The sequence below is a fragment of the Grus americana genome, chromosome 23 (genome assembly GCF_028858705.1).
Source record: "Grus americana isolate bGruAme1 chromosome 23, bGruAme1.mat, whole genome shotgun sequence".
NCBI classification, from domain to species: domain Eukaryota; kingdom Metazoa; phylum Chordata; class Aves; order Gruiformes; family Gruidae; genus Grus; species Grus americana.
Window position 1 is genome coordinate 7,864,789 of NC_072874.1, and position 70,117 is coordinate 7,934,905.

Sequence of the window (70,117 nt, forward strand, 5' to 3'; positions counted from 1 at the left end):
ACAGATGCTCTTGGTTTGCCAGCTATGGGTATCCGGGGCTTGTCCCTGGTTTACCATTGCCAGGTACCATCTGTAGCCTTATTTTAAAACCATTTAGGACATTCAGCACCCTCCAGCCCACCAGCACACAGGCCGTTTCCTTGCCTGGGCACTGGAAAAATAAAATAGCAAATGAATGACCAGGGACCAAGGATTTTCTCCTGAGGAGTGGGAGCATGCCAAAAGGTTCTCGCCCTCTGAGATGCTCAGGTCCTTGTAGCCTTTGCCTTCCTGATCAACACTGCCGTAGCCTCTCCTGAATTAAATCAGAGCCAACAATCTTAATTTCTGCCCGCTGGTCATTGCTGTAAGCACAGTGGGACAGCAGAGGTCTCGCCAAGCCACACCATGAGTTTGGTGGATGGGAAGCAAGACCTGGCTGAGTGCACAGGACGCTGTCCGGTACACAGGCAGCAAGAGAGCTTTGCTGATGACTCCAATCCTGTTTTGTCCACACAGCCTACAGGTCAGTTCCTTCCCAGGCTTTATTTCTAGACACTTTCCAAGGATTCTGAGGCATTATAGAAAATGAAGGCAGTCTGTCAGGTCTCTGCCATGGCTTGACATAGACATGCCCATATGCCGCTATGCACCAGATGGTCAGATGTGCTATCACCAGTGTCCAGTCCTCTGCATCCCATCAGTGACAGTCATCAAAGTGTGGGGTCCTGGAGAGGGACTCTCCTGCAGAGCTCCAGCACCGATCTTTTCCTCCAGCACAGTCAGGAGGATCCTCCAACCAATAGGTACCAATATGGCATGTCATTTGAAAACACAGCAGAAACGCAGGTCACACTTAGGTAACATACCCGAGCAGGAATGAGTGCCTGATGCCTAAAGAGGTTTCCAGTGCTTCCCAAGTCCACTTTTCCTTACTGCTCAGATTCCAGGCTCTCCAAATGTCAGGACTCCATGACCTGCCCATTGCCAGCCAGAGAGCACTTCCACCTGGCAATGAGCTGCTTCCCACTGCTGACCAGGAGCAGTAAGTAGCAATTGCATGAAAAGTACCTCCAGAGCAGAACTGATCCTCACAGGCAACTCTGTCAAACATTGCTGTGCTCACCAAGAATGCCACTTTGCACCTATGCACATCTGCAATGTCAGAACCAAAAACAGCAGGCAGAACCGCAGCTTGCTGGGCTTCCAGGCATCACCTTGATTATGATGACCCACAGTGCTGCTCTCTCTCTAGTTTTCCTTCTCTGCATCCTCTCTGTGCTTCCAAACTTCCTTTCAACTGACAGGACTGTAGTGCATCCAACCAAGCGGACACAATGTTTTCCACATCCTGTTTCCCTCTCCAGGGATGACTCCAAATTGGATTTATATTTGTGAAGTTCTTTGAAAGATCTTTGAGGACTCTGTCATGAACAGGCATTACAGGCACTCTGGATGTGCTACTTCTTCTCCCATAACTGGATTTAGCCTATGAAGATGGAAGATCCTAAATTCATGCTAGCAGCATGCAAGCTGGTGACTTCTGTTATGGTAATGCAGTGTAGATAGCTGTGTGTGAAACCAGCCTCTCTTCCCTTGCATATGTATGCTCTCTGCCACTCACTACTGCTCCCCACAGCAGGTTCTTGGGGGAGGATCTGCATCCCAACAAAGAGGAAGTCAAGCAAAAACACCAAGAGGCCCCCGTGGATGAACAAGGAGCTCCTGGGCAAAGCCAAACAAAAAAAGGAAGCCTACAGAGGGTGGAAGCAAGGGCAGGTAGCCTGGGAGGAATACAGAGAAACTGTCCGAGCAGCCAGGGAGCAGGTTAGGAAAGCCAAAGCCCTGACAGAAATTAGTCTGGCCAGGGATGTCAAGGACAAGAAGAAAAGCTTCTATAGGTATGTCAGTGATAAGAGGAGGACAAGGGAAAATGTGGGTCTCCTCCAGAATGAAACGGGTGACCTGGTTACCCAGGATATGGAGAAGGCTGAGGTACTCAATGACTTCTTTGCCTCAGTCTTCACTGGCAAGTGCTTGAGCCACACTGCCCAGGTCGCAGAAGGCAGGGACTGGGAGAATGCAGAACCGCCCACTGTAGGAGAAGATCAGGTTCGAGAATATCTAAGGAACCTGAAGGTGCACAAGTCCATGGGACCTGATGAGTTGCATCCGCGGGTCTTGAGGGAACTGGCGGATGAAGTGGCTAAGCCACTCTCCATCATATTTGAGAAGTCCTGGCAGTCCGGCGAAGTTCCCACCGACTGGAAAAGGGGAAACATAACCCCCATTTTTAAGAAGGGGAAAAAAGGAAGACCCAGGGAACTACAAGCCGGTCAGTCTCACCTCCGTGCCTGGCAAGATTATGGAGCAGACCCTCCTGGAGACTATGCTCAGGCACATGGAAAATAAGGAGGTGATTGGTGACAGCCAACACGGCTTCACTAAGGGAAAATCGTGCCTGACAAATTTGGTGGCCTTCTATGATGGGGTTACAGCATCGGTGGATCAGGGAAGGGCAACTGATATCATCTACCTGGACTTGTGCAAGGCATTTGACACTGTCCCGCACGATATCCTTGTGTCTAAATTGGAGAGACATGGATTCGATGGATGGACCACTCGGTGGATAAGGAATTGGCTGGATGGTTGCATGCAAAGAGTTGTGGTCAATGGCTCAATGTCCAAGTGGAGAATGGTGATGAGTGGCATCCCTCAAGGGTCGGTACTGGGACGGGCACTGTTCAACATCTTTGTCGGCGATATGGACAGTGGGATCAAGTGCACCCTCAGCAAGTGTGCCGACGACACCAAGCTGTGTGGTGTGGTCAACATGCTGGAGGGAAGGGATGCCGTCCAGAGGGACCTTGACAGACTGGAGAGGTGGGCCCGTGCGAACCGCATGAAGTTCAACATGGCCAAGTGCAAGGTCCTGCACGTGGGTTGGCACAATCCTAAGCACAGCTACAGGCTGGGCGAGGAATGGGTTGAAAGCAGCCCCGAGAACAAGGACTTGGGGGTATTGACTGATGAGAAGCTCAACACGAGCCGGCAGTGTGCGCTTGCAGCCCAGAAAGCCAACCGTGTCCTTGGCTGCATCAAAAGAGGTGTGACCAGCAGGTCGAGGGAGGTGATCCTGCCCCTCTACTCCATCTGGTGAGACCCCACCTGCAGTACTGCATCCAGCTCTGGGGGCCTATCTTGGTTTCAGCTGAGAGGGTTAATTTTCTTCATAGTAGCTAGTATGGGGATATGTTTTGGATTTCTGTTGGAAACAGCGTTGATAATATAGAGATGTTTTTGTTCTATGGACCTATTGTTGAGCAGTGCTTACAGAGAGCCAAGGCCTTTTCCGCTTCTCGCGCTGCCCTGCCATCGGGATGGCTGGGGGTGCACAAGAAGTTGGGAGGAGACACAGACAGGTGACCCAAACTGACCAAAGGGATATTCCATACCATATGATGTCATGCTCAATTTATAAGGAGCTTGGGGGAGAGGGGGGTGGCATTCAGAGTGATGGCATTTGTCTTCCCAAGTCACCGTTACGCGTGACAGAGCCCTGCTTTCCTGGAGATGGCTGAAGACCTGCCTGCCCATGGGAAGTGGTGAATGAATTCCTTTGCTTTGCTTTGCTTGTGCGCGCAGCTTTTGCTTTACATATTAAACTGTCTTTATCTCAACCCACAAGTTTCCTCACTTTAACTCTTCCAATTCTCTCCCCCATCCCAGTGGGGGGGAAGTGAGCGAGCGGCTGCGTGGTGCTCAGCTGCTGGCTGGGGTAAAACCACAACAGGGCCCCAGTACAGGAGAGACATGGAGCTGTTGGAGCGAGTCCAGAGGAGGGACACGAAGCTGATTGGAGGACTGGAGCACCTCTGCTATGAGGACAAGCTGAGAGAGTTGGGATTGTTTGACCTGGAGAAAAGAAGGCTCCAGGGAGACCTAATTGCGGCCTTCCAGTATCTGAAGGGGGCCTACAGGAAAGATGGTGAGGGGCTGTTTATCAGGGAGTGTAGTGACAGGACAAGGGGTAATGGGTTCATGCTGAAGGAGGGTTGATTTAGATTAGAAAGGAATTCTTTACTGTGAGGGTGGTGAGGTACTGGCACAGGTTGCCCAGAGAGATTGTGGCTGCCCCTGGATCCCTGGAAGTGTTCAAGGCCAGGTTGGATGAGGCTTTGGGCAACCTGGGCTAGTGGAGGGTGTCCTGCCCATGGCAGGGGGTTGGAACTGGATGATCTTTAAGGTCCCTTCCAACCCAAACCAGTCTGTGATTCTATGATTCTATGATTATTCCTTCAGTCCCAGGAGAAATGTACCACTGAGAAAGGACCAATCCTCCTTGGAGGGCTGGAGATTTTTTTAAATACATCTAGAAACGAGGATGAATGCAACTGCTGGGTCTGTAGGCAGAAATGCAGCACAGGTGCAATCCCCGAAGGGCAGCACAAGCACTGGTGGAGGACACGCATCACCCTGCGCCGCGCGTGCCACAAGCTTTCTTAGACCTGAGAGATTACCTCTGTGCTCTGTGAGTGCTTCCTCTTCTTTCTACTGCTCATTTGGTCTATAGGCTTCCTTTCTATAGATGGTCCTATTTCACTGAGGAGTGTGCAAAAAAAGACATTGGCAATTCTTCTGCATTTGAAGAACTGGTTCTTCAAACACTGAGTAAGCTCCCCAACTTAAAACCACTGTAAACTTTTTTTCTTATAACCAAGCTTTACTTTTTCCACAGGACAGAATTGGAGCTGGGAGATCCAGGTACACAACAGATTGATTTTGCAATCAGACAGTTATGCCCAACGATGATGAATATATAGAGAGTGGGAAATAGGTGGCATCATGAAGCTTGAGCTGCACTCCCTTCCTCCCCCATGGGTCAGTCAATGTGTGCAGTGAAATCTCATGACCCAGAGATCCCCTTCTTTTGAAATTAGCATTTTTATTGGTTTTCCCAAAAAAAACCCCAGCTCCCAGGGCACAAAAGCATCTAGAGAAGATGCTGGTGCTTTTCAGCCAGACAATATTGTGTGTAAATTATCAGGCCAGAAATTTACACAATAAAGCACATCCATCTTCAAGAGACTGGCTGTTTGTCACCTCTTCAGAGCTGACACTGACAAAACAGAACAAAAGAGAAAGAAAAAGATCTCTTTTTCTCTCAGATGAGAGTGTCATTATTCTTCAAAGGAGGGGAGGGAGTATGGGATTTTATCACAGCAAATACACCACAATAAAATGGACACTCTTTCAGAAAAACAGCTCATCCAGGAGAACATACTGTACATCTCAGCCACAGCCAAGCAATTCCAGAGTCATTACAGATCTTCAGGAACCATGAATCCGAAGCAGCCAAGACAGGGATCTGAATTTTCACAGTAACCTTCTGTCAAGAGACAAAGAAAACCCTTTTAAAATGCTGCTTCTTTTCTTTATAAAGTGCATTTTCATCTCCTGACAATGGTTTGCTTATTTAGCGTATGTAAAAGAGACCACTTGCAGTACAAATTACTTGCTACCACAGTCCAACACACCATACGTTTGCTTTACTTCCATTTATTTAATGAAGCCTTTCTTAGGAATATAATTTGGGAGGGATGAGGGCTATTTCTTCTAGAATACTTCTGAAGCTGAAAAGCAAGTTGCAGTTTGTTAATACTCTTAAACAGAGTACAAAGTGGTGCTTCACTAAAATTTGTAGTACAGTTTATTGGAATTTATTACAGTCTATTTCAAATTAGTTTCTGTCACAAATGGGGTCAATGTGGGAGTTGTCTGCACTACCCTTGGTGCCCTCTCCAATGCCTGCTGCCTTCGTACTAAGTCCTATTTGTGCTCACTGAAGACTTGCTGAATGTGAACAAGTCCTTTAACAATTCAGGACCCACAAGTGTTTGCCTACATGCTGTTTGAAGCACAGGAGTGGTCAAACTGACTTCAACAACTGCTTATGTGCTTAAAGCTGAACAAATGTCTGTTGCACGTATAGTTGTCACCCATAGCCCTGCTCTATATTTAACATAATCTTCACCTGTGGTGAACACTTCTGTAATTAGAAATTTGTTACTGTATCAGGCATTTCTCAAATATTTACACTCTTAATTTTAATTATACATACACTGACTTCTTTACTTCTTACAGGGCATGGCCTCAGATTTTTTATTCAAAGATTGGATGTACTTTCCTTAAAATAGCTTCTGTGGTAGGTAGCAGAGATGGATGTTAACTTAAATTTCTTTACTCTTGATTTGAAAGCTAGCATTGCATTACTAGCTGAAGAGGTAAGTTGAGAAACTGTGTAAAAATATTATGATTTTTTAATCATTTAAAAATGTAAATTGTTTTCAACATTTAAAAAGGTTGTCTTTTTTATATTCCTAATTGTTTTCCTCCTAGTTTATATTCTGATATTGCCAAAGTGATTATTTTGTAATCTCTGTGAATACACATTGAAATATTTGTGCTCTTTATATCAAAATAACTCATTTTTATTGTGCTTATGATACAGAAGTGGACACAGGAACAGCTTCACTAACAAATAAACGCTGACACGCAAAATCAAATACTGAACTGAACCAAATCAAAACTGAATCGCTTCAGCGAGGTGACATGTCTACCTCCCCCATCAGCACCTGCTACCTGAGACCAGTGAGAATACTTACTCTTCAGTCACTGATGCAATTTTGCCTTTGACTGAAGCCTTAAACATGGACTTGCCTGCATAATAAATGTTCGCAGTCACCTCGTTAATTTATTGGAAGCAATTTTCTTCTTTAGAGGCTACATTTTCAGGTAACAGGGCTGCTTACACTAGCAGAGTGAATATCACTTTAGCGTCTTCAGGATTGGCACAAATTTTTTTGTTTGTTGACTACAATAATTTTTTAAGTTCTGATATGATTGCCTCCAATGCTGGCATTAAAAAAGTACCTACAATTTAGTTCATTATATATTTCAAGCTGAAATTAAAATAGGAAAAAAAGAAACTAATTTTACAGCCTTGGTTTGATTAAAATTAGTTATCTGACCAAATTATACAACCGATTATTTAAATTCAATTGCTCTGCTGCCTTGAAAAGGGGACTTCCCCAGGAGCCAGCAGGTATGTGTCATGTTTTGAGATGCAATTTAAACTACTATTATGTGGAAATAATCTCTTAATTGTCTTTGACAGCTCTATAATAATGGAAAGATAAGGGATAAAGTTTAATAACAAATTATGTATGCTCTACTTTTAAACAATTATTCACTCTTCTCCCACTGTTTATTGACAAATTATACATTGTAGACCCTTTAGAAAGCCTAGAGCGTTCATTGCCTTTCAGAGGCGCTACAGCAGGATTTACCTCATCTAATGAGGCCCAAACCATTAGTTACCTTGTTTTGCATTGCACTCTCACAAGCACCAGTTATCACCACAACAGTCTTGGCTTTCCCTGGGGCTGCAGGGACACGTTCCCCCGCTTCCCTTGGGTGGGCCCTGGCATTTGGCCACAGGATGAGGCGGATCAGGAAACGGTGTGTTCTAACGAAAACGATCAGTTCCCTGATTCAGCTCATCCGAAGAAGTAGTATGGGCCCTGGCAGGGACACAGGGAGGGCGCAACTTTCCCCCACAACTACCTGATGGTGCTACTGCTCGGTAGAGGAACTCAGAGCTCCGGCTCCTCCTCGCCGTCCCGCTGTGCAGCCATGGGGCCGGGACAGCCGTGCGGGCTCCTCGCCGTCCCGCTGTGCGGCCATGGGCCATGGGGCCGGGACAGCCGTGCCGGCCCCTCGCTGTCCCGCTGTGCAGCCATGGGCCATGGGGCCAGGACAGCCGTGCCGGCCCCTCACTGTCCCGCTGTGCGGCCATGGGGCCGGGACAGCCGTGCGGGCTCCTCATCGTCCCGCTGTGCGGCCATGGGCCATGGAGCCGGCACGGCTGTCCCGGCCCCTCACCGTCCCGCTGTGCGGCCATGGGCCATGGGGCCGGGACAGCCGTGCCGGCCCCTCGCTGTCCCGCTGTGCGGCCATGGGGCCGGGACAGCCGTGCCGGCCCCTCACTGTCCCGCTGTGCAGCCTCGCACCGGGTTCTCCCTCACCACCACGGCGCGGCGGGGCGGGGCGGGCGCCCCGTTACCATGGCACCCCGCGATCACCGCCCCCTGAGCGCGCAGGCGCCGGCGGCCGCGCCCCGCGCATATGCGAGCGCTCCGTCAGCAGCAGCAGCGCATGCGCAGAGGCTGGCGGGGCTCTGTCAGCTGGGCCCGGCGGCGCCGCGCTCCCTCCCGCCCCAGCTATGTCGTACGGCCCGCTGGACCCCTACCGCCCCGGGGCGCCGCCTCCGCCGCGAGACTTCGGCGGCATCATCCAGACATGCAGCGCCAACGTGCAGCGCATCGCGCAGTACAGTGAGTGCGCCCGTGGCCCGAGGGGGAAGGAGCGGCCCGGCCCGGCCCGGCGCCGCCCCGTGAGGAGCGCGGTGGCCGCCTCGCCGGTGGTGTGGGGGGGAGGGGGCTCTCCTCGGGGTCCCACGGGAACCACCGCTCCCTCGGGGCTGGCGGAGCCTCCGCCGGGGCAGTGCCGGGCGGGAGCGCCTGGCGCGGGCGGACCGAGGGCTGGCCCGGCCACCAGCACCGGGCCCTCCCGGGCGTGGGGGTCTCGCTTCCCCGTGGCCGTGCGCACACGCCGGCCGGTAGCTGAGCGTCCTCCTCCGTACAGTGTAATTAACAGCTTGCACGCTGGCCTGGCCGAAATACGTGCTGCCGTCACCTTTGATGCGGAGTTTATGTCACTTTTACCAAGCTGCCCTCCCCCCTAGCGGATCCGAAGCCCTCTGTCACCCCTGGCGAGATCCCGGCTTTTTGCTCGCCTTTAGGTGCCTTCAGTGAGGTGCTTAAGTGGAAGCAGGGATCCAAAGGTTGTGACTTCGCCTTGCCCAGGGCAGCTGGGAGAAGCTGCTCTTGCAGGGATTTCTGACGGCTGATGTGAACTTGCCCATTTCCTCTTAACTGTGCTGGCAGAGTTCCGCAGAGAAGCGTTCTGCTGCTGAACAGGTTGCCATTAAATAAGTGGTATTGCAGTTTCTTGGTCATATTTAGATTAGATGTTAGAAAGAAATTCTTCCCTGTGAGGCCCTGGCACAGGTTGCCCAGAGAAGCTGTGGCTGCCCCTGGCTCCCTGGCAGTGTTCAAGGCCAGGTTGGATGGCGCTTTGGGCAACCTGGGCTAGTGGAGGGTGTCCCTGCCCATGGCAGGGGGTTGGAACTGGATGATCTTTGAGGTCCCTTCCAACCCAAACCAGTCTATGACTCTATATGGTTGTCATTAAAGTTATTGGTCTCATAAACTAATAATTGAAATCCTAGCATTGATCGCTGAAATACTGCTTACTAAATGAGTCACTTCGCAAAGAGTCCTTGAGGTAACCCCTTCCTAAGGATACTGCCCTTGCTAAAAAGGCATTAATTGTCCAAGTACCCATGCAGTTTTTTAGGGGCAAAGTCAGTTGAACATGTTGGTTCCTCTGAAAGTTGGCGACTTCTCCAATTTGATTATACAAAGCTGTTAATGTTGCAGAAACTCTTTTGCTTTTGCTCAGCCATGTTAATTTCCTCTTGGTATAGGTATGACTGCTAGTTGAGTTGCTTCCAAGTTCACCAAATAACACAGGTTGTCTGGCTTTTTTCCTTTTTATTTTTTTTCGTTCTCCCCTCCCCCCCCCCCCCTTTCCATGGGACGTCTGTGAGCCTCCCCTTCAAAGTAGTTCAGCTTCTCTTTCTCATAGGACAAGCTTGTACTGTCTCATGACCAGCAGCCATCCTATCTCAGTGTGCTGCCTATCTCAAATGAAACAAATAGCCTTACAGTTTTTATCAATCTGACTTAATGTTATGGTAATTAACTTTGTTACACATCTTATAAAAGCTTTCCATTCAACACTAGGAGAAGAGATATTAAAGCTTTAAGCCTGTACTCGTTTCTCCTTTCATTCCCTGTAAGGAAAAAAGCAAGCAAACAGTGGACACAGCTGACTGTTATTCACTCCTTTTGGGAAACTCTGTAGAGTTAGCATTTCATATAAAATGCACAGAGAACTGGTGATGTGAGCTGGCAAAACTGTTGCTTCCAAGACTGTTGTGTTATTTAAGCATCTAGATCAGAGATTGAAATGTTTTAAGTAATCTTAAGTGTACAATAGTCAGTATGTGTAAGGCTTTACAGCCTAAAATTGAAAGGGTTTGGAGACTGAAAGCTATTGACTGAGGGGGCTCTCTGTGTTGATATGTGTACTCACTAACCAAAAAATAAAGGTAAAGATCTCCAACCCCTTCCTTTGGCCTCCCAAACACTTTGCTCTCATTTGGTGTAGGCTCTGTGTGTGGCTGTTGGCTGAGATAAACAAAGCATAGCAACCTGCTGAACCTGGCTCAGACCAGGACAAAAAGCACATTGCCTGGCGTAGAAATGGAACTTGCACAAGAATCTCCCCCAGTGGAGGAAAAAATACATCGCAGAGTACCTAGACATTATAGTGCAAATGCCATTTGCAAAGTCCTTGATATCTACACACAGAGTATAGTCCGTATGTCGTTTGTCACTTTAACTTGACTATGAACTTTTCTGACCTTCTTGCAGCTGACAGAGCTGTGACATACATGCAGTCTTGCTTGCTAGAAGCCATGTTCAACTGAGTGTATGAGATGTTGCTAAACAACTCCTCACTGCATGAGCTAATAGAAGTCTAGAATTCTCAGTGAGAATACTCTCCCTGGATGCAAAAGCTAGAATACTTGCCTAATTACTGATTAGATTATATTGCAGCTGTAGCTGAGCTGCCATTGCTATAAGCCATTGGATATCACTTTAAAAGAAGTGGCCATTGTAGGAATCTGATGTTTCTTCAGCAACATGTTTAATCAACTGGAGTGGCTTGCTCTAGGCTGAAAGCAGAAATTACACCAGTAGGATGTCACTGAATTGGAAGTAGCTCTTGTTAAACTCATGGGGTATTTCAACTCAGTTCAGTTGCCTGTGGAACTCTCTTAAATTAATCCTCCTTGCTCTTGCCTCTTTCATTGCTGGACGGGATAGCATATGATTTCAAGATTGACTTATGACAGCAGTACAAAGTTTGATTGGCTCAAGTGGTGTACCCAGCATATTTAGTAATGCTAAAAATTGTGCAGCTGTGGAATAAAGTGGATCAGATAGCTGATCTGTCAAAAATAATCTTCTAAGGTAGAGGGAGTGGAGACAGAAGATGGTATTTGCTTTTCAGGTAGGTTAGTGGTTTGATGTGATTCACTGTGTGATTGCATGATCACTAGTGCCTACACAAGGAAAATAGTGGAAAAACATAGGAGATAGGGAGAAAGAGGGCAAGAAAAACTCTTCTCACGACAACATGATATCAAATTGATGCAAGCTAACCGTGAAGTGCACCGTTGCTATCTGCCATTCTTGAAAAATTGTTTGTGCCAGTATTGTGAAAGGTTTGGGCTATCACCAGTAGAAAAATTCAGATTTTTTCTTAACTAATAGCAACCCTTGGCTTTTTCTTACTCATTTTATTTTTAACAGGGCACTAATAATTTAAGTAACTTGAGAGTTACTTAAAAAGTGGCAATACAGCATAGCAAAGTTGTTCTGCAGCAGTGATAGCCTAAAATATACAAATGGCAAGGCTGATAGAAACAAACAGCTATATTAGTTGGTCTAAAAAGGTTGAGGAAAAGGAGCGCACAAGCTTTTAGCTCCACAGACTTGTCTTCAGAGTATGTATGCCTTGCTATCACTCTCTTATCTGAAAGTTAATCTGTTAGGCTGGATCACATCTAAATGGGAATGTTTAAAATACACTTTGCATTTAAAGCAAAGAATGTAAGTTAAGAGAAATCCTTTCGGGGAAAGCTAGAAGAATACATTCAGGAAGGAATAAAATACACTAGAATTTGTCTTACTAACTTACCTTGTGATCTCTTTATCTGCAGCTGCTCAAATAAAGAATTTGATGAGCCAGCTGGGAACCAAGCAGGATTCCAGCAAGCTTCAGGAGAACTTGTAAGTATTAAATGAGCTGTCATTTGTATAGGTTTTCTTTCATTTCTTTGTGCGTTCTTAGAGGAACTGGGTGACTTGCTTTGGGGAGATGCTTTATTTGATAAACTTTATACAGTCCTACAAACCAACAATGACTAGCTGCGTTAAGTAGTTTACTGGATGAATTAAGGTGTTTCTGCAGGACTCTGGAGAAGCCATTCAAAACTGCTGGATAGGAATGGTTAGAAATGGTATAGTTTATTATTATTGAAGGGGAGCAGTACATCAGCCACGCATTAGCTGTACTCTGAGGACTAGCCATAGTCCACTTGTGGTTTAGAAGAAATGAATGCCATACTAGGTACTTGGTCCTCACATAAGAGCAATACGGAAAACCAGCAATGAATACCCATAATTGATGGAAAAGTAGCTTGTAGTACTGATGGATTTAGACACTAGAAAGATTAGCAGTCCTGTATGGCAGTCAAAATGCCACATGTAATTTCAGAAGAATAATATGCCAGTGGAGGACAATACAGAAGACATTTAAACAGGCATGGTCCAAACTGGCTCCTAGAGAGACTGAACAGGGAGTCTGTATGTCTTTTACAAACTTGTAAATAGCAAGTTATGGGAAGAATAATTTCAGGAGTCGTAAAAGAAAACTTAAAAGTAAGTTCTTCCATTATTTCTTCATGTGACTGTACCTTGAATGTCTGAACATGCAACTTCCCCATTTTTTTATAATAGCTGATTTTTTTTGATAAGTTCATAACTTGTGGCAATAGCTGCGTACACTACATTTGAAGGATGACATCAGTTGGGAGAGAAAGGAATTTGTCTGGGTTGCTCAGTTGAGTCAATCTGTATTTAATCGGTAGATTAAAGAGCTAATCACTGGTGACCAAACAGATGTCTTTTTATTTAATTTCATTGTAGAAATGGTCCTCCTCTTTAAGGTGAGAGTGGTTTCACTCCACAAATTGTCAGCTGCCATACAAGGTTAATACAAAAATGCATGGGTGGTCTATTCAGCTCGCGTTTTGCAGGTCAACTTATATAATAATGCAGCCTGAATAGTTTGATTTGTGTATCTATGGAGTTGAATAGGTGACTTTCACTTAAGCATCTTGTAGCCATTCAATGCCAAAAAAGTTGGTTCTTGTTTTAGTATTTTGTGTCTCCCTGGTTTACAGCAAAAAAACACTTGTGCTTCTGTTCTCTGTGAAGGACTAACATTCTTTCTAATAAACTGCTGTATTGGATCTAATAAAATCCTGTATTTGATGTATAGGATGATGTCTTTACATTAAGTTCGAAGTAACTAATGTCTTTCTGTATTGTGGTACTAATGAAGGTGCTGCTGCACTAGATCCTTTGCAACAATAGCATTGAATTGCGATGTTGTTGGAAAACATAAAGGCTCAAGGGAAAGCCTTGCATTTCCCAAAGTAGAAGCTGGATCATTCTTCTCTCTGACCACTAATTTTCAGGAAAATGTAAGGATTTAATATCTCTGAGTCTCTGTACTTTTATCAAATGTACGTTTAGCCAATGGAGTTGGTGGTTGTCAATGAACAGTTAGTTACTGATTGGTACCACAGTGAATTTGCCCTAAAAGTAAACTTGAATAAAGTTGTCTCTCCCTTGAATTTCTCTCTTATGCCATTGGAGAAAAGTATCTTTTTAAAACTACTGAATTTTACTAGTTAGCAGGGAGCACAGAACTTCTTTGAATCTTTTTTTTAAAACATAGTCCAGAGTCAAGTTGATTGTAAAAGCTGAAAGTACATCTCTGTTCCATTAGGGAGGAAAAAACCCACCAAAACCACACCATAAAGATGTGTGATCTCAGAACCCCTACTTGGTCATTATTTTGGAAACTGAACTGCTAGGAGACTGCTTTTTGGGTAGAAGCTTGTGTAACTGCTTTTGAACTTTTATTTCAGACAACAGCTACAGCATTCTGCAAACCGCCTTGCCAAAGAGACCAATGAATATCTAAAGGAGTTGGGTTCTCTGCCACTTCCTTTATCTGCTTCTGAACAGGTAGGCATGCAGAATTTGTCTGGACTTTTTTAAATCACTCATTTCATGAAACTAGCTTAGACCACAACCTCACAAAGCTTGAATTGGCACAGCTGAAGAGACAGCAGGCTTTTGCAATGAAGAATGTTGTTGAAGTAAGGAAACACATTAAAGTGGCTATATCATGGCTGCTTATATGATACTAGAAAAACGATGCTTCCCAGTGGCAAATAGGTATAAAACTTACTCACGTGAGAATGAGAAGCCCTAAATGTTTGGGGGGAACTGAGTATGCAACTCTATTTTTCTGAGTGAATTTCTGAAAAATAATCTTGTTTACAAAGCGCCTGGTGATGCGAGGCAGTGTTTTAGGATAAGAACTCACAGCAAACTGCGTGTCAGTATGAAACGTGATCATGCCAAAAAGCTTTCCCTTGTCATTTATTAGCTGGGGGGGGGGGGAAGCTGATTCACCTTGCTCATATTTGAATAAAGCAAAATACAGTGAGGCAATGATTATGACTTTATCTCTTGCCAAAGGTCCTTCGAGTTCCCCCTCCCTATGGGAAAGGGAAGGGACAGTCCTCTGCTGTTGGCATTTTCTTGCTCTACTTTAAATCACTACCACAATATTGATATATCTGCTTTTGTGATACTGTTGTGGAATAATCTGTGGATATGGGTCAGCAGATGTTGTCTTAGTTTAATTCTGTATTTAAAGGTTTATATGCCAGTTGTAAGCATGGCCACATTTTGCCTGTTTGTTCAGCAAATATTTTTCAGTTAATCTGCTTCTGGTGAGCAAAATCCTGTCATGTGCATCTCAACTGAATGCAGCAGTGACTTTTGAAGCCTGTTGGAGCAGTGCAGTCAAAATCTGCGGGAGCTGGCATCAACATGCTGAGGATCTCCTCTGGCAGAAGGGTTGTTGCTTCCAGACAGCTCTGATGGAAGTTGCAGTGTACTGTGAGGCTGCTGTAGTGGCTTACTATAGAAAAAAATAATTGAAAACATTTATTTTGTTGAAATGGGTGTTGAATTAATACAAATACATTGAAAGATTACAATACTGGAAAGCCTGTAGTTTGAGACAGCTGTTAGGACACTGTCTCTAATGGAAAACATAAGAAGTGACCAGAGTACTGAGTGTCCTTGGGACAAGCTTTTTCTCAACTTCTTGTTTCCTATAACTGGGATGTCACAACGCTCAAAGGAGACATTCTGTGGAGGCTAAATAAGTTGATACTGTGAAACAAGGATGGAAGGGAATATTACAACTGATGTATTTGGAGAAAAAATAAACTGAAATGGTTATCAGGACTAAGACTATTCGCTGATCAAATAACAGCAGGCTTGTAGTGTGGCCTGGCTGGGAGAGACAGCTTATGAAACTGAGGTAATGGGTCTTGTCATTGGTTCTGGAAGTGTGGGGCTTCCTATAGTTGTAAGAAAGGGGGTTGTCCTCTCAGGACAAGAGAAAGTTAAGTATTACCAGGTTGGCTAAGTTGAGGAAAGGATGCTAAAGGCATTGTAGATATCCAAAAGGTATGTAATTAAATGTGGTAGCTTACTGGAATGTTTTGAATAAAAGTAATGGTGTAGAAGATGTCTCTACTTCAGACTTAAAACTAGATTAAAATTAGAGAACCTTACTGCACAAAACTGTTCTGCAATAGGCAAGGCGTAGAGCATTTGGTATAATGAATTAAAATATGGTGGGCTTCGTTCTCTCCCCGAATGCTGGAACCAAAAGATAACTTGAATGCCAGGATTTGTTGTCATTGTTATAATGATGGTTTTCTTGAGTCTGACAGTTACATTTTCATGAATGGGAATATCTGAAAACTTGTTCCAATTCTTTAGCGCCAACAGAGACTTCAGAAAGAACGTTTAATGAATGACTTCTCCGCGGCCTTAAATAAATTCCAGGCAATACAGAGGCGAGTGTCAGAGAAGGAAAAAGAGACTGTAGCAAGGGCAAGAGCTGGCTCCCGTATCTCTGTAAGTATTTATAGGAATTTTGTATTGATAGAGTGAACTACAAGTCTTTTGAGAGATCTTGAGATAGCTGTCTACTGACACATTACTGAAGGCAGACGAGGTCTCGGAGTATTAGTTCTGTCATTTCAGATGTTGTAAGTGGGCACTCATGTCAGTGTTAGGAGGGAAGGAATCCTGGTAGTTTCAAATGTTGTGAAGGATGAGATGGGGAGTCAAAGTATAGTTAATAGCAAAGTTTTGTAGGCTGCTCTTTGCTTGACATCAGCCCTAGACTATAAAATTTAAGAGGTCAGTTGGAAGCTCACCGCACCTTAGATTTAAATCTTAAATCTCACACAATGTTTCTTTATTTTCTTATAGCTTCTTTCCTGCTCATAGCTCCAATGTACATTCAAACATTATTACGCTTTGGCAAACACCTCTGGCTACTAAGAATTCACAGTAAAAAGGCCAGTGAAAGCAGTTTTCTCCCCTTGCCTTGGGGCTTCCCGTTAAGTATGCATTCCTAACTTCTACAAGGGAACACATTTATCTGTTGGATTATGCTCTAAATTTTTTGCTACATTTTGAGAAAGGAAGTGACAAACAACAACAGCTGCTCTGAGTAAACAGACTGGCTGCTTTTGATCGCTCAGTTGCCTCTGATTTGCAGAGACAATATGAATCTAAATCTAATCTTAATTAACCGAAGTTAAATCTGAAAGTTAAAGTGACAGTGGCATTCTCAAAGAATTCTCTGGACAGTATCTTCAAGATACTCCTGCTGATTTTGTGAGTGGTCCTGGTAGTCTGCAAGACGAATAACTCATTTATCTCTTCCAGGCTGATGAGCGGTTCAGAGAAGAACAGCTTGTTTCATTTGATAGGTAACAGCTTCTTGTACTCTTGATGTTATACTTCTAACTATGTATAACTAAAGTTTTTGTGGTAAGATAGTTATTGTAACTTGGGCCATGCTCTGCTAGCTGAATGCAAAGCAAAAAGATTTGAAAAGCAATTATTACAGTACTTATAATCTACAATGTAAAAAGTTAACTGCATGTGACAGTATTTTATCCTCCTTAAATGTAGTTTGTATGACTACTGCCCTGAGGGGAATAGTAGAGTCCCTAGTGTATGGCAGTTGGAGCTTCTGGTTTTCTGGACTGAGAGCGCAAGATTACTAGACAGGATTTCCTCACTGTGACTCTTTCCACAAAGAGCTGTATATTTATTTCATGGGTTTAGGTATTCTCTAGCAGACCAGTTGGAGCTGTTACAGAGTAGTGGATGAGGCTGCCTTAAATTCAGAAGTCCTGGACACTATGCACCTGCAAACTAATCCTAGAACATGCACAGCAAGACAGCATTATTGTCACCGGTCAGGTAGTTGTATCGGTTCTGCAGTAACAGTGTGCCAGCATAGTAGATAGGTTTTTAAAATGTTATATTAACTCCACAGTGTGGTAAAGAGACCTCAGGACACTCCAGAGGTATCTGAGAGTACTGTGTCAGTTTCTACTGTATGTATGTTTGAGAAAACTGGGATGAAATGTGTTGGCCCTATCTGCATAAAAACTTTAACTTTCTAAATCAGGAGACCTAGCTTAAATGCTTCATCTATACATCCTCCCTCCGCAAACTGCACTTGATCTGATCAGCTGCTTGGTGTGCATCCCCTTCGTTAGCCCTGTACTTTCACGTATGGAGTCAGAAGTGCAATTACACAGATGTTGTGATGAGTTTGAAAGCCTTGGGTTGCTCATGCAGAGGCTTTTAGCTTGGTGAGAGATAGTGGCACACAGCAACACACACGTTCAAAGTTGGTTTTGTGTGCTACGTGTCAGAAACTTCTGCCTTAGGTATCTGAAAAGCCTACTGTCATCTCAGAGCTGGATTGCTGGAACACTTGGCTGTCTCTGGCCTCGTCATGTAGTTTATCTTCATTTCTTTTGGCACTTTGAGACTTTAAAACTTACTATTTAGTGTTGTATACCTAACACTGGAAGGTTACAGTGCTTTCCAGCACCCTTCTCTTTGTTGAGAAGAGGGAGATGTTGCCCTTGAAGAACTTTTTAAGCTGAACGTATAGATGGCATTGTATTATAGGTACTGCCTTCACTATAATTGGTGTAACTTGTGCAGCAGTTATGAAGTGCCAGCTCATCAGGAGGGGGTAGGCTGGGATGCAGAATTATCTGGGTTTTAACATCTCTCTTGGTGTGTGATTTAATTTGAAGTTCTTACTAGACTAATGAACTAAAATACCAACACACTTTATTCTTATCTCCAAATACCAGATAGCAAGAGAGAATCTTTGAATCCAGATGCTTGTCAGATGTTGTTTTGTTCTGATAATGTTGTGCTTGCAGGCTACTCTATCAAAACTTTCACCTTGATTTCTTCCTTTTTGGGGGATGGTGAAAGGGAAGAAAGGTCCAGATACTTTACAAAAAAAAAACCACCAAAAAAACCCCCACAACCAAAAATACCACCACCTGAAATAAGGAGGTTTCTTCTATAATGCTATAGATAACTGTCACATTCTAGAACAGCGTATTCTATGCATGTAACTGCTTTATAGTTTCTTCACTTTTCCGATCTGTCCCTCTTTCAATTGTTCCAATTTGTAACTGCTGTCACAAATCAGTCCTGTCTCTGTATACAGTTGCAGGGCCAGGAACCTGGGGGTTGTTCTGTAGGAAACTTCAACGTTAACTCACTGGCGCTTTGCTATAAATGGAGTGTGGAAGTACCTATACTCAGAGAAAGAGTCGTAATTTCTTTCCATCTCTTTCCAGTGGTGAAGATTGGAATCAAATGCAGTCTCAGGAAGAAGATGTGGCAATAACTGAACAGGACCTTGAACTCATTAAAGAAAGAGAAACAGCAATCAGGCAATTAGAGGTGACCAGTAGATCCTGCACAGTTAACAGTATTGGGAGATAAACCAAAGAAGTCGTGCAGTGCTAACTAATGGGATGGGCTGAGGAGATCTGAAGGTGGAGGAACAGAGTTCCTTGTAGAAAGGATTGATGCCAAGATCAATCTCCCTGCTCCTGTTGAAGGAGACTAGGTATATTTTCCTTCGGTGTTGACTAGTGGTCCTTCAGAGATGGTAGGAGCAACTCATGTTACAGTGTTCATCTCAATTCCATACTGTGCTAATTGCTAGTCTGATGAAACAGATACTCAGTAACGGGAATATTGTAGGTTCCTGTGTTAATACCAAGTTCCATAGACAGCAGCATCAAGTCACCACAGTCAGTGAATGATGGTATCTATTCTGACACTTTGAGCAAAGGTCAGAAGAGGCACTAAGAATGAGGATTAGAAAAATTGTAACCAATGTTTGTTATAACTTGTTAAACTGTTGTCTTCAGGCAGACATTTTGGATGTCAATCAGATATTTAAGGATTTAGCCATGATGATTCATGACCAAGGAGATATGATTGGTAAGTGTGTTTGGATAATAGGAAGCTGCTTCTTAGTTCAATTACATGTTTTGCCTGCATAGATTAAATTTTTCAGTATTTTGTATAAATGCATTTCTGATTGTTTGGGTTTTTTTAAACACTGAAGCTCTGAAATATTTTACAATGAGTTCTCTTATTTTTCCGTAGATAGCATAGAGGCAAATGTGGAAAGTGCAGAAGTCCATGTGGAAAGAGCCAGTGAGCAGTTACAGAGAGCTGCCTATTATCAGGTAAATTCTGTATGCTTGCGTTATTGTCAATGTACAGTTGAGTACCAACAGAACAGGCATAACAAGATGCATACTGAGGACCGCAGCACACCAAACAAGTTATTAAAAAGATCTTGTGCAAATTGGCACTCACTCAAAATTTTGTTGCAAGGAATAGATAAAGCACTTGAGTCAAAAACACGGTATTGAAATTAGCCTTTTACTGCAGAGGATATATAGTCAGTTTGTTCCTTCATGTAGGTGTGCTCAGCAAGTTTCAGTGTTTAGCTGTCTTTGCTGTTCTAAGGAGTTAGCAGAACAATTAAACAAGAACAAATTCTCATGTTGTATCCATCTTGTAAACATATCAGCCAAGACACTGATGTGCAAAAATCTGTGCCCAGACTAGAGAAACTTCTGGTGACTGGGATTTGCAGCACCCTTTCTAACTGCTGAGTTTCTATCCTGTAGTCTGTCCTCTCTGTCCCATCAAATCTCTTGCAGAGGTTCTCACTGCAGCTCATATCTCCTTTGTGTATGATATTCAATGTTTTCTGTAGGTTCCTTTCATCATTATTGTCCCTGTAGGTCCAGGTACTATGAAGGAATAAGGGTTCTGCTTCAGTCAGTCCCATTCAGAATTTCACTGCTGGGACTTCTGGCTTCCACACAGGATAAGAAATTGGACTCTTTCAAGCTGTCAAGTGGGGAGGTACTAGAAGGCAGTAAAACTCCAGTGGTGGTTAGCACAAGAGAGGGAAAGTAGCTTTTACGATCTGGCAGCATTTAGCAGTAGCCTTTCTCTCCATGGCGTCCTTTACAAGGTTTTGAGGTGTGTTATAAATCTAGGTTTGGGAGCTATTGGATGGAGAAGGAAGTGGTTATACATAATTATCCTCAAATCCGTAGATACCAAGTTAAACATACTTGGTGTATGTGGACAGACTGTCGTTTCCTATGGTGAATAAAGTGATCAGAGCTGTAAAATCCAAGTACAGTAACTGTGTGTTAAATCATTTAAACTGTAGAAATGCAATACTATTTCCACACCAACTCCAAGTGGCCAAGGGGGATTGTATTGGAGAACTGTTTAGCAGTTTTATTAGTCTTACCTGGAAAATCTAAATAGCTAGAGATGTTTGGCTTTCCTTTGAAGCCAAGGTGTTGGCCGTTAGGATGAAAAGCATGTGGTAGGTGTTGTCAGGTTCTCTTTTCTTTGTAGCCAACTTGAAGTAAAGCTTGCATTTTCCTTAAGCAGAACTTGTCACACTTTGACTTAACTGCATCTCTTAGACCACTGTGCTCCTAAAACTAAAAACATTGATCTGTAGGAGCATGCAGTTTAAGAACATGTAAAAGTGTTCAGACTACACTGCTGACTTCTCTTAAATAAGTATGAGTACTAAGTGCTCTAGTTCACCAAAGTTAGTAACATTAAGCGGTAGACTTGCTTTTTCCTCTTGTCATCTGTTCCTGGTGTCAGTGGCTTTTTTTTTTCTTTTATTAGAAGAAATCCCGTAAGAAGATCTGTATCCTGATTCTTGGTCTTGCTGTGGCTTCTATAATCATAGGATTCATTATCTGGCAGACAACAAAATGAAATCTTCACATGGAACCTAGTGTCACTGCTGAGATCTTTTTCCCTCAGAGCAAACAGGCTGACTAGTCTTGGAAATGAATTGACCACCCTGAGAGAGCACAAGCTGGAACTACTTCTAGTAATAGATATTAGCAACTAATGTGCAGATAACTAGTATTTGGAATTAGTGAACCATGGAGACAGTATTTATCAGTTTATATACAAATTATATTGTTTTATGTAACTAAAATCTTGTGGTTTTGCTTTCTGTAATGTATTATTCCCTGTCCCAACTGTATGCTGAAGTGTGATCAATAATTGGAGATGTCTTGTTCTTGACAAGTGGCACAACTTTAACATTTTATATGTATAGGTAACTTTGTTGGACTGGAATAAGAATGGCATTCAAAGAGGGCACAACACCGATTCACATTACCTTAATCCAGCAGTTTCTAAAGTCTCCAGTATCTGCCCCATGGTTTTATTAGTCTCCAAGCGGCTGTGGTTCTAGATTCTCTTGAAGAGAAAGATGTTACCGATTTGAAAGGCAAGGAGAAGTATGCACAGATGATAGCTGGAACCACTGCGTGCTGGTCAGTTTAGACTTAAGACTTGTAACTGTGTTAATTTTTTGAGTGTGGTTGGGGTTGGTTTTTTTCCTTCCAAAATGCATCATTTGAGGACAGGATGTTTTTGACTTACAATCTAACAATGCAACTTCCTTAGAGAAACTAGCTGATGGTTTATTATTGGACAAATCTCTTCCAATGCTGACTCTCAAGCACTAGAAATAGAGTGTAGCTGCTCACTCCTAATTGTTTTTAGAAGCTTCCAGGAAGAAAATCACTCAAAGATGAGGAAGTGGGCACCTAAGTTTACAAGCTAGCAAGATAGCTGAGTATTAGCTGAAATCTTGCTTCTGAAGAAGTACTCTTAAAGTGTACTCATAAATGTGTGGCTTGTGAACATCTGGTACTTTTGATTCTTTATGAAATAGAAAGTGCAGAAACTGGCTGAGTGAAGTGCTGGGCTCTTCAGACTGAGTATGTGTGTACAAATGAAAAAGATTGCTGGTTCCAACTGTCTTGCTAGTAGAGCTGGACAGAACATAGCAGCCACTCTTGCTTCGATGTAGCTCTGAACTGACATGCACTGAGGGAACAGTAATCTGTCCAAAGCCCAGTGGAGTGCGGTAAATGCAGCATACTGACCCATTTTGTATTTAATCCTTATTCCATGTCTCCTGTATAATAAAGTAAATGTGAAAGCTGGGACTGTGTTCTCCCAATTGCACAGTGGTTTGCACTATTGCGCCATCATTCCATCAATAAACACTTTTAAAAGCCTCTGTCAGAGCTTCTTTCTCTTACGGTTCAGCCATTGGCATGGGTATGGTTGCGGTTCCCCCCGTAAGCATGGTAGAAGACTTTATATCAGCAACACCACTGTTTCTTGCAGCTTTAGTTCTGTGGTCCTTGATTCTTAAGAATAAAACTAGCTGAAAACACTGAATTACATGGGCATACACAAAACTCCTGTGCAGAGCCCTGTACAGTAGCTGATCACAGAAAAATGAATGTGATAGCCCAGAACTGTGTTGGGTCAACTTTGTTTGCCTGTTGCTAGAACTTGAAAGTCTTTGCTGAGCCTGTATGGTAAAATCTGATGTGAAAGCAAGGGAACTGTGTGTAATTTTGCTCCTTATTTAAAATATTTCTCCTAAATGGTGGAGCCTGCTGCTCTGTGCACTGCCTGCTGCAGGGGCAGAGTCCTTTGGATGTCACACCTCTGTAGGAGAGTGAAAGCACTTTACCTCCTTGCCGTGCTTAAAATGGAGCCTGGGTGCGTTATTTGTAGGATCCAGCCTTACTCCAGCCTGTTTTAGTCCTCTGGGAACGGGAATTGAGAACACCCGTCCAGCTTGCTGCCCTCGGGATTGTGGTAATTGCTTGACTCCTTCCTCCTCTTTCTTTCCACCGTTGAACTTCGCAGTGGAACTGCTGCAGAAACTGTTTTTAACAGCAGTCTTGACTAACATGAAAGATCCCCAGCAGAACTCCTACCGCTGCGGTGCAGCGTTCTGGCACTCGGTGCTCCCGGCTCTCCCGTGTTTTCTACCGCTCCCGTTGCTGGGAGCGCTCCGGGGTGCCGGGAGCTGCGCAGGGAGCCGGGCCCTCTGAGCGGCGGCTCTGGGGGTGACACGGGGGGGGGGCCCTGTCCCTGCTGCACGCGCCGGTGCGTGTAGCTCTGCGTGAGCCCCGTCACCTGCGTCCATCTGGTTTTCGGTCTGCTGGGCAGTAAAAAGTTGAGGTGCTAAAACGGGGTTCTGTAAACCTGCTCCTCAGAGGGGTTTGACCCGGGCTGTTCCCCTGCTCTTACGCTTTTTACCGACTCTCCCTGTCCGCACCCTCCTCCTCCTCCCGCGGCAGCGAGGGGGGCGGCCGCCAGAGGCGACTGGGAAGGCGCGTTGGTGGACGGGGTCGGCGGGCGCACGGAGGCAGAGAAAGGGGCCGGCGCCGTGCCCGCCTCGCAGCGGGCCCGGGTGGTGGAGCCCCGCCGGTGGCCCCGCCCCGCCGGCGTCGCGCGGGGCACGCTGGGATCGCCTCCCGCGCCGGTCCTCCAGCTTCCCATCCTGCCCTCGGCCCGCCTGAATGGGGCAGATGCAAGATGGCGGCGAACGCGAACTCGGCCGGCGGCGGCGGCCTGTCGCTCTTCGAGTGCCCCAGCTGGTGAGCGGGCGGGCGGGCTGGGGCCAGCGCCGCTCCCCCGGGCCGCTCGTCCCTGGGTGTGCCGCGGGCCTCCTGCGGGATGCGGCGGAGCGCGGGTGTCCGCCCGGCCGGGCTGGGCCGAGCCGGGGGAGTGGCGCCGGGCCGCGGGGCCGGGCCGGGCGGCGGGGCAGGGCCCGGCGGGGGCCGGGGCAGGCCGGGCGTGCGTGCGTGGGGAGCATGGGGCGGGAAGGGCCGTGGAGCTGAGGCCGTCCGCTCGGGCCTGCTCTTCCCCCCACCCCCCCGCAGAGGTGGTGGCCGGGCGCTGCAGCGGCGCTGGGACTGTCAGGGGGTGCGGGTCCGGGGGTGCAGCCCGGTGGGTGCGCCCGTCGGCAGCCACTGCCCGCGGGCTGCCTCGGCTTAAGGCCACCGGGCAGCGCTGGCTGGAGCCTACAACGCTTATAGAATCATGGAATCACAGAATGGGTTGGGTTGGAAGGGACCTTAAAGACCAGCTAGTTCCAGCCCCCTGCTCTGGCTTCCCAGAGATGCTGTGTCCCTTCCCAAGGGCTTAAACAGAATATGTGATGTAGGACAAATTAAATTTTCTGCTCAAGTTATGCATTCAGTATGAGGATTCTATCAGCTTGAAACTAAACCTGGATTTTTTTTTTTTTATTATATTGATTTAAGACGTGAGGGCAAAGTGATGTGTTGGAGAAGCATTATCAGGACCATGAATTTGGCTGGTTTTAGAGTCTTAGAAAAGTCTGTGTCAGACAGGATCTCTGAAAATCATTTTTACCAACCTTCTGTAAAAATCTGGGCCTTAGATTAGGTTACCTGGGGCCCTGTTTCATTTGCTTTGAATTTTTTGATACATTACTAAATAGATCTTTGCTGTACCTCTTCTTTGGGTCCCAGAGCACTGATTATTCAGGGGATGTGTGCAGTTATATTTTAAATCGTGTAGAAAGTGATACAACGTTACGTCTGAAAAGTCAAGCATTTTTATGAGCTAGCTATGTATGTGCATGCATGATTGCAGCCTTTAATTGCACAGTCATCTGGCTTTTACTACAGGTCCCCTACCTTTCAGCGCCTTGATGATAGTGCTCAGTGACTGGATGCTTAATGAATCTGCTTTTTATTTTTTACCTGTTTTATAAATGTCTGCTTTAGTTAGTAAAACCATTAACTGTCTCATGGAAAAGCATTGCTCATGTATTTTAGTATTTTATTTGTGCTGTACAGACAATAACAAACATCTGTATGAGACAAGATGGTGCTCCATAAAATGATGAAATGATAGAGTAGATAAACCCAAAAATTATTCAGTGTTAGTGCTTTCTGGATGTTCAACTTGAAATTTGAAATATCATATCTTTAATTTTCTTAGTGTTTTTATAAAAGAAGTGTTCACAACTTGCATTACATTCAGTGGTAAATTTAAATTACTTCTGCCTTTGAAAGCTATAGATTGAACAGCTGGAGAAGCATAACTTTGTGAAATGCTTAGTTTCAGTAACTTGTGTGCCACTGTGGAAGAATTCCTGAATAAATACCTGGGGGGGGGGGGGGGGGCAGGGGGATGGGGACAACTGTAACAACTGTAACTGTGAGGGCCTCGGTAGCTACATACTTTCTGTCTTCCGCTATAAACAGAGCAGGGTCTTCCAGACAGACAGCTTTCTTCACTCTGCTGGTGCTGACCTGATTTGGTTTTAAAGCACGATCCGTTGTGCTGAATGATAGAGAAATGAGGTGGAAGGGGTGTCAGGGAGGTGATCCAAGCCAGGCTTTCACACCCGAGAGTAAGGGCATCACGGTCGGGTGCCAGGGCCTGATTCATTCTGAAATTTCTAAGATTTTTGGTAATTTGCTTTTTGCAACCTGAATGTGCTTTTGCTATAATGTTCTAAAATCCTTCACGGGTAAGACAAAGGTCGTATATGGACTCTCTCCTTATGCATTCTAAGGAAGCTCTTTATTTCCCCTTGCTCCTCTGTTGTACACATGCACATTGTAATATTTTAGAGACTGAGTTTGGGCAAGCTGTATGTTTAGACCAGTATAGTGAAAGGCATACCTGATACAGTTTGATCTTAGTGAAATTGTCATGTGTAGATGTGGCAATTAATATTAGTGAAAGATTCATTTTTGTGTGGAAAAACTTAATATTTTTCCTTCTTTTGAAACAGGTAAGCTGTTGTTTCATAAGTTTAAAAGCAAACACAAAACCCCTGTAGCAGGAAGCCAATATGGATAGCTTCCAGTTACAGTGTTTATATTCTGCTGAATAGGCAACCGAAAATGGGAAGTATTAGGTGGTTATGGCTGGTGATATTCCACTGCCTCATCCCATAGGAGGGAGGAGCTCTCCTACCAGGTGCATTTATTTACTTCTGGTTTATTTTCTAGTCTGCAAAAAAAAAAAAGGATATATTTCATGTTAAAGTTTTATATGACTTCCACTGGCATCTACTGAATTACAGATTTTAGCTCACAGTATTAAAGTATTTCTTTCATTCAGAGCAAACCAAAGAGCACACAGTTATGATATTCAGTCAGTGATGGGTCTCTCACAGGTAGGATTCTCCGGAGAGAAAGTGGATGGCAGTAGCAGGCTTGGACCGATAGTATTGTTGTTTGAAGCTCTGACTACCAGAAAGTCTCAGTGTAAACATGTCCTGGGGGATCCTTGATGTCTTACGGAAGCATTGAAAGTCTTCTGTATAGGTAGCAGTTTAAGTCTTTGTAAGGAGGGAATTGGATGACCAAAAAACATGGAGTTGCAGAGTCTTCATGGTCAGCAGCAGCTTCTTCTGTAGTGAATTATCTTCAATCTCATCAACCTATATTAAAAACAAAATCACAGTCTTTACCTATATATTTATTTTTCTGCCTCTTAAGTAAAGCTGCCTTGGGGACTGCAAACACCAACCATATGAGAAATATATCTTAAACATAATCAACAGAAATAGCTTTTTTTTTTTCTTGTATTTAAATTGTTGCCCATGCTTTTGAGGTTTGACTCCATTATTGTATCTGTTATAGTGTTTTAGTATCCAGTTTCCAGAAAAGACTTGTCTACTGAAGTTCAAGGTTTTCATTAGATTTAGTTCTGGCATTGATTTAGTTTTTGTGCTGTTATAGGTTATTTCTTCATAGTCCATAAAATATTTATTCTTTCTTTTCTTATATTTCTGACAGTTAAACCAACTCAAGACAGATGAAAAATAATGAATGCTGCCTTAATAGTACTTGCTTATGCCAGTACTTGTTTCTGCATCTACTGTAATTCCTTCATATGTGTTAGCAAAGACATGGGCTATGCATTTAAAATTGGAATAAAGATGTTACCAATACTTTCTATGGATTAAAATTTAGCCACACCATGAGATCAGAAAATGTCTTTAGATAACAATTACATATCCTAGTTTTATTAAGACTTTTGCATACCTTCTGAGGTGGTTTTAGTGAGTAAAAGTAATTTCTGTGAGGTACAGGTGGAGTGGGGTGTAGTTCTGAGGTGTCCATCAGATGTTTCATTGATACTGCCTGTCTGTCCCTTTGTCCTGGTTTAACCTGCATTTGGGATTGTGAATCTTTCTTTACTCTCTGTCTTGACGCACCATTAGTTGGGATGTCAAGCTTGTTCTGGAATGTACATACATTTGAAATAGAAATGATTGTTGCCTTTAAAACATAATCTTCAGTTTGTTTGAGCCAAGAACAGGCCATTCCTGGCAATGATTTTACACAAATTTCTGGAGAGGGTGAGCACTGGAGTTCTGGAAAATCCACCTTGTCCTTGAAGTTAGGCGTGAAGGTGTGTACAGTAGTCACATAGGCCGGGATTTTTAGGAAGTGGCTAAATTTAGGCTTCTGAGTCCACATTTAGAAACCTAAATAATTGACCTAATTTTAAACTGACACAATAGAATTAAAGTTGTCCTGTCTATGTCCTTAATAGCTACAACTCAAAATTTCTCTTTAGGCTAGCTAGGGCTTACTTCAGTGAGGCTGCTGAGTTTCAACTGGATATAGGTGGTGTAATCCAGTTGGCATGTCAACATTGAATCTCAGCCTTGTCAAAGAGATACTGTCAGCTAATATGTAAAACTTCAGTTCTGTTATTCAGTACTCCTAGCTAGCATCACATCCCACAACATTAATAGCTTTGTCCTCTTTTTCTGAAATGTTTTATTTTTGTTACTCAGTATGCTCCTTCCAGGGTAAGCTCAGCTTGGGCTTTTCTTCATCCTCTTGATTGTCTGCCCCTGATTTTTTTCCATTATTCTCTAGTTCTGCAGTAGAGGGTTTGCCATCAATGGCAGAAATAATCTATACAGATTCCTCACAGAATTACCCTGACATAAATGCACAGAGCAGTGGACTGGCCTGTGGAGCACAAGGTGAGGAAACTGAAGAAACACATTTTTCTGTTTCTAATACAGAAGCAAGAGTTTTTGCTTGTAGGTGTTTTAATCTTTTAAAAACCTACACTGGAACTTGGTTTTGTTCAGTGGCATCCCTCTTAAATACTTCATTACTAATCATTCTAAGCAGTTGGTGCCTTCTGTAAAGCCAACAAATTCATACATGTAGCTGCTATGGGAGAACCTGAGCTTCACCATGTCCAGCTCCTAGACTCTATTGTGAAGGAGCTAATTATTCAAGGCAGGGAAGCAGCTGTACTGTGTCCACCAAAGGCTGACTTTGTCAGATGAACCAGCTTTCTTCAAGACTGTTTCTTTCAGAACACAGAGCAAACGATCCTTTTGGGAAGCAGTAGAGGGATTCATACAAGAACTGTGAGTGCATAAGGAATTGACTTTGAGGAGGCAATAGCAGTTGAATAGAGTCTGTGGGCTGACCCTTTTAGTGTTGGATTTTTTTTCTGAGTTACCTTGACAAAAGTGACCACAGTGCTCATTAGTGACACAAGCATGGTCAGCATAGAGGCCAGAGTATTACGCAATCCTTTTGGTATAATTTGAATACCAGAATAGTAGAAAGAAGATAAAATGCAGAAGTGTTAAGATGGGAGATAGGGACTAAGAACAAGAACTTCTTAAAGCCAGAAACTCACTATTCAGAAGTAAAAGGACACAAGTTTATATTCAGAAATAAAAGGACAAGAACACAAGTACATAAGCTAATCACAGGATGACCGTCAATCGCTAGTATCATACAACTGTTCAAAAATAAATAGAAAGACTAATACTTTACCTGTTATGTAACAATATGTATCTATTTGTAAGGCAGAGTGCTGTTGTAGAAGGCACTGATGAAAATGTGTGGTCTGTGTTACCTGTACTTCATAAAGTTCAATTCAAACTGAAACAGATGCAGTGGGAAAATTCATTGATGGGGAAACAGAGATCTTACTTTGAGACAGAACAGAGCTTTTGTTGTTTAGTGAAATAAAAACAACACTAGTTTTCAATGGCTAAAGTATTTTTAAAGAGGCATAGTATTGGGGATTTTTTTTATAGCTGAAGAGAAAGAACAAAAAATTTAGGATGGAAGTGAAACTATCAGAATAACAAGGCTTCAGAACAGCTTCCTAGTAGGCATAAAGGTTACAGCAATGGCTGGACTGGCTGATTCTGGAGGTCCTGTCTTTTCTGCTTCTCATTTCTACAGGTAAACTACACTTAGAATCCTAGAATGGTTTGGGTTGGAAGGGACCTTAAAGATCATCTAGTTCCAACCCCCCTGCTGCAGGCAGGGACACCCTCCACTAGACCACGTTGCCCAAAGCCTCACCCAACCTGGCCTTCCAGGGATGGGGCCTCCACAACCTCTCCAGGCAACCTGTGCCAGTACCTCACCACTCTAACAGTAAAGAATTTCTTTCTAACATCTAATCTAAATCAACCCTCCTTCAGCTTGAACCCATTACCCCTTGTCCTGTCACTACACTCCCTCATAAACAGTCCCTCACCATCTTTCCTGTAGGCCCCCTTCAGATACTGGAAGGCCGCAATTAGATCTCCCCGGAGCCGCCTTTTGTCCAGGCTGAACAATCCCAACTCTCTCAGCTTGTCCTCATAGCAGAGGTGCTCCATCCCTCCAATCAGCTTCGTGGCCTCCTCTGGACTCGCTCCAACAGCTCCATGTCTCTCCTGTACTGGGGCCTCCAGAGCTGGATGCAGTACTCTAGGTGGGGTCTCACAAGAGCGGAGTAGAGGGGCAGGATCACCTCCCTCGACCTGCTGGTCACACCTCTTTTGATGCAGCCCAGGACACGGTTGGCTTTCTGGGCTGCAAGCGCACACTGCCGGCTCGTGTTGAGCTTCTCATCAATCAATACCCCCAAGTCCTTGTTCTCGGGGCTGCTTTCAACCCATTCCTCGCCCAGCCTATAGTCGTGCTTGGGATTGCGCCAACCCACGTGCAGGACCTTGCACTTGGCCTTGTTGAACTTCATGTGGTTCACATGGGCCCACCTCTCCAGCCTGTCAAGGTCCCTCTGGACGGCATCCCTTCCCTCCAGCGTGTCGACCACACCGCACAGCTTGGTGTCATCGGCAAACTTGCTGAGGGTGCACTCGATCCCACTGTCCATGTTGCCGACAAAGATGTTGAACAGTGCCGGTCCCAGTACCGACCCTTGAGGGATGCCTCTCATCACCATTCTCCACTTGGACATTGAGCCATTGACCACAACCCTTTGAGTGCAACCATCCAGCCAATTCCTTATCCATCGAGTGGTCCACCCATTGAATCCATGTCTCTCCAATTTAGACACAAGGATGTTGTGCAAGGCATTTGACACTGTCCCGCACAAGTCCAGGTAGATGATGTCAGTTGCCCTTCCCTTATCCACCGATGCTGTAACCCCATCATAGAAGGCCACCAAATTTGTCAGGCACGATTTTCCCTTAGTGAAGCCGTGTTGGCTGTCACCAATCACCTCCTTATTTTCCACGTGCCTGAGCATAGTCTCCAGGAGGGTCTGCTCCATAATGTTGCCAGGCACGGAGGTGAGACTGACCAGCCTGTAGTTCCCTGGGTCTTCCTTTTTTCCCCTTCTTAAAAATGGGGGTTATGTTTCCCCTTTTCCAGTCGGTGGGAACTTCGCCGGACTGCCAGGACTTCTCAAATATGATGGAGAGTGGCTTAGCCACTTCATCCGCCAGTTCCCTCAAGACCCGCAGATGCAACTCATCAGGTCCCATGGACTTGTGCACCTTCAGGTTCCTTAGATATTCTCGAACCTGATCTTCTCCTACAGTGGGCGGTTCTGCATTCTCCCAGTCCCTGCCTTCTGCGACCTGGGCAGTGTGGCTCAAGCACTTGCCAGTGAAGACTGAGGCAAAGAAGTCGTTGAGTACCTCAGCCTTCCAGCATACCTGTATTCACTCTGAAAATGTAGAAATAATCTTATCAAATAATAATTGCATTGTTGCTCACATTCATGCTTAACATTCATTTTCATATTTAATTCAGTGACATTTGAATTAATTTTTTAGATATCATAAAACCTGTAGTTCACTCTAATAGAATATTTATGGCTCTGCTCTCAGGAATTAAATTTTGTATACAGTTTCCAAATTTCACTGTATTCCGTGGAGACTTCGTTCCTGAGTAAGTAACCAAGGGAACCAGAGTGAACCAGTAAAATCTAGTTCTGTGTGGAACTGCATTGTAACAAGAAAACATACATAGTGCCAAGGTGAAGTTGGGCAAATGCTTTAATACAAATGGAATGCTTTGTTCAGTTGAAGCAGCCACATTTCTCATCAGAAATCTTCCATAAAATACTCCTAGAACACAGCACAACTTTTTTTGTGTTCAGGAAGGGACTGTAATCAAGTTTGAACCACAAGCTCTTTTAACTGTATTTCTTACAACTGGAAGTTTGACAATTATTTTAATGTTTCTAAGAGTAGAATAAATCGTAAATGCCTCTCTTGAACCTGCATTTTTTTAAAGTTCCTGGTTGTGTTTGTGTGGTTGAGGTGGTCTTTCTCTAGTTTATACTAGCACTCAGGAGTGCTGATTTTTATTTTTATTTTCCGTAGGATGTTTTCTCAAGCAGTAGCTCAGTATCATGAGATTCATTTGCAGCATCGTAGTCTGATTTGTTTCCTGCATAACTGTTGTCATAAGTGATTTTTCTCATTTGTTCATTGGCTCCTTTTTTCCAGACTGCATAAAAACATCACAGAGCCCTTGCAGAATCCTGCTCTTTCCTGATTCTTAATCATGTACATTCCCTCATGGATTAGGGTTTCTTTTGCCTGTGACACCTTAAGTCTCATAAGACTATTTGATAATTTTGTCAAAAGCTTTTTAAAAAATGCCAGTCTGCTGTACTGATAGCCATGTTTACATATTCTTGGTTGTCTCCAGTAATTCTGGTAGATTGTGTGATGGTTCTTGCCTCCTCAAAAACCATGTGAATTCTTTCAAGTATTATTTTTAAGCATTATCTCAATCAAAGATATCAGAAGTTGTACTACAGATGGTTAGTCTGGAAAAGGAACAGCTGAGAGATCTGTTGGGTGAGATCTGGTGTCTTTGAATAGTGGACAAAAAGTCTATAGGAGACAAGTGTTTGCTGTCCTTCTGAGGAGAAGAACTAGAGTTTGCAAGCAGATCTGTGGCCAAATAGTGGAGAGGGTCCTTCAGCTATATGTAGGTGATCTATGAAATTGTTTGTGTAAGATTCTGTGAATGCATTGTTTATATGGGTTCTTAGAGCAATTTACGTAGCTAGCTACTTAAACGGATAGCAACTATGGCTCAGGAAGTCCTTGAGTTGGTAACTGTTGGAAATTGGGAGAGTATTCCAGCGTGAGGCACCTGATACTGGTTACTGAAGGTAGTTTTTATTTTGCAAAAGGTTACTTAGTCTGTATTTGTCAGTTTGATCTACCTGATATAATTCCACAGGAATGTGAAAGATAAGTAGAGTTCTTGAAGTCATACAGAAGCAGCATTGCTCTCTTGATTAAATAGGGCTCTCATTTTACAAGAGAAATGTTCTAAAGGAACATGAATACAGTATTTTGGACCACTCTGTAAATAGTACACATCTTGTATGCAAGTTTTGAAGAGTATCCCATTAGGAATATTTTGAGTATGAAAACAGTCCATTGTGGAACTCCCCCATCCATTGTACAGGTAGTGAACAACAATCTCTATTCCCTACTCATTTCTCATCTGTGGAATATGCTCGCTTTCTCTTGCAAGAAGTCAACTGATTTGGCTGATAAATACCAGTTTTATCCAGATACCACATTAACTCCTTTCCCAGGACATTCAACTCATCTTAAGCAAACCAGAAACTATTTCAGTGCTTGGTTGCGTTCCATCAAACAAGACGTTCTTTCAGCATGGTCATTGTTGTCTTGGGATTCTTACAAAGGCCGAAAGGAACAGATTATGTGTGATTCAACACAAGGTTTATCTTCTTTAATCCAAGAAAAATGTTTTGTTGTCATTGGAAGAACAGTCATACCCCACAGATCATCGCATTTTCAAAGGATAAGTACTGTTGAGTATTGAAGTGCGGATTAGATGACTATTCTGGTCCGGCTATTATTCAATTTCTATCTGTCTGCTAGTTCTGCTCAGTAATAGTTTTTACAGCTCTGCCCTCTGCTGCTTGCTGAGGGAGGGGATGGGGAGAGGGAGGTGCTGATCTCTTCTCCCTGGGATCCAGTTATAGGACATGTGGGAATGGTTCACAGCTGTGCCAGGGGATGTTTAGACTGGACATTAGGAAGCATTTCTTTACCAGGATAGTGGCCAGACACTGGAACAGGCTTCCTAGAGAGGTGGTCGACCTGTTGGTGTTTCAGGCATTTGGACAATGCCCTCAATAACATGCTTTAACTTGGTCGGCCCTAAAGTGGTCAGGCAGTTGGACTAGATGGTCATTGTAGGTCCTGTCCAACTGAAATAGTCTATTTTGTTCTACCAGTTTCCCAGTCAGAACTTTACTGTATGTAGTTTCCACATCACTCCTGAAATACGCTTTAAAATTAGCATCATCAGTTGATACCTTCATTTCTCTGACAGTGACAGTAGTTTAATCAATAGATTGCTAAATTGTCAAGTGTAGAAAACTGTTATTTGGCATCTCTTAGAATGCTTGGCTAAATACCATCTGAGTTTGTTCTTTTTATCAATTCTTATAAACTTTCTGATGCTTCTTTGAGTTCCTTGGAGTCATTCTTGGTGAAGAAAAGCTCTAGTGTGGGATGTCTTCTCACCTCTTCTCTGGTCATGTTCTCCTTGCCAATCAGCCTCATTAATTCGATGGAAGGCTTCTCCTCTCCCAAGTAAGCCTTTGGCGATTCAGCAGGCAGGCTAAAATACTTTGTCTCAGTTAAACTTTCTGAACTAGTGTTTATTAACAACTAGTCCATTCACAGGTCTTATTTTAAGGTCACTTGCAGAATGCTGACCTGTAGAGAGCAGAAGACGTTCAGGCAGTGTGGACTGTGATACGCAATCTGGAAGGCACAGAAGCTTCTCATTTCTCTCTTTCAAACACACACATTTGTGCTGGAGCCAAGTTCTGATGTGAGATCATTTGTCTTGGAGCAGTGCTAAGCCTGGCTGTGTCCATATGTGTTCTACAGAGAGGAGAGTCTGTTGACCTCAAGTAATTCTCCATCCTTCAAAACAGTGTAGGAAAATTAATGTAGTGGATATTTTAGCACATTAGTTAGTGAGAGAGGACTTTTTTTGAATATTGGAAATAAGAGGGGAAAAAACCTGCTCTCCTCTAACAGCACAGCACCAACTTTCTAACAAACTTTCTTCTAGTAGATTTTTGCAAGAGATTTCCTTTCAATGTTTTACTTCCTTGATCCATGAGGTGAGGGGTCTGATAGGGCAGAGCATGTGAGGAGTTGTTGATGCCTCCAAATACAGCCATTACTTCTGATCTTTGGTGACTCTGCAACTAATTAGTTTTGAATATAAAACTGGAAAATCTTTTTACTGTTTTTCTTTAAAAGGCTTTTCAAGAATCTAACTTCAGCACCCTAAGCTGTGACATTGATTTAACCTGTTCCAAAGAGGGTTTCTACCAGAAATTATTCTTTTGAGTATGTTTTCATGGTATCATAATCAGTATTTACAACCTTGCTGTGTTCAGTGTTTTGCAGGCGTAGGTAGATAGGGGAAATACTGTCTACAAAGGATTCTCAGTCCAAAAGAAGCCAGAGAAGACAGAAATTTTTTCAAGCACCTTAATTCATAGCTGAAGGAACTATCTTGTGCTACTGCTGGGCTTTTTTTCTGTGTTCAAAATAGAGTTGAAGGTAAAAGTAGAGTAAAAATAACAGCGGGATGAAACTAAAAGTAGGGGGGGGAAATGAAAAATGGGAGATTGTATATGGCAAAAGATGGCCATCAGACAGGGTTCAGTTTACAGAAGAGGAAAGTGGTTGTACTAGAGCACCTGGGAGCTTTCCCGTGACCTGACAGGTATGTTGAGGATGTTGTTAAAATGTTTTTTGGGACAAGCTGACCATTGAGTATTCAGGAAGAGATCACTGAAAAGAAAAGCAGAGGCCAGACCAAGTAAGTAAGTAAGTAGACTTGCTTGTAGAATTAATTTGTTGAAAGGTTTACTTATTTGGAAGAAAAAAGAAAACAAAACAAAGGTGGGGGAAGTAGCTTTTGTTTGATCAAAGTAAGGCAGGCTTTGTGAAAATTATCAAAAGTTGTGTCTCAGAGCAACTAGAACTTGGCAATTTCAGTGGAATGGAGAAAGACAAGTTTGCTAGTGCTCAGAGGCAGAGAGAAGAAACACTGAGAAGTGGACGTGAATCCATGACTAAAACCTGTCTTTCAATGAAAAATGAGTGCTGAGATCTGAGGGGAGCACAGGAAGAGACAGCAATACTTAGGTGTAGCCTGGCTGTCTGATCCTAGAGCAGTACTTAAGAGGAGGCAGTCACCTAGCTGTGCTGGAGTGACTGGAAGAGTCAATCCTTCATCAGCTCATCAGACAGACTGTGTATCTTCTTTGGGAGCATTTTTACTTGCTGGTCTTTCCTCTACACCATCATAATCCCATTTCTAGGAAGCAGTCACCTTTTTAGCAGATTGCCCTGGAGCATCCTCTGCTTTTGCTGCTGCTGTTTGATCATCCAAAAGAGTAAGAATCAACATCGACCATATCCATCTTATTTGTTAGGATGTACTATCCACAGCCTTAGAAAAGGGCTTGGTAAGAAAACTCGTGGAAGTCCCAACTGGCATATTCAAGAAGGGTCAGAGAGAGGTCTAGCTGGCTGGTATAATGGATTTGGAGCAAGAATGGAAAATGCTTGTGCAGTACTTGAGAGAGAAATGAAGTAGAAATAATAGAGGACTGTGTTCTTGTATGAAGTATGAACTCTAGGAGAGCATGTGTATGGTAACCAGCTGACCTGAGGGTGCAGAAGAAACCTTCAAATTGTAAGGCACAACCCAGAAAGGTGAACATCTATAATTAACCCCCTCAAACAACTTCAATTACAAGTGACCTTTCTTTCTTCTCCAGCCATGCTGAGAATGTCACTACCCATTGTCACTGCTCTCTTGGCTTGCTCTGTGCAGTGACCAAAGCAGTAAATGGAAATGTGATTTCCTCTGTGGTTGTTCTTCAGGAGGGCAGCGGTGTAGCTGAGAAGTGGGTCACTGCTATCACCTAGAAAGTTGGTCCAGCCATAGAGACAAGCAGCAGTGTTATTATCAGTGAAGGAGTACTAGAGATGCAGATTTTGAGAGATCTGAACAGAGAAACAGAATTTGCTGTCAACAGCCGAAGATCCTGTGTAGTGAAGGGCAGTGCATTGATACCAGTGTGGTGTCCCGGTTTTGAACAGCGTAAATACCAAATATCTTTTCGATGCTGCTAATCCTCATGGGTTCTCCTGTGTGTTAGCGCTGTTTGGCTGTGCGTTGTCAAGTCCCATGTGCCGCTGTGCTCCCTTTGCCCAAGTGGAAATAATGCTGCTGGTGAATCTGTTTCACAGAAGTGAGCAGCAATGGAGCTGTAGGGCTGGGGGAGCTGAGCTGCTGTTTGAGAATTTGGCAGAGGAGGATTGTACTGTTGTAGCGTACATCTAATCTCTTCCGTGTTACCTGTGTTGGTAGGAAAGTTTGATTATAGGATGAGTGTGGAGGAACACTGGTTATTGGCCAACACTTTTCTAATATTACAGGTGTGTGTGGAGCCTCTTTTGGGTTTTTGGCCATGACCAGCCCTAGAGGGGAAGGATGGTAGAAGTTTCTGTTCCTCTCAGCAACTCAGGGTATAGACTGACTGTTTTGAAGGTAACGTGAGAAAACAGAACCTTCGAGCAGGCCCTTAAGAAACAGTCCCAGCCTGTCCCCTTCTCTAGTTGTTAGCCTTATACCATGTTCTCTTAGGAGCTGCTCTGTTCATTTTGTATGTTAGCTATTTTTTGCCTGGAGAAGTAACACTTGAAATGCCTTGTGTCCTGTTAGCTTAACTGTTATTGTAAAAAATCATGTTTTATGTGTTGTCAGAAGGAATCTGCAGGGAAGAAAACTATGGAATTTTCATATTTTCCCTAAAATAAATCTGCTTACATCTGTGTAGGTTTGGTCTGTAGCTCTATTAGAGTATTAGCTCTAGCACTAATAAACTTTTTATTAAATATTTTGATACTATGCTTTCCTTTCTTTATTTTCCAGGGCAGGGAAACCTCCACCTGGCTTACATCTGGATGTAGTCAAAGGAGACAAACTCATTGAGGTATGAAAATAGATTTTGTATGTATTTGGTGTATTGTATACATAGGCACCAGCAGTACAAAATTTCCCAGCATTTTTCACACTTACTTATATTTCCTTTCTTTCTCATATTCATTATTTTCAAATCAGTTTGGTTTACTCTGAAACTTGAGAATTAAGTGAATTTTCCCTTGCCTCTACTCTAAGGCTGTCTCATACTATGCAAGGCTTCCAGCAGCTATCTTCTGATCAGATGCACTGCTTGAAGGGATACAAAACTGCAGTGCTCAGCTAGCAAACAATGACACTGATTGCTCAACATTAAACTTGCCCTAGTAAGAGAGAGAGGGAAAAAAAAAAATGTAAGGGAAACCCGCTATTTTGCAGAGCCTTATTTCTTCCAAACTTAATTTTGGACCAAAGCTGACATTTTGTTTCTTACAAGATACTTCTATAGGAGGTATCAGACTGCAGCCAGGAGGCACCTTTTCTTAGGAACTTGAGGAGCAGAAACATGGGGAGAGAAATCCCAAATCCAAAAAAGTAAGAGTAAAACTCTTCACTTTATACTACTAGTTTGAGATACTTGTCTGGTCAGTTTGTTCATTTTACAGTAAGGGTAACAAGGTATCCTGTGTTTGACAGGATTGTTGCCCTGTCACACTGTATGAAATACAGTATGATTTTTTCATCCCATGTTCTGCATTGGAGAACAGTGTTAGAATTGGTACAGATACAATGAGTTATTTTTATTGCAGCATAGGAATTTGTCTAATATACACCACCTCATTCTCTATTTCATATTTTGTCTTATATTTACTTTGTCACTGTTGATAACTAGAGGTCATCTTATATTACTGTTATACTGATCAACATTCAGATTTTTCAAAAGGAGATTTTCCAATCAAAAGTAGTAAATAAATTTTAAAAAAAGGCTCTTTACTATGGTTGACAGAGAGGACCCAAGCCAGTGAATGTATTTTAGCCATGGAGAGACTCCTGACTTGCAGTTGACTGATATGGGGAAATGTTTCTGTGCGGCAAAAGTTTGCAAAGTTGAGCCAACTTTTCTGAACAGAAACTTGGACAATGAAGAACTCTGTGTTAGATCAAGACAGACTTAGGTAGCTTAAAACCTTGACTGGTTTGTAACATATGCTACCACAGGAACATCAGACAGTATTAAGTGTTCCTTCTGGTGTCTAGAAGGAGAGATTTACTGTTTAAAATTTGGTTAAGTTACCAGAATGTGCTTTGCATAGGAAAGCAGATAGACATGTCACAAATAGGTATCTCTCAAATAAATTTGTGTTTTCCCAGACCAGAAACCAGTAAAATGAGGCTTTTCTTTGTAGTACATTACAGTTGGTTTTACTGACTGTTTTGAGAGAGTGCTCTTGCTCTGGATTTAAAGACACAGAAAATTGGCAAAGCCAGTCTTGACCTAAAAGAGATCTTTGCTCAGCCTTAATGTGAATGGTATTAGATACTAACGCACATTTACTACATCTTCAAAGTCACTCATTAGTTCATACAAGACATGATTGGGCTGGTTCGTACTAGCTACTCGGACTACGTCAGAGCTATCCTTCACTGGCTCTTTCTAGCTTTTGAATCCTTTGCATTGCACTTGTCTTCAAACCATGGACCATGTATTCTATTTCTCATGGTACTGTTACATGTTCAGAATTGTTTTCAGAGATCAGAGAACTGTAGTAGAACTGCTCAGCTCAACTCAGCCTTCCCACTGCCACCCTAGCAGCAGCATCTGGGGTAAGGATTGTACTTAGCCCTGGGTTTTCCAGTATTTCTTTCAGGCCATGTAACGGGATTCAATGAGCAAAGCCAAATGGCAGTGACTTTGGGTTTTTTGGTGTGTGGCAAGTGGCCAGACATAACACAGCCTTCCCACATGGGAGACTTATTCTATGAGATGAGGTTTTTCTTGTCATGTTTCTTTTGGATTTTTGAGTGTGGAGAGAGCAAGCTTTAGGATGAAAGATTTTATATGGAGTTCTCTGCTAAATTAATCCTCAAGTGCTAGGCAAATGTCTATCATGGGAGCCCTGGTCAAGACTGAAAAAAAAGCAGCAAAATGCCAGATGGAAGCTGAGGATGCACCATTGCAATGTGTTGATAAATCGACAGTCAAGAGTATCGTCCTGGTGGTGTCAGACTCTGAGGCTGTGCTGCCCAAAGCATCTGGACCAACAGGAGGCCCACGTTGGCTTTGTAAGCCTGGGGTCTCTGTTTGCATTGGGAAAGCGAGTGGTACAAACATCCTGATTCCCTTTTCCTACCATCCATTCTCTTAACCTAAGAGAGGGGGTTTTTTGCTGTCGTGCAGAGCAGTAACAGCCAGTGCTAGTCCGCTATCCAAGTACTCCGAGGATGTAATCAGAGAGCTTACAGAGTGACTGTAGCGTTTGTTTTACCTCCTGAGTATCTGATGTTGGCTATCAGTGTTACTGAATCAGTGAGGTTGTGGTGGGTTGACCCTGGCTGGAGGCCAGGTGCCCCCCAAAGCTGCTCTGTCACTCCCCCTCCTCAGCTGGTCAGGGGAGAGAAAATACGACAAAAAGCTCATGGGTCAACATTAAGGACAGGGAGAGATCACTCACCAATTACTGTCACAGGCAAACCAGACTCAACTTAGAAAAAATTCATCTCATTTATTATCAAGCAAAACAGAGTAGAATAATGAGAAATAAAACCAAATCTTGAAACACCTCCTCCCACCCCTCCCTTCTTCCCAGGCTCAACTTCACTCCCCATTTCTCTCCCTCCTCTCCCCCAGCATCACAGGGGGACGGGGAATGGGGGTTGTGGTCAGTTCATCACACCTTGTCTCTGCCGCTCCTTCCTCCTCAGGGGGAGGACTCCTCACACTCTGCCCCTGCTTCCAGTGTGGGGTCCCTCCCATGGGAGACAGTCCTCCACCAAGTTCTCCAACGTGAGTCCTTCCCACGGGCTGCAGTTCTTCATGAACTGCTCCAGCGTGGGTCCCCCACGGGGTCACAAGTCCTGCCAGCAAACCTGCTCCAGCGTGGGCTCCTCTCTCCACGGGTCCACAGGTCCTGCCAGGAGCTTGCTCCAGCGTGGGCTTCCCATGGGGTCACAGCCTCCTTGAGGTGTCTCCACCTGCTCCAACATGGGGTCCTCCATGGGCTGCAGGTGGAATCTCAGCTCCCCACCATCCTCCACGGGCTGCAGGGGAATCTCTGCTCCGGCACCTGGAGCACCTCCTCCCCCTCCTTCTGCACTGACCTTGGTGTCTGCAGAGTTGTTCTTCTCACATCTCTGGCTGCAAAACTGCTGTCTCTTTTTTTTTTTTTTTTTTTTTTTTTCTTCTTCTTAAATATGTTATCACAGCAGCGCTACCACCATTGCTGATGGGCTCAGCCTTGGCCAGTGGCAGGTCTGTCTTGGAGCCAGCTGGCATTGGCTCTGTCGGACCTAGGGGAAGCTTCTATCAGCTTCTTGGAGAAGCCACCCCTGTAAGCCCCCCTGCTACCAAAACCTTGCCACACAAACCCGAAACAGAGGTACAGCTCACCTGCCATTCAGCATGTAAGATGTGTGCTGAATGCTGTGGCAAGCGGTGACCAGGTGCAGGCACCTCTGTGTGTAGCCCAGAGGTCTGGCTTGCTGTCGTACTTCTGTCTGCTGAAGTAAGAATCAGAAGAGCTGGCTTGGTGGGCCAGTTCTAGCAGGTTGTTCCATGTAGCACAGCTGCCTGCTTGTATGGTGCTCTGTGGCCTTGCACGCTGTGTACAGGTGGTGACTTCAGTCCTCTAGACTGTGGTGGTTACATGAGACAATTGCTGTGTGTATGAATGGGAACTGTGCAACAAATGAACAGCATTTGAATATGATACGTGTGTTTCCCTTTTTGGTACATGTGACAAATAGTTTTTCAGTTTTGTGTCTTATGGTAGACAGCAGTAACCAAGGAAGAACATTCTTAAATCTTGTAGATTACCGAGCACTTGATACTAACCGAGCCATCCGTATCCCAGGTCTTGGGCAGAGGTCTGAGGTACACCTTGTGATTGCTGGGTCTGAAAAGTGCAACATTAAAACAAGCCATGAAGTGTTTAAGCTCAGTGTTTAAAGGATAACACTGGGTTATAACTCAGAGGCACAGAAAACTTTGGAAACATTATCTTGTAGTAAAGGCAATAAAATTATTTTCTCTGATTTGTTACAATATTTCAAATTTATTAATTCATTTGTGTCTTGGCAAAATCTCTTGAAATGCTGTCAAGTGAGAAAGGTACTGCTTTGTGCGTAATGGGTGCAAATGCAAGCTCATGGGACACTTCTTTTGGTTTCAGTTGTTGGACCAGTTTTTACAGTGCTTGAAATCATCTGGTAACTGCTTGCAGAGCTGAGCACTGAAATATGGAGTAATGAATCAGCTTCTGAAGATCCACTTATTTGTATCAGAGTTGTGTTTACACAGGATTTTTTTTCAAATACACAAGAATAAAAGGAAAAGTTAGTGCTCATCTTTCTCACAAAGTGGAATCGTACAATTCATTAGTACAAAGGTAGTGAATGTGGGTGCTGAACTGAACGAGTAAGGTACTACCTAATATTGTCATAAATCCATTGCTATGAAGTTGAATCCTCAGAAAACCTAACCAGCATTTCTCAAAAGATGTATTGTAACAAACACTATGGTATTCACAGATCAGTAGCTAGGTGAAGCAACTGTGATCAGGGAATATATCCAGTGAGACAAATGGAATGATAGGTATTGATTAAGGCTTTCAGGGAGAAGCGTAACAAAAGCACACTGAATGAAGAATGTACAGGCAGGAGACTGATCTCTTTACAGATGGAATTAAAAAAAAAAAAGGTGAAATAACATTCGACCAGAAAGGACTGATGAAACTGCTCATTTAAGCTCTTTTTCAGTGGCTTTTACTTTCTGATTGATTCCGCGGGGAGGGTCTTGTGAAAACCAGTATTTGTAAAGAGACAGAAAGTGATAATAAAGAAGCCAGGTGAGAGCAGAATCCAGTAGACTGTTTCAGTATATTGATTTCTCAGGTTTGGTTTTTTTTATATACTGAGGCTTTGAGGTACGTTGTTCCCCACCAGACACAAATAGATTCAGAGGAGACACACGCATGTTTAGAATGTCCCATTTGGAGGAAAATCACTTGTATTTTGCATTTGTACCTCATTTGTCACCAGATAATGAGGTGCAATTAGCAAATGAATTGCTAATTAAACCTGATTCCTGTCTAATCAAATGAGAGGTGGACTCACAAAGAAAATGTTTTTGTAGTTAAAGCCTCAGTGTTGGCACTCGTGTGGATTTTCTGCCAGCTTATGTATCACTGAGGGTACAGGTGAAGTTGTCATTCTATGTAGCTGTTTTCACAGAACTTCTTGAAATTTAATATCTTGTAGTGCTGGTTGAAATTGGCCAGTTGGTTGGGAGATTTTTTGGTTTAGTAGTGGATGTTGGGAGCTGATAGATATGCACACAGCTTGATCACCTAAATCTTTAAGAAAACAGGTCAAAATATGTAAGTCAGTAGATTTCATAAAGCATTTATTCTCATGAAATCGTGCTTAAAATGTATACCTTGAGTTATTTGGGAATAAGACATTAGCAGATTATTACCTAAGGGACCAATTAATTGTAAAGTTGTCATGATATAAACTAGTACAGAGTTGAGTTGTTCAATTCATTCTTCTAGTGACCTAAAAGAGAGAATAAACATACAGAAATAAATTAAATACTTATTACCAAATACCAGATTATGAGAACTTGCAGTGTAGGGGCTGACAAGCGTTGAGCAGAACAATGAGAAATCCAACCTAATAAATGTAGAATGCATCGGGGGGGGGGGGGGGGAATCTGAAAAAAAAATCACTGGGGAAGTGACATCTGAATGCAGCAGTGGTAAAAGCCTTGAAATTTATAATTGGTGGGCAGGTAAATAGATGTACCTTTGCAAGGTGATTTGTAGTAGAAAAGGAGGTCCATGCAATTTTTATGCTTGCAGATAAGGCAGAGGGATATAAATACTATGTCTTATTCCAAGCTGTCTCCTTATTTTCTGTATGACTTGGTAGTGCCACAGAATAAGTAACTGTCTAGGTGCTCACTGTATCAGTCTTTCTGATAACTCAAAAAAACCCCAGACTAACTACCTGTAACTAGTCTGATACATTGGCTCCTTCTAGCTGAGCATGTGGGTTATACTGCTGGCAAAACTGAGGAGAAACAACTGATTGACATGAATGCTGCTGCTGGAAAGGGAGGTCCTACCTCAGCACAGTCCTAGTGCATGTAATCCATTGCTTCACTGCGATACGCATCAGACAAGGCAAACTGATTCAGTCCACTAAAACAGTAGAAGACAAATGCAGCAAAAAAAGTGCTTTGCAAGCTGAAAACTTTGCTCAGGTATGTGGCAGTGCAATGGAGGAGAGGATTGTATAGCTGGGAATGGAAGGAAGGAGGGGAGAAATCCTTGTGCTCCAGCAGGCAAAACGTTAATTCAGCTCGGACCATCTGATGAAAGCAATGCTTTCCTGAACTAAGATCTGGGGTTTTTTCTGATGGAAAATATACAGTCAGCATTCCCTTGATCATGCTGTTGAAACGTGGTGCGAGCTTGGTAAATGTTTCAAAAAGCAAGAGAAGCATCTCTTAACAAATCTGTAATGCATTGCCAGCCTTTGACTTGTGCAGCTGGAAGCAAGAAAACACAGGTTAGATCAAGATCTTGGAATACAGTGAGAAGGAAGGCTGCACTGCTTAGGTACTTCAGCATTCAGCATAAGGATGTCCTTTCAACAATGCTGTCTGTTAATAGAAATATGCGGTGTATGCTGTAGGACTGTGTCAGCTTGTTCCTTTGCTTTTTCGGAGATGGTTTATGAAACTGATATTACAGTATGTAAGATCTTGTTTGAAGAAGAGATTAGAGCTAGGATGAATTAAGAAGAAATGCCTAAAATTAATGGTTTACTTGAATAGACTAGTATGGATTCATATCACAGTACATAGTCAGTATAGTTTTACATCTTTATAATAAAGGTCCTATATGTCCATTTCTTTACAGAAATATAATTTCGATGTTCTGTGTCAGACTGGAGATCATTTAGGATAGATTCTTGGCTTAAAAAAGGCCCAAGGTCATCTGCATCAAGGAATATGTAAAAATCACTGGGAGCAGATGTGAGAGAGAATCTTACATGAGACAGTCTCACGCTTTGAAGAGTTACTGTCCTTCTCAGGCTGTCGTGTATTGGCTGTTAAAGAAGGGAATAACTGGGACTCTTCCGTATTCAGTTGTTTTGATGTTACAAAGTGAAGATTTGAGTTTCTGTATTTAACAGTGTCAGACAAAACTAAAATATTAGCTGTTGATGTTTGTTTTGAATTTACTCTGTTTATTCATGTTCTTGAATTTTTTCAGGAAGATCCAAAAGATTATAGGAGTCTAATATGCTTCTCTGTTTGATATTCTACCTCAGAAACTCATCATTGATGAGAAGAAATACTATCTCTTTGGGAGAAATCCTGATCTGTGCGATTTTACCATTGACCACCAGTCTTGCTCTCGGGTCCATGCTGCCTTGGTCTATCACAAACATCTCAAGAGGGTTTTCCTCATAGATCTAAACAGCAGTAAGTAGTGTGACATTGAATCAGATAGAACTATGATATTTCAGTGCGTAAGCATTTCTGAATCTGAGACACTTTTTCCGTCTTTTTTTTTTTTGTTGTTGTTGTTTGCATTGTGTGGATAGATGACTATAATCTGAATTAGCATCCTAGTGAAAGATTTGCAAGGGTTAGGACCAAAGGAGTGTTTGCTCCAGTCAGCTTACATCTGCTTCACCTGGTATTTAAAACAACATTTCTAGACTCCTAACAGGCTAAGGAAGAGGCCTTCCTTTCACAATTTTAATGAAGCTTTCTCTTCTGAGGGTGGTTTCCCAAGATCTAAAACCTGACATACTGTTTTTTCCACTGAGGGAATGATTCCAGACATGGTACATTGTGATTTACAAGAATCCAGAAAGTAAATGGTGTTTGTCATTTATTGCCATGACTTTTTGAGGACTTCTGATGTGTGTTATCTTAGTTCATAGGATCTTAGGTAAAATGCACATAGCTAATGTTTTCAGCAGTACCTCAGTGACTTCTCTCTCAGAGAACCAGGTACAGTTTCTGAACTTCTCAAGACTTGAACTTGAATACTGTGAGCCTAAGCTGATGACTAACAGACTATTTTGCATTTTGATGTTCTCAGCACATGGCACATTCTTGGGTCATATCCGTTTGGAACCTCACAAACCCCAACAGATACCCATCGACTCCACGGTTTCATTTGGCGCTTCTACACGGGCATATACTCTGCGAGAGAAGCCCCAGACACTGCCATCAGCAGTTAAAGGAGATGAGAAAATGGGCGGTGAAGATGAAGAGCTCAAGGGCTTGCTGGGCCTGCCAGAGGAGGAGACAGAACTTGACGTGAGTACAATGGCACGTTGTACCTAGATGGCATTTCAAGCTAAACACGTAGCATTCCCCACTTGTTTGCTTAGTTTCAGGTTCTTAATTTCTTGGCCTTGAAGTTAGTCTGAGGTGCCTTCTGCTGGCTAATATGCACAAATCATCTCATTCTGCCATGATAAGCCTGTGATCATGCTGCATACCAGAATCAGTGACCTAATAATCCTGCTATTCCAATGGTCTTCTCAGAAAGTCTTACTAGGGAGTACGTGCTCTCCAACTAACATTACCCCAGGTCAGGTCAGGGGTGATTTCCCACGCTGTTCCTCATTGCCAGATAACAGTGAATGCAGCCCTGCTTTCTACAGTTAGCTGGTGAAGAGGGAGAAAGCAGTGTATGTTGCACTCACAGGGTTGTGGAGGTTGGAAGGGACCTCTCAGGAACATCTAGTCCAGCCCCCTGCGCAAGCAGGGTCAGCTAGGGCAGGTTGCCCAGGATTGTGCTCTGTCAAGGTCTGAATATCTCTGCAGGCAAAGACTCCAACACCTCTTTGGGCAACCTGTTGCAGCAGTGGAGCACTCTTTCTTCCTAGGGGCCTAAAGTTGAAGCTAAGCAGTGTGCTGTGGTCTCTTCATATGCACGATCACATGAGTCAGTCAGACTTCATACACTAGCTGCTTAAACTATTTTGTCTCCATATTTTCACTAGAACCTGACAGAGTTTAATACAGCCCACAACAAAAGAATTTCCACACTAACCATTGAGGAAGGGAACTTGGATATTCAGAGACCAAAGAGAAAACGGAAGAACTCTAGAGTGACATTCAGTGATGATGATGAAATCATCAATCCAGGTAAGTAGTTTGCTTAATCTTTAGTTGATGCCCTTAAGGCCCTCAATCCAGCATTCTCACAGGGATTCCTCATGACTGCATATGGATAAGGAGAACAGAAATTTGCCAGTCAATATTTGGGATCTGCTATTTCAGAGAAGCTGCTGTGTGTCTCACTTAAGTCTTTGACCTCTCTCCGTTTCTTCTCTTCTACCTGTAAAATGTCTGCATGATTTGTGCAGGACAGGGATAACGCACTCGACTTCGTTGTTCAAAATTCTATCAGATGTTGGAAAAATCTCGTGGGTCCAAAAGGAGGAAGATGGTTTAATTTTTTGCTGCCTTTAGAATCTAAACGGGAACTGAACTTGTTTGTTTTTTCTCTGTCCCTTAATGCTTTCCTTACCTGTTTCCTAATGGGTATCTGTCTCAAGCTCAGAGTTTTTTTGCTACTTGTCTGCATATCTGAAACAAGTCATGCTCATTCAAAATGATGCTTCTAAAGATGTATCCAATTCCTAATTAGTCATTTTTCTCCCTTAGCTGTTTTATATTAATGGCATTGCTATTAATGATATTTTATATGGATAATATTCCTATTAATAAAGAGTAGCTTATTAATGAGCATGCATTTTAAAATATAGTCTGGAACTAGTTTCATTTGGTAGCATATACAACCTGGAATAACCATTTTGATTTATAAGGTTATGCAATTTAGTGCTCAGAACATCCTAATGTAAACTGCAGACATTCGCATTACAGAAAAGGTAATTTGTACAGACTTTCAGAGATTCTGCATTGAATTCTTCTGACTTCTCCATCAAGGTCCCCCAAGGACTTGTGGGGCTCGCTGTTGTGCCTTTGAGCACATGCAGTGCCTGTCAGCAGCAGCATCTCTCAGCCCAGAACTCCAGTCTGTCTGATCAATGCAAACTGCCCATCCATCTGTTCCCCTTCCCCATTTGAGTGGAAGCCTTTTGTAGCAGAATATCTGGTGAGCCCACTTTGAGATGAAGCCACTAGGTGTCCCCTTAGCTCCTCTCATTATTTGGGCATGCTGGTGCTCACTCAGAGCTACTAGAGCGGTAGCTTTGAGAAAAGAAGGTCCATGTACCAATTCTTCATATAGGTTCCTTTACCTGACAGATGTTCTCTCTTTTCCTGTATTCTTACTGAAGTCTTCACTGTTCTTGCTTTTACAGAGGATGTGGACCCTTCTGTTGGGCGTTTCAGGAACATGGTACAGACGGCAGTAGTCCCTGTTAAGGTACAGAGTCATTCCCAACTTTCTAATTAATACATTACATTGACAAACTCGCTGTATGAATTACAGCTTAGAAACATCATGTTCTGTGGTGGAAAGTGTTTTATTGTTAAGCAAAAGTCATGTTCGTGTTTCACAATTGTCTTTTTTTTAGCAGGCTTGACCATTTCCCTTCAAATCCAGCTTTAGCTCTTTTTCTTTATTAACACATGGGATCAATGGCAAATTCTTTTCCTCCCAAAAAGAAACACTTTCCAGAAATTCAGTATGGTAGTTCTAGGCATCAGTTAAAATTGTGGGAAGTGTAGAAAAGAAAAAGTAAAAATGAGAAGTTGTTTGTTTAAATACTGTAAGTGCTGAAGATTTTCTGTGGTTGTCTACTAGAACTATCATGGTTTAGACTTTGCTCCAAGATGACTGTGTTGCCAGTGCTATATTTAATTTGAATATGCTAGGAGTAGGGAGGATTTGCAAAACTTCAGGGTAGCTAAGCAACAGTGTAATAACAGTTTAACTTGTTGCTGGTATACACTGAATAATGTACGTGGAAAAAGATAACTACATAAACCCCAGACTGCAGGAGAATATTCAGATGATCAGGAGCTAGATAAAATCGTGCAAGTGATCTGGAAGTTGTTGTTTCTTACTGTGGGGGAAGGAGGGCCTGTGTTATTGACTAAAGACCTACTTGGTCTTGCATTCAGGACAAGCTCAAGACTGGCAAGCGTGTAAAAAGAGATGCTCAGACCTGATCTAAGTTAAACTCGAGCTTCAACTTCTGTCACCCCTTCCTGCATTGTGCACCTTTAAGAGTTTATTATTAAGTGGTTTTCAAGGAAACCCAGAAGAAATCTTCTGGGACAAAGATTGGGACACAGTCTGTAACCACTTTATGTGGCTGGTCTAGGTGCCTTTTTGGGGAAAATGGCATTGGCATCCAATTTAAATAGCTTGCTTGTTTCATGTATTCTGAATAATTCTTTAAATACTTCTGTCTACAGAAAAAACGGTTGGAGAATCCAGGCTCGTTGACCACAGATGATTCTGCATCACGACGTATGCAAAACTTTCCCTACAGTGGAGGATTATACGGTGGTTTACCTCCAACTCACAATGAGGCAGGTTCCCAATCTCATGGCGTCCATGGGACAGCGCTCATTGGTGGTCTGCCAATGCCCTACCCCAATCTTGCCCCAGATGTGGACTTGACTCCTGTCGTGCCCTCAACAGTTAACATGAACCCAGCTCCAAACCCTGCTGTCTTTAATCCTGAAGCTGTGAATGAACCCAAGAAGAAGAAATATGCAAAGGAGGCATGGCCAGGCAAGAAGCCAACTCCTTCCCTACTGATCTGAGTTGGGTTTTGTTGAGGGAGGGTGGGAGTTAATGAACTCCAGAAACTGTTTATGTGCAGTATCGTCTTTTTAAAATTTCAATGTCCTAACCAGATGTAATAATACCAAGATTGGAGAAGTGAAATATCCTTTAAAGATCTGTCTTCAAATGTTTTTATATGTCTGTTTAAAAAAAAAAATAATACAGCTCCCATGTCCTTTTGAACCAAAATATCTGGCAGCCTTTTCTTAGCCATTACTATCCCCAGAGGTCTTTACTATGAATTTTGATCCATAAGTTGAAGGGGCAGAGTCATACAATTTAATTATCATTTATGGCATGACCCTGAAAATTCCTGTATTTAGGTGTCATGCTTACTATGAGTAATGTTGTTCCTGCTGGACTTGCTCATAGCAGGTTAGCTGTATCAGAAGTAAAAGTTTGTGGGGCCAAGCCTTTCGGAAATCCCATTGGTATGAGTTCCAAAACTTCTAAAATATAGGTCAGCTTTTATTTTCTACGTTTTCAAACCCCACCAATATGGGGCATTTTTTTTTTTTAATTTTTTTTTAGTTTGGCTACTTGTTTTAATTTCCACCTAAAACACTACAGCATCCCGTTAGCTCATGAGAATGTGGAGTTGAGATGGAAAGAAATAGGTGGGCCTCCTTAGCCATGGTCCAGTATCATATGATGGAGTGCTGTGTGGATGGGTAAAGGGGTGCACACACAGATGGATCTCAGCTTGAGTGGTGGATATGCACTATCTACACTGTACAAACAGTAAACAACAAAGTAGTGTTGACTCTCTACCCTGTGGTAACTTAAGGTGGAGTTAAAACAGAGGAGAAAAGTTTCTTTTAAACTTGGTGGCCCTTTTAACTTAAATAGTTTCATTTTTATTTGCGAATGGAACTTGTGAGCTTAGAGTATATGTGAGATGTAACCAGACACATAAAAATGAGCAGCCATCAGCAGTGTCAGAGGACTTGCATGTTTAACAATTAAAACCACAATCTAAACACTATTTTGGCTGCTAGTAATAGTGGGTAAGAATTGAGTGCTACTTAAAGTTAGAATATGAAGTCTCAGTAGAGAACCTGCCTCGCCTTGAATAAAGCAGTGCACAAGTTGGTTTCATAATACTACATTTTTTAACTACTTCATCACTTTTTCCTGTTGAATAAAATTAGAAGTTTGATTTGAATTGTTGCTCTAGCCCTTCCAATCCTCGGTTTTAGATTTCAAAAATCTGATTCATGTGTATTCAGACACTATGTCTTTATACAAGGTAAGGTGAGAGCTCTGTTTTTCTTAGGTTTACTCTGGATTTTTTTGCATTCTATAATGCAGTTCAGCTATATATAGTCACATTCCTTTGTTTGGGGAATTTCTCCAGGAAATGTGCACTAGAATGACAGTAGTATACCCAGCTGTTCACTGTGTACAGTGCTATAGCTGTCTGGCTAAGTGGTGGTGTGAAAATCTGATGGTTGCTGGAGTGGTGTGCTGTGTGCACTAGACCTGTTCTGGACAGGTGCTCCAAAATCAGTGTGACTTCTGCATCAGGAGAGTGATTGCTTCTATCATGTCATTGAGGTAAAAACAAGCTAGTAGCTACCCAATTCACAAGAGCGATGGCTTTAGAGACTGGTTTGTTCCCCTCCCCACACCACCGTATGTAGCTCAAACTATTATATGGATGAATACAGTACCTTCTCCATGATATAGTTGTGCAGCTCTGTGTTTAGTTGCTTTTGAATATGATTCAGTCCTCAGATGTTCTGCTTCCAGACACTCCATGCTGCCTCTTAAAATCTTTCTCCCTTTATTTTTAGTTTTGCTTCTTTCTGGTATGTGAAATTTTCTTTTTCCAGCCAGTCTGCTTTATGAAGGCAACTCTTTAGGGTCAGACTAGTTAGGGCAAGTAAAAGTTGAACAGGTTTTCTTCTTTTTTTCTGTTGTTTTTTGTTTTGGGTTTGATTTTTTTGTTTGTTTTATTGCTTTGGGGTTTTTTGGGGGGATGGTGGGGTGTTGTGGGGGGTTTTTTGTTTGTTTTGGATTTTTTTTGCAAGTGGCTCTTTGCAAGATTTTTCTTGAAAAGGGAAGCTTTACTGCTTGCTCTTTTTTTTTTTTTTTTTTTTTTTTTAAAAAAGCTCTTCCCCTCTCTGGGTTTGAACAAGCTCTCATTATTTTAGAGCTTAGGGGCCATAGCTGGCCAGTAGAGGAGGGGACAGTGTAACATCTAGGGGCTTTGTACAGAAGTTTGTACACTTGTGTAATATGTAATAGGCCTTTTCACACTTTCTGTTGAGCTTTTTACCTGTAACCTTTACTATGTTGTAAATTAAATGCAGATTTTGCCAGTTTGGAGAGTGTAGTGTGTTCGTTCCCAGTCTACACTTTTGCAGTTGAGACTGTACCTTGTTTTGTGGCTTATTGAAGGATTTCTGCCATGGCAGAGTGCAGCTATTGCTGCAGGTCTCTTTAGTGGCTGGCTCAGGAGCTCTTAAAGTTGCTCCAGCTTCTTTGCTCGTGACCTACTTTGCTGCCTTGTGCTGCAGTGTGGCGTTCTCTTGCACACAAGAGTGATGCTTAACAGTGGATTTTTAAATAACAGTTGCCTTTGTTTTTTGAGTGAAGTTTTATCTGGTTCTGGCATAATCCTCTCTCTGCAAAAGTTATACTTCAGAGCCCCACTTTGTTCTTCTCATTGCCCAGCTTGCTGCCTCTGACATAGGTACCTTGGGCAGTCTAAATACGCCATCCTTTGTCACACTGTGTCTCTGCAGCTTGTCCTCAGCTCACTGGGGAGAACTGTAATGAAAAACAATAAACCGAGACCTAGTTAAAGCTAACCGTGGTGCCTGAGTGTAGGGTCGAGAGGGATTCCCAGGCTTTGCTGAATTTAGTAATATTTAGGCTATAGACGATTATTTCTTCTCAATCCAGCAATATCCTTCAAGGAGCTGGGGCAGTTACATTTTCATTACTGTGTGTCAGCAGAAGGCTGAATCTTCATGTGCAAGCTGCTGATCTGCCACAGGTAAAAATAGTTGGTACAGGTTAAGTAGTTAACTTTGTGGTCTGACATTTTAAGTGTTTTTGTGGTTAGCAGTTATTTTTGTGTATTAAGGGAAGTATTAAAAAGTAGTCAATTTGCATGATAATCTAAAGCACTCTCTGCAATGTGGAATGCTGAGATGGGAATGAAGACGTGGAGAGGAGTTTGCAGCTGAATAAATGATAATGGCAGTGTTTTCCAGGAATATCTGTCCTTACAGCATTCACTGGATTGTCATTGTAACCCTTCTTCTCTTGGTTTTGAAATACAAGAGTGCAGCACCCAGCAGGCATCTCAAGAGCTGCTAATGAGCTGACAGAAGTTGTTCTCTTCCCAGTGTCCTGTGCAGTAAGATACCAGTGTGTTAGACACTGTGAAAACATGGCTGAAAGAATGCCTTCTTGGAGAGGAGGTGACTTCTCCCTGAGGCCTCTTAGGAGAGCAAGAATAGCTTCCAGCGCAGAACAGGTGAGTGTGCCAGCTGAAGTGTATGCTCGTGCAATTATATCAAGTGCTTCAAAACACTCAATGGCATGGGGAAAGACCACAGTTGGACTGGAAGATGTGGCTTAGGGCAAGCCAAAGAACCAGCTGTGCAATGGCTGTTACTGGGCTCAGAGGCCAGCTGCTGTTTCAGAGGCTTTTTTCAAAAGCAGTCTAATACAGTCAGGTAATTTGTAGGTTCTTTGATCTCAAAACTCTCTCTTAATCTAGCAGTGGTAGATAAAGGGGGGAAAAAGTTTCTACTTTCACTTCTGCTCAACACCATGAACAGCTCCTCACTCATAGGAGCTATGTGGTGTCACTGGGACCTCCCTGCTTGGTGTCGGGGACAGGAATGCTAGTACAAGATGGAAAGCATGAAGTAAGATTATGGTGAGTTCAGAATAGACCACTGTGTGTTTTGGGTCACAGTCTTCTAAATTAGCCTTCCCTGAAGGGGTCCCATAAGCAATAAGAGGTACCTCACACACCAGCAGCCTTTAGTGCCCAAGATTAACCATGGTGCTTCCCCAGCCTTCCTCGGAGGTACTGCATGCTTCGCAAAAGCAATAGCTTTCCAGCAGCATTGATGGTGGTTCCGTGTTGTCTTTTACTTCTTATGAATTTCCCAGAACTGATGTCCTCTTCAGAGAAGCTTTGAGGGAGAAGCAGCTAAAGAGCCCAAATCTTTGCTGTCCACCCTCTTGTACATAGCTGTCTATCTTGTCATATATTTTAGCATACATCTGTGAAAGGTTTCAGTCATGTTTGCAGAATGGTAGAGGAGGAGGAAGCCTTAAATACTGGAGTTTAAACGCTGCTCTGGTCATCCTGATGCATCCTGCCTTGGCCCAAGTTGTTTACTGTCACCTTGCAAAGACAGAAGGGCAGCTGCCTCCGTGTGTGCTGGCCTTTGAAGAACTGGCCAGTAATACTGGACTAACCTAGCAACTCGGGTCATGACTGGCCACAGAGGCTTTTCTGATTCAGGTCTTTGCTGTGATGGGTCATTTCCTGCCTGAGGTTCCCCATCTACTTCTCGAGATGTCAAAGAGGCTTTTCCTTGCTTGACCCTGGAGAAATGGAAGCAGCATTTCTTCTGATGGGTGAGCAATGCTGTGTTTACACCCACATCACCTCAGGGCAAGTCCTTTCTGAAAGGAGACGCAACCAGTTTTCTCCAGTGTCTTTGTAAAAGTGCTGCTTTTGTAACTTGAAGAGCTACCAGGAGCTCGTTCTCTATTAACCTCTCCAATATAGGCTTCTGTGTCTCTGCCTCACCCTTTCTTCCAGCCAGGCCACATGAAGGAAATGGAGATTAAACCCTATGGGTAGGAGGACTGGTACAATGAAAGGTGCTGAAAGCTAAATATCTGAGCCTGGGAATGCTGCCCAGAGGCCAAACGGGGAGAGCAGGAAAATTAGTGTCACAAACCCAGGTGAGAAGTTTGAAGACTAGAAATAACTGGTAATAAAATCTCTGATGTCATGTGGGATGGAATGGTACCCTGTGGGTGAGAATAGGAAACCAGTGGCATGCTTTCCCAGTAGTTCTATCCACCAGCTGTCACCTGAGCAGCAGAATGTGACAGAACGTCACTGTGGCTCCCAGAGCACCTACAGCGGGGACGCGAGGAGCAGCAGGGCACTGACAGACCTGTGTGCAGTGGGGACGGGCTGTCGGCTGTTTGCGTGCAGATCCTGGAGCGCTGGTTTAGGGCATGGCAGAGCAGAGAGATCTGCCCAGGGCTCAGGCAGGGTTTCAGTAGCACCGAGAACTGTCATCTCCATCTGATACTGAGTACAACCCATGGTGAGCAGCAGGGAGGCAGCTTATAGCATGCTTTGAATCTTTTCAAGAGAAATGCAGGACTCTCAATACCGTCAACCAGTCCTAACTGGGGAAGACAGAACCACTGGTTTGGTGACCATTACCGTGCTGTAAAACTTCTGTCTCCTGCCAGCATCAGCTGCCAAAAAGCTCTTTGCACTGCACTGACCGGCTGTAAATGCTCCAGTGAGATGCTGCATGCAAGATCTGCCAGTGAGTTCCGTGAAAGCTGAAACGATGCACAGGAACATCTTTTCAGTGGCCTCCTCTATGCCAGGAGACAGCACTGCGGTGACTCTTTCAGCCAAGCTGTTAAACTACAGAACGAGCTCTACTTTACGTGCAGTACTTGTTTGCTCTTCCCTTGTCATGCTTAGTCATCAGCCTAGGAGCACACAAACTTCACGTGACTTACATGAACTGTTTGCTGTGTGCTCATTGCTTCCTCTGGGGTTATGTGGGAGCTTGCGGGGAGGGAGGGGGGGAATAACCAATTCCATGAATAACCAATCTCTAGTAAAAGGGGTATTTCTGCCCAGCCTGTCTTTTGCAAAAGGCAACTGTGCAGAACTGATAATAGCCCTCTGACTAGTGACAGTTGCTAACCAGTAGTTTCCTCATTTGATATCACTGGGCCTGTCTGTTACAGAGGTTTTATGTTTTTCTTGTTATCTCTTAACAACTTTCTCAGTTACTCAGTGTGCAGAACACAACTAGTTGTACTAAGCTGTAGGCTTTACAGTTGCTGCTGAACGCAATCCTGGTCAAGACCATCACTCACACCTAGTTCAGGATTTGAATTTCAGCAAACCGTTTCCCACAGATTTGTCACCTATATTTGTCCATGATGTTAACAAGGGGTGTGTTCTGCTCTGCTTGGGCAAATGCACAACTGGAGAGGAAAAAAAGCAATTGCATTGTTTCCTGGCTCACCGCATGAAGCAGAAAGTGGCAACTTCCTCTGATGCAAGTCCCCTCCTGCTCATCCTCATCACCCTTGTTAGACCCGCAGCAGGGTAAGAAACAGAACGTCCTGCCTTGCCCACCACCCTATGCTGTGCTCCGTGGTGGGACTCAATTGCTTGAAGGAGGAGAGGAGGATCCATTGCAGGGAAATACTGTCTCAGTTGGGTCCTGTATCAGACACTGACCTTGGCGAGCATAAGGACGTGTTTTGTGTAGTGAGAGGTGATGTGGGGTTAGTGCAGGGCTGGGTAGTGAATGGCAGGGAAGCACGGACAGTATCATCAAGGCACTGTACGTGACCTTGCAGTGCCATCAGGGTCCTCTGCTATTGACGGTCCCTCTTTCTTGGCTTTCTGCTGCACACCTCCTCTGGCCTTGGCAATAAGCTGCATCCTGGGATGAGCAGTTTTATCACTTCATGCTCCAATTTCTTCTGCTGCACATGCTGCTGAGTTGGAGCATCTCTCTATATTGCCCTGCTGCCATGGGACCCCTCTGAACAGGGTACCTGCTGGGCAGGATCACCTCTGAATTTGAGAGGTAGAGGCAGTGCTCACAAAGAGGACCGTCAGTTCAGGGACCGTGTGTCTAGCGTAAGCCTAATCCATCCTGACATCAGGCCCTGGGTGGCTGACGTGATGTCTGCTCTGGGAAAAGCTTGGTCTTTCCTCAGCCCCTGCAAAGTGCCTGCTTGCTGTGGGGAAGTGAGGGCTGTTCGTGGAAGCGGATGGGCTGGTTTTGAGTAGCGTGTGAAATAAAGCAGCTGTTCTCAGGGCCCCACTGTGGCTGGCCTGTCCCTCCCCTTGCAGGCAGGCAGGCACCAGCCTAGTAGTGAGCAGGAGGAAGTGAAAATGTTCCACCCATTTTTTCAGCTCAAGGCTTTGGCTGTGCCAGGAATGACAGAGCCCTGAAAGGTTTGCTGCCTTCTACAGCTGCTCTGTTGTTCCCAGAGGCATCACAAACCTCACGGGTCTGCTACACGTGCTTCTGGGTAGCTGCAAAGCAACAACCTCCTTGACCTGTCTCCTGGGGAAATCAGGCTCAAGGCTAAGCTACCAGGAGAAGGCAGCAGGCATCGCTGGCCCTGAAACAGAGCTGCTCAGCCCCATGGCCCGTAGTGACATGTTTCTGCCTCTCCTCACTCCCCTTTCCTTGCAGCTCTTCCCTGTCCCTGAAGAGATGCTGCTTCCTCCTTGGCTCTGACTCTCTGTGGCCAACCCCAGGCTGTTTGCTGCTGGAGCTCAGCAGCCTGGAGATCTGCTCCTAGAAATCTCTTTCAGGCAAGAACCAGTGGGATTTTGAGCTGACCATGATTGCTGTCCATGGCTGTGTTCATTTTATCTGTGTCCAGGGCTTGAACACCTCCATGACCCCTTTTTTTTCCCAGACTTCCCATGGAGGTTTGCATGTTGGGTCCACAGCTGTGCTCTGCCCTGTATCGCTCACCTGCCCTGGGGATGAGGGGCGGCTGGACCGGCAGCGCCTGGCAGCGTCCCAGAAACATGTCAGTGAGCAGAGCTCTGGGGAGCTGCACTGGTGCTGGGTCTTTCCCCTGTGCTGGCTCTGCTCAGTGTTAGGTTATCACATGTCTCTGGGACAGAACCTCAGCAGAGCAGACAGTCTTTGGTATCTTCTCCAACCACAACCAACTTGTGTGCTGAACAATGGGCTGCTGAGCTGTCCAGTTTAGGCCACTGTACGTTTCTGTGTCCTAAAGTGACCTTTTATTTTTAGACATATTTTTCTGTGACTGATTTTCAAACTAATTCCTTCAGTTCCCTGTCCCCCTCCCATTTTCCCCAGATTGGTAGCAGAGCACAGGCATGCAGGGGTGGCCATGGCCAGGGTCTTCTGTTCTGAACTAGACTAGCACATCAGCAGGGGAAACCCTCATTCTCTTCCTGCAGCTGCAAACACAGGTCTCAGTCGTACCAAAATCCACAGCCTGGTTTGCCAGGGATGCCCACCACAACCACCTGCAGAGGCCCTGGAGTCAGCCTTGCCACTGGGGTTTTGGACTGTCTAGGCACGTGGCTGGTTCTTTAGGGCCTGTTTGGGAATGGAGGGATAGACACCTGGGGTGCAGAGACCTTTGCTGTTGGCTGTCAACTTACCCTGTGATTTCCAGAGCAGCACATCTGTTCAGCTCCTCCCTGGACTCGGCCTTAGAGCAGCAAAACACCCCCAGAGGGACAAGCTCTGCAGGTCTGGGGGCTTTTCTATACTATATTGAGAGTTTCCTGACCTCCCATGGTTAGTCTGGTCCTGCCCTTCAAGGATTCTTGATGTTGTTTGGTACATAAAATATACTTTCTTCCCAGATATTGGTACAAAGGATATTTCTCCCAGGCACTGTGTCCCATTTCCATTTCACAACACTTCAGCTTCATTCCTCTAGTTCCACGTGGGCTTTTGTGCTGCTGCCCAGCTGTAAATCTTGTAGTGTCCCATCAGCGCAGGCTCAGCATCTGTACACCTGCAGCACTGCTGAGCCTGCCTGGGACAGCCTGTCCAGCTGGGGAACCGGCCAAAGGGGCTGACACACAGCAGTGCCCGGATCTTTTCCCCTATATCCTCGGTCATGCTCTTTGTTCTTCAATGTGCAACACCACACCTGTGATCTTGCTGTGAACGGGGCAGACCATGTGCTGGAGTAAGATCAGATCACGGCTCACGATCAAGGGAAGCTATCCCTGCTGCCTGCATGCACTGGAAATAGCGGACGCAGTGTTGAACCCTGAGTTCAAGAAGAGGGATGTGGGAGAGAGACCACCAAAGGGCAACCGAGATGGTCATGGGGCTGGGCACACAGTCTACAAGGAGTGTTTATGGGAGCTGATGGGTTTGTCTAATGAAGAGGAGGAGAAGGCCAATCTAATAGTAGCATGCAACTACTTAAAGGACAGTTGGAGCCAAATTATTCCCAGCAATGGCAGACCAGATAGTGAGGGCTAATGGCCACATATGCAGCTACAGAGATGCAGGCTGGGCATTAGGAAAACATCTCTGGGAAGGTGGTGCAGCCCTTTGACAGATTACCAGAGGGGTGGAAGGTGTCCTTCCTTGTAGGTTGTCAAGACCTTGACATATCTGATTTGCTCTGGTGTCAAGGATAGTCCAGCTCCAAGTGTCAGTTTGGCATGAAGTCCTCTAGACATCCCTACTGCTATGACACCCTGCGTGGCATGCTGAAATTGCCTTGTGCAGAGGGAATCTCGATACTCCAGCACTCTCTGCCCCTCAGATTGCTTTGTCCTGTACTAATAGTGGGAAACACAAATTCCTGTTAAATGCAGCTGACTTCTGCAGCTGGAGTCAAAGCAGAGAGACCTCTTTTTCTGCATCATCTACTTAAAAATATCTTTCTCTAGGTTTCATTTCCACATTAAGTCCCATCCTGCTCCTGTTCCTAGCCTGCAGCTTCGGTTTGATTCATAGGGCAAATTGAAGGAAATTCCTTATGAAGATGAAGCTCACCAGGAGCAGCAGCTCCCAGAACTGCCATTTCCACCAGTCCCATGGGGCTGGCAGCTGCGGGGACCGTACTCAGCTGTTTTTGTGAAGGATGGGGCCCGTCTCTGTGGGAGACTGAGATGGGTGCTGCTGCCTGTCCTGGAGGCGTGGGAATTTGGCTCTGCCTTGCCCACGGCTGATGCTGCCACAGTGACCAGCAGCCCAGACCCGCTGGCTCCCCTTTCCTGCGCACACAGCCAGGGCATGATGCATGGGGTGTTTGTGCTGGGGGCAAGTGGCATCTGAAAGCCCAGAGGTGAGCAGGATGGAGGTGCCTGTGTGTTTGTAAGCGGTGAGGGCTGTCTGGACACAGCCCTTTGCTTTCTCTGCCATGGTCCATGCAGACCTGCCCTCTGCTCCATGGCACCATTGCTGTGTCTGGCCCGAGTCGCAGAGGGGCAGGGCAGGTTGGTACGTGGAGATGTGCAATAGGGACAGGCTGGAGCATCAGTCCAGCCAGCACAGCACCATGGCAGAGCTGGGGGGGTCCATGCCTTCACCCACCCTCAGCACCGGCAGCACCACCAGGGCCAGGACTGGGGGAGACCAAGCCATGACAGATGATGGGGATCAGGAAAAGGATTGTCCCAGCACTGCATCGGTCAGTCTGTGCAAGCTTCAGAGCTGCCAGCAGCATGGGCCTGTGGTCAAAGAGGGAACTTACCACTGCTAGAAGCAGAAGTGAAACGCAGGCAGAAATGAAAGCAGAGCCCAGAGCTGCTTCCCACGCAGTTCCCCTCTCTGCAGAGTGCCCTGGAGCACCTGACAGCATGGCCATGGAGCCCCTCTCCTTCCAGGAATACATCTGCTCCCTGGACCCCGCCACCCTGCCGCGCATCCTCAGGATTTGCTCCGGTGTCTACTTCCAAGGTGAGTGCTGGGTGCTCGCTGTCTCCAAAGGGTGCCCCAAGGCTCTGCCACCTCCCCTCACCGTGCCACCGCAGCCCAGGCTCCCCTCTCCCGCCCTGAAGATGGCTGGTCCCCTGCCACCAGGGAGAGGCACAGGTCCTCGTGCCACCACCAGACTCTGGTGCCTAAGGCACACCTTCTTAGAAAAAACTCTCTTCTACACCCAGTGCCCACCCATCCAACTGCCCCAGTGCATTCAGACATGCCGCTACAAAAGCGATGGGGCACCAAAACCCCTCCAAGCTGGTCCTCCGTTTCATGCACAGCGCTCGTCCTAGGCAGTGAATCACCTGCTGGTGGTGGATCTGGCAGGGATGGAGCCACATGCTCGGTGGCTGGAGGAAGGTGGGATGGCATTGCTCCTGGCCCCGGTGCAAGGAGTCCAGCAAGGGTGCAGAGAGCAGCCTGGTCTGAGCTCTCTGCTTCTTCATGAGCCACATCCCTGGAGACATCTTAGGTCAAGGAGAAGCCTTGACCAGCATGGCTTTCTCAGCTGGTGGCAATGTCAGTGGTGAAATGGAACCAGAAATTAGCAAACGCTTTTGCTGGCTTTCTGGGGCTCCCAAAAATGCTGGGAATGCACAGCAGGATCCTGGCAACGTGTAGCAATTACCATCAAGACTTGTAGAATTTGTAGTGGTTTTTTAGGTTACACTGGCTTTTAAAGAGCAGGAGGAGTGATTAGGGTGGTCTCACTCTTCTTCTCTGTAGCTCGGTTGGGGTAGATGTTTAGCTTTTTTCAAATACTTCTGGTGCCCTTGATAACATCTTAGCATTGCTAAATGAGTAAAAAAGCCACTTTTCCAACAGCAGCAGTCAATTTGTTTAGCAGTTGCTGGTACTCGTGGTGAGGTAGCTGGTGCTTTCTGTTTCACATAGCAGGGGGTTTGTCGTGAGTTCATCCCACAAAGGGGAGAAGTTTGGAATTGCACAGGTTTGGTAGCAGCTCAATGAATGTAGAGATTTAAGGGCAGAAGGGGGCATTGCTTGTGTTGGAGGGTATCGTGATGTGGTAGTGTAGCCTGAGGAGCTCCAGGAAAGGCTCTGGTTCCAGGAAAGGCACATCTACCCCCAACCCTTTGCAGCGCAATCAAGCACTGAATCTTTCCTGCTGCATTTCTCGTCTGAGTTACATCGGTTCAGCCTCCAGCCATGCCCGCTGTGCCTTTCTGCACTGCTTTTCTCCCCTGTTATGACCCCTGCATGGTTACCAGCACTGGAAGCTTTCCAGGACTTAGCTTCCGGGTATTCCTGATTCCTTAGAATAACCATCAGCTCAACAAAGACCCCTCAGCCAACCTCCTGGTTGTGTGTTCCCTTGGCTGCTGGTGAATGGTGCTGGACCTTGCAGACAGCGCAGAGTGCACTGGGGATCAATCAGTGATGCACCCTGCAGGTGTGCCATCCTGCACTGATGATATTTCTTGAACATTTCTGGATTTCCTGCTAATACTGAAGATCTTACTACTTCTGGCTTTTTGTTAGCAAAAGTTTGGGTGGGTCCCCAAGATGTTAAACAAAACTGCTGCTGGTCTCGGCCCCTTCTCAGGCTTCTCTCCCAGCCACACGTTCCTTACCTCCTCTGTCTCCTTGATCCTGCTTTATGTTGCAAAACTGCTCTGGCTTGGTGCTGCAGTGGAGCTGAAGAGCGCTTTGGGGTCCTGTGCAGGGCATCCACAGCCACATGTGTCTCTGTGTCTCACTGCCAGCCAAGGGGGCCAGCCACGCCACGTGTGTGTGGAGTTAAGTGGGTCTCTGCACCCAGGGTGTGAGGCATCTCTGTGCTCCGGCCGTGCAGCCTGGCTGGATGCTGTCACAGGACACAGGACACAGGACAGGGCATGGGAAGGCTGGAGGAGTGGGACTGGGGCTTACACAGCACACAATACTTTATGAAGCTTCCTAGCTTTCACCCACCTCTTCCTGTGGTTTATTTTTTCATCTCTATTTCTACCTTGAGGTTCCCCCCTCTCCTGGGGGACAGACACTCTCCCGGCCAGTCCCACCCCACTGCTCCCCCCGCGCTCCACAGGTGAGCAGCGGTCAGTGGCGCAGCAGTGCCTGCAGCAGTATCTGTCCCTCAGCGGCTTGGGTGGCAATGTCCAGCCCATCTCCAACGACATGTCCAGCTTGGGCTCCGTCTGTCCTGCCCGGACCCGCCGGGGCAGCTGTGTGTGCCGGGGCCTTAAACCATCTTCCCACCATGGCCAAAGGCACCAGCTCACCCCACATGCCGGGTGAGTCGGTGCCAGCCCCCATCTCTGCCCGCTGCTGAGCCCGCTGACCAGCTCTGCCCTTCCCTGAACTGCTGCCTTCCTTCTCCTGCACCCCCATCCCATGGCCCCCCTCTACAGGAGTGAGGGGTCCCCTTGGCCCCACCACAGCCACAGGCACTGGGGCTCGCTCAGGGACATCCCTGCACCCCTGAGTGCTGGGACACCTGGGCTTTGCTCACGTCCCAGAAAGGACAAAGCCTGTGGCCAGGGCCGAGGGTCAGCCCCCTCCCCACTGCCCTCATCACAGCTGGCCAAGCAGAGGGGCCCCCACTATGTAACTGGTATTTGCTAATGGCACACAGCATGACTACCTGTGTTGGGAATCCCTAAATCACCGAGGTTGGCAGGGACCTCTAGAGATCATCCAGGCCAACCCCCAGCTCAAGCACAGTAAGCAGGAGCTGGTTGCTCAGGACTTTGTCATGCTGGGTTTTGAGTATCTCCAGTGATGGAGACTCCACAGCCTCTCTGGGCAGCCTGTCCCAGTGCTTGACCACCATCATAGTAAAAGAAATGGTTTTGTACATTCAGAGAAAGTTTCACATGTTCCAATTTGTGATCATGGCCTCTGGCCCTGGCACTGGGCACCACTGACAAAAGCCTGGCTTTGTGTCCTCCCTTCAGGTATTTATATACATTGATGAGATTCCCCCTGAGCCTTGTTTTCTCCAGGCTGAACAGTCTCAGCTCTCTCAGCCTTTTCTCGTGTGAGAGATGCTCCAGTCCTTTAATCATCTTTGCGGCCCGTTGTTGGACTCTCTCCAGTACGTCCGTGTCTCTCTTGTCCTGGGGAGCCCAGCACTGGACACAGCACTCCAGGGGTGGCCTCACCAGAAGGATCCCCTCCCCTTGACCCACTGGCCGTGCTTTGCCTAATGCAGCCCAGGACACCATTCGCCGCCTTTGCAGCAAGGAGACATTGCTGCCTCATGTTCAACCTGGTGTCCACCAAGACTCCCAGGTTCTTTTCTACCAAGCTACTTTCCAGCTGGGTGGCCCCCAGCACATGCTGGTGCCAGGGTCTGTTCCTCCCCAGGGGCAGGACTTCACACGTCTCCTTGTTGAACCGCATGAGGTTCCTGTCAGCCCGTTGCTCCAGCCTGTCCAGGTCCCTCTGGACAGCAGCACAACCCTCTGGCCAGTCAGCCACCCTTCCCAGTTCTGTGTCATCTGCAGACTTGCTGAGGGTGCACTCTGCCCCATCGCCCAGATGACTAACAAAGAAGTTAAACAGGACTGGGCCCAGAATTGATCCCTGGGGCATATCACTAGCAACTGGCCTCCAGCCAGACTTGGTGCCACTGATCACCACCCTCTGGGCCCAGCCATTTAGCCAGGGTTCAGACAACCTCAGTGTCTGCTCACCCAGGCCATTCTTCATCAGCTTCTCTGTGAGGATGTGATGGGAGAGAGTGCCAAAATCCTTACTGAAGTCAAGAAAAACAATACCCACTGCTCTCCCCTTGTCCTCCAAGCCAGACACTTCACTGGAGAAGGTGATCAGGTTGGATAAGCATGATTTCCCCATACAGACTAATCCAAATCACTCTTTCATCCTTCATGTATCTGGTAATGGTTTCCAGAATTATCTGCTCCATCACCTTTCCAGGGTTTGAGGGGAGTGTGTCTGGCCTGTAGATCCCTCTCTTGCCTGTCTTGAAGATAGGAATGACATTTGCTTTTTTCCCAGTCTTCAGGAACCTCTCTCGATTGCCCAAAGATAATAGAGAGTGGCCTCACAGAGTCAACACTCATGGGTGCATCCCAAGAGGCCCCACGGACTTCTGTATGTCCACTCTGCTTAGTGCTCCCTTACCTGGTCCTCCTCCACCAAGGGTAGGTCTTCCTTGCTCCAGACTTTTCCCCTGGTCTTGGGGGGATTCCTGAAGGCTGGTCAAACCTCTAAAGACAGAGGCATTGAGCACATTAGCCTTCGCTGTGTCCTTTGACACCAGGTCCCCTGCCCCATTCAGCAGCAGACCCACATTTTCCCCAATCTTCCTTTTGCTGTTGATGTACTCATAGAAGCCTTTCTTGTTACCTTTCATGTCCCTCGACAGATTCAGCTCTGGGCAGGCTTTGGCTTTCCTAACCCTATCCCTGCATGCTAGACCATGTCTCAGTGCTCCTCCCAGGCCACCTGCCCCTGCTGCCACCTCTCATGCATCTCCTTTATATATCTGAGTTCAGTCAGGGGCTCCTGAGTGTTGGACAGGAGCACCAGCCACCTGCAGGTATTTTGAGGAAGCAATAAAGGACGGCTTACAGAGGGTGGTGAGGCCCTGGCACAGGCTGCCCAGAGAAGCTGTGGCTGCCCCATCCCTGGAAGTGTTCAAGGCCAGGTTGGATGGGGCTTTGGGCAACCTGGGCTAGTGGAGGGTGTCCTGCCCATGGCAGGGAGTTGGAACTGGATGAGCTTTAAGGTTCCTTCCAACCCAAACCAGTGATTCTATGAAATGCTGATAGTGGCATTTTCTTTGAGGAAATCTCCCTCCTCACCCTGCAGGGTCTGTGTACGAGATCGCAGGCAACGAATGCTGCTTGTCAACGGGCGACCTGCTGAAAGTCATGGCCGTGGAGCTGCAGAAAGTCGTTTGTGAGGACACAGAGACAGGGCAGACAAGGGAGCTGCCACCGACATTTAAGGGTGAGCATGGCTGCCCTGTCCCAGCTGGCATCCCATGGGTGTCCTCCTCCCTGGGGGAGACCTTTGCAGCCCCCGTGGGCTCAGCCTCATTGTCCCACAGGTCTTTTTCAGCCTGCCACAGCCCTGGGGCCATACCCAACACCGCAGGGACCCTTCCTGGAGGGCAGCAGGCAGCGGGGCCTGACGCTGCACCAGGTGCTGGGCCAATGGAACGGGCGGCCAAAGCCCCTGCTGTGCCCTGCCGTCAGCCCCCACACCCTGCTATTGCACCCTGTCTATGAGGTGCAGGCCGTCATGCACCGTGAGTCTGGATGGGGCAGGCGGGGTGCTGCGAGATTCAGGGCAGGGTGCTGCGGGGTCCGGGTTGGGGCACTGAGGGGTTGGGCGGCGAGTCTGTGGGGTCAGGGCAGGGATTCTTTGGGGTTGGGATGAGGGTGCTGCAGAGTTGGGGGCCTACACCAGTTTGGTGCTGGGACCCCGATGCACAGGGTGTGGGTGGCTGCAGGCAGGGGGATGTGAGGTGGGATCCCCTCCCACATGGGGCTGGGGAGAGGCCGAGCACGGGGTCAGGGCAGCTCTGCCCCTGCAGTGCGTCGGGATGTGGTGAAGATCCCCTCCACGCTGGAGGTGGACGTGGAGGACGTCACGGAGGAGGCGCAGCACGTCCACTTCTCCCGGCCGTTGCTGCTGAGCGAGGTACTGGGGATGGAGGAGGTGCTGCCGGCCGAGGCTGAGATTCTGGAGGGCCCGACTGGCCCCGCTGTCTTCGAGAGCGCCTGGGTGTCGCGGCTGCGACGGGGGCAGCGGCTGCAGCTCCATGGCTGCTTCCACGCCTGGCGGATCCTGGCCTCAGCCCCCGGCAGCGGCCGCCATTTCATCCTCTCCAGTGCCTACCAGGGCCGGTTCCGCCAGCGGCCTCGGCAGTTCACAGGGGTGCAGGAGCTGGTGGCCGGTCTGCAGCCTGGCCGGCCACTGCGTGTGGTGGTGACGCAGGACTGCGAGGGCCGGGGGTATGACGTGCCCCCGCTCGGTGTGGGCGACCGGCTGGAGGCCCAGGGGCTGCAGGGGAACGGCCCCAGCACCCGGCTGCTCTGCCACCGTCACGGTGGGGAGGAGGAGGAGGAAGGCGAGGAGCTGCTGCTGCCGCTGGACCTGGGAGGCGGCTTCGTGGAGGAGGCATGCAACAGCAAGAAGTACAGGCTGGCAGAGCTACTGGAGCGGCAGTCTTTGCCCTGTGAGGTCCGGGTGGTGGCTCCCGACCCGGGGCTGGAGAGGGACACGCTGGGCGCCCTGCCTGCCCTGCGGCTGGAGGCTCGTCTGGACCAGCCCTTCCTGGTGGGCAGCTTCTGCGAGGAGCCAGAGGAGGGCTTCGAGATCCCACCACAGTGGCTGGACCTCTCCGTCCTGCTAAGTGACGAGCCTGTCCACCTCCCCGCCCCCTGCACCCGCCAGTCCCGGGTGGAGGAGCTGACCGAGGCCTTCTACTACCGGCTGCTGGCCCAGCTGCCTAGCCACCCAGCCCCACCACCCCCACGGCCCCCCAAGCCAGCGCGGGCAGGCATGGGCCCAGGGGGAAGGCGCTCCTCGGTCCCCAGCACCTCGCTGGTAAGCGTCCGCCCAGCTCCTCCGCTGCCACCGCTCACAGCCCTGGCCCGGTCAAGCACCCCCAACCAGTATGGCCGGCGAGGACCCCCCAGCAGTGCAGGTGAGGCCCCCGGCAGCTCCTGGGCCCCAGCCCCTCCACAGGGCTCAGCCCAGAGATGTGCTGCCCTGGCAGGAGGACAGGGCCCCCCAGCAGCGTCAGCAGGTCATGCTTAGCTGGGGGTGCTGCTGGCCACCACCTCCCCATGGCTGTCCTCATAGGGACCCTGAGCTGAGGACACCTGCCATCCCCTTGTCCCACATGTTGAGGTGACCCCACAGGCTCTGCCCCATCCCCTTGTCCCACATGTGGCGAGGAACTCATGGGGGGCTGCCCCATCTCCCTGTGCCACATGTGGGAGGGCCCGAGGGGGCTGCACCATCCCCTTGTTCCACACGCAGGTGGGACACATGGGGGAGCACCCCAACCCCTTGTCCCACACGGGGACCATGGCACTCGGGGAAGCAAGGCTTGACCTCAAGGGCGATGGCGCAGTGAACACCACCAACAAACCCCTGGCCTCCATCTGCCATCGAATGCCTTCCCACCCCAGACTGCAGGGGACCTGTGGCCCCAGGGGCTGGTATCTGCAGTGGCAGAGCAGCTGCCACCACACCACGAGAAGCCCTTCTCCCCCCCATGGCCTCAGTCCCCGCTGTGTCCAGGCGCAGCTCTGAGCAGGGAGGTGGGGAGGGCAGGTCGGGGTGTCCCCGCGGGGCTTCCGCTGTGGTCCGTGGTCGTGCATGTCTGCAGGCTGTGCTCTCTCTTCCCTTCCAGGCACGGAGAGCCACAGCGATGAACACGATTACGAAACTGTTGATGACAACATTCAAAAGACAATTTGCAAAATGCAGACAATTTTTCCTTTCTAGTCCTCTAGTTTCTGGAAGCCACCTAGCCTCCAAATACTCTGGGACCTTACATGACATTGGTTACTTGCAGAGGCTAAATACAGCCCTAGGGATCCACAGTGCAACCTCCAACTGCCTCGATCCCACAGAAAGGTGCCGACTTTCCTTGGAGGCAAGCAGCCCGTATGCCATTGGGGCAGCCCTGGGCACAGAATAATTCCCCCTGTTGCGCTGTGGGCTCTGTCCTCAGCTGTCACCCATGAGAGTCTGACAGCAGCAGACCAGCACACAGCTGGGCAGCCACCAAGATGCCACTGAGATGCCAGCCCAGGCCCTGGGACATGGATCTCATGCTGCGGCATCTGGGCTGGGATTACAGATGCTTCCAGATGGAGATGCTTTGGGACCAGCATATCCAGACACTGTTTGGCACATGGGGTGGGATGGGGTCAGGAAGAGACATGGCAAGGAACTTCACACAGTGTGAGCGATGCCCCAGCTGGGGCTGAAACCATCAATTGACACATTTTTATAATTGCATATCAAAACCAACTTTCATAAAGCAGAAGCTGTATTTTTCTCAAGTATAGCCAAACTTGCTTCTCACTCTGGCCTAATTTCTCACCAAGGTTGTAGAAACATTGTAAAAATGTTGTGGCTTTGGGTTTTGCTGGCTTTTTCATCTGTTTTTTTAACTGCACTTGCAACTGGAAGCAATGTCTGTTCTAGACCCTCCATGGCCCCCCCCTCCTGCTTGCGAGTGTGCTTGTCACCCTCTTGCAGATTCTTGGCACCTACAAAGGCCCCTGCTGCACCCATGGCATCGGACACAAAATATGACCGGAAAACCAAATAAGGACCAAAGTTCAACTCTTCTTTTTCTGGAAGTTTGACAAAGCCCTGGTAAAGTAGCAGAGACAAAGACCTCATGGTCCTGATGTGCATTAAGGGAAAAGAGCTAACAAGGAGAGAGCTTTACACCAAAAGCAAGCAGGCATTTCACTCCTGCATCACGCACTGCACTCTTCTTTCAAATCATAGCTGGAAAATAAATTTTAAATTTTATTTAAGACCAAACTGGTTATTTTTTTCCCCTCTTTCAGTGAAGAGTAGCTTTGGGTTCATTTTTTTCAGTTCATGTCATTCCTCACTCAGCGCCTAGGGCAGAGTCCCAAAGCTGCAGAGAGGATCTTATTCATGTGAGCTTGGCTCAAGTCCTAGCTCGGGTTTGGGCTGGTTTCCTTCTCTGGCTCTGGTTCTGCCCTGGGATTTACACTTGGTATCAGCACTGTCTCCTCAAATCAACATTGTGGGAGAGACACTGACTATTGCTGTTGAGGTCGTTTCACAGAACATTCATCCAAGGAGGGAGAACCCAGCTCTCACCTGCAGACAGGTGCTAGTCATTCATTAACTGCACCTAAATCAATCATAGGATCAGAGAATCACAGGATGATTTGGGTTGGAAGGATCATTTAAAGATCATCTGCTCCAACTCCTTCCACCAGAACAGGTTGCCCAAAGCCCCATCCAACCTGGCCTTGAACACTTCCAGGGATGGGGCATCCACAGCTTCTCTGGGAAACCTGTTCCTGTGCCTCACCACCCTCACAGGGACGAATTTCTTCCTCAGATCTAATCTAAACTTACCCTCTTTTAGTTTGAAAGCGTTGCCCCTTGTCACTATAGACCCTGGTAAAAAGTCTCTCTCCATCTTCTATATAGGCCTTCTTGAAAGTATTGAAAGGCCACAGTAAGATCCTCCCGGAGCCTCCTCTTCTCCAGGCTGAACCACCCCAACGCTCTCAGCCTGTCCTCATGGCTTCATACGATGCGCAAAGTTTCAACCAAGAAACCCACCACAGTGGCAGGGGCCAACATGTGTTTAAGTTGCCCCAGAATCCAGATTTTTCTTCTCCTGGGGGAAAAACTAATTGCTGGACTACAGCTGGGGAGAGCATGAGCTCGAGGGAGGTGGAAGGGAGCAGAGCACAGAGGAAACTAGAATAACTGAAAATGCCCAAGTGCTTTTCCTTGTCCCCTTTATTTGAGCCAAAAGCATTCTGAGTTTGGATTTCACCATTAGTTCACAGATGCAAACTTTCTGTGAAACAGCCAATGCTTCTGTCCCCTAAGACCTATTCCAAATCGTCCTTCTAGCCAGACAACAGCAGATGCTCCTGGATGCTTTGAAGGTCAAACAGCAAACAGAGACTAGGCAAAGACTTAAACTCTCTCCCAACTGATGAGTTTTTCCTTCAGCTTCGCTTCCAAAAATCATCAGGGATTTTCTTCCTAACCTGCAC

The 70,117-nt window shown here is 45.7% G+C and overlaps 3 protein-coding genes and 1 non-coding gene across 4 annotated transcripts; all 4 read left to right on the forward strand.

Annotated features, from left to right (window-relative positions):
- The first annotated feature begins 8,162 nt into the window (after positions 1–8,162).
- Positions 8,163–22,624, forward strand: STX12 (syntaxin 12). The gene is made up of 9 exons (XM_054802705.1): positions 8,163–8,375; positions 11,957–12,026; positions 13,955–14,054; positions 15,897–16,034; positions 16,857–16,900; positions 18,815–18,920; positions 19,397–19,469; positions 19,638–19,720; positions 21,207–22,624. The coding sequence occupies exons 1-9, from the start codon at positions 8,264–8,266 to the stop codon at positions 21,297–21,299; spliced, it is 819 nt and encodes a 272-aa protein (XP_054658680.1). The 5' UTR covers positions 8,163–8,263; the 3' UTR covers positions 21,300–22,624.
- Positions 22,625–23,857: 1,233 nt separating this feature from the next.
- PPP1R8 (protein phosphatase 1 regulatory subunit 8) lies at positions 23,858–51,405 on the forward strand. The gene is made up of 7 exons (XM_054802704.1): positions 23,858–24,007; positions 37,667–37,727; positions 45,212–45,365; positions 45,994–46,214; positions 46,907–47,051; positions 48,233–48,297; positions 49,296–51,405. Exons 1-7 carry the CDS (start codon positions 23,946–23,948, stop codon positions 49,647–49,649), a joined length of 1,062 nt encoding a protein of 353 aa, XP_054658679.1. The 5' UTR covers positions 23,858–23,945; the 3' UTR covers positions 49,650–51,405.
- LOC129196005 (small Cajal body-specific RNA 1) lies at positions 41,689–41,854 on the forward strand. The gene has a single exon (XR_008574015.1). It is a non-coding gene; the product is annotated as a small Cajal body-specific RNA 1 (non-coding RNA).
- Positions 51,406–58,486: 7,081 nt separating the features above from the next.
- Positions 58,487–68,885, forward strand: THEMIS2 (thymocyte selection associated family member 2). The gene is made up of 5 exons (XM_054802703.1): positions 58,487–60,356; positions 65,178–65,318; positions 65,419–65,619; positions 65,908–67,023; positions 67,738–68,885. The coding sequence occupies exons 1-5, from the start codon at positions 60,047–60,049 to the stop codon at positions 67,830–67,832; spliced, it is 1,863 nt and encodes a 620-aa protein (XP_054658678.1). The 5' UTR covers positions 58,487–60,046; the 3' UTR covers positions 67,833–68,885.
- The last annotated feature ends 1,232 nt before the right edge of the window (positions 68,886–70,117 follow it).

Coding starts and splice junctions, on each gene's coding strand:
- STX12 (XM_054802705.1), top strand. CDS start 8,264: ATGTCGTACGGCCCGCTGGACCCCTACCGCCCCGGGGCGCCGCCTCCG. Junction 14,055..15,896: donor CTTTATCTGCTTCTGAACAG/GTAGGCATGCAG, acceptor CCAATTCTTTAG/CGCCAACAGAGACTTCAGAA. Junction 19,470..19,637: donor TGACCAAGGAGATATGATTG/GTAAGTGTGTTT, acceptor ATTTTTCCGTAG/ATAGCATAGAGGCAAATGTG.
- PPP1R8 (XM_054802704.1), top strand. CDS start 23,946: ATGGCGGCGAACGCGAACTCGGCCGGCGGCGGCGGCCTGTCGCTCTTC. Junction 24,008..37,666: donor CTCTTCGAGTGCCCCAGCTG/GTGAGCGGGCGG, acceptor TTTATTTTCCAG/GGCAGGGAAACCTCCACCTG. Junction 37,728..45,211: donor AAGGAGACAAACTCATTGAG/GTATGAAAATAG, acceptor ATTCTACCTCAG/AAACTCATCATTGATGAGAA.
- THEMIS2 (XM_054802703.1), top strand. CDS start 60,047: ATGATGGGGATCAGGAAAAGGATTGTCCCAGCACTGCATCGGTCAGTC. Junction 60,357..65,177: donor CTCCGGTGTCTACTTCCAAG/GTGAGTGCTGGG, acceptor CTCACCCTGCAG/GGTCTGTGTACGAGATCGCA. Junction 65,620..65,907: donor GGTGCAGGCCGTCATGCACC/GTGAGTCTGGAT, acceptor CTGCCCCTGCAG/TGCGTCGGGATGTGGTGAAG.